Source organism: Dendrobium catenatum, unplaced genomic scaffold (assembly GCF_001605985.2).
Source record: "Dendrobium catenatum unplaced genomic scaffold, ASM160598v2 fragScaff_scaffold_1394, whole genome shotgun sequence".
Classification (NCBI taxonomy): domain Eukaryota; kingdom Viridiplantae; phylum Streptophyta; class Magnoliopsida; order Asparagales; family Orchidaceae; genus Dendrobium; species Dendrobium catenatum.
In genome coordinates this window covers 183,786-247,821 of record NW_021319856.1, presented here as the reverse complement: position 1 = coordinate 247,821, position 64,036 = coordinate 183,786, and the positions used below count along the sequence as shown (strand labels likewise).

Genomic DNA, 64,036 nt, shown 5'->3' with positions numbered 1-64,036 from the left:
GGAAATTATCATGGGTTTCTGGCAAATACCTTGCGAGAATTCCAATTGCAGTCACATTCATCAAATAAATCACATTCTTCAAGCATATTTCTTTCTATAGATTAATAGAAATATAAATAAAAAATTAATTAGCTAATCAATGTCATGGAGTACTTAGAAAAGTCTATATTATTATGGGATTATCTATAATAAGTTATATGACAGTAAGTAATTGAAAATTATATTTAAAAAATCTAAAATCCTCCATGTACTATTAGGCCTAGAAAATTATACATAAAGTTTGTTGTTGAAGTTTATTATTTAGAATAAGCTCGATTCTAGTTGGATCTAGAATTCATCGAGTACTTGTATTTATAAGTCTTATTATATGTCATTCTCTAAAATTAAAATTCAAGAGCCAATGGATCCAAATTAGCTCGAGTGCATTCTCTCTCCATCAGTTACACAAAATTTCCCTCACTTTCTTCCGTTATCCTCTGCACAAAATTTCAATTAAAGTGATATAAAAGAAAGATTTATGGGAAGATGGTGAGCATCATGAACCTCTTAATGACTGTCTCATTAAGGACAATGATGAAAATTGAAGTATTCAAATGGTGTTGTTTTGCTCATAAGATAATTGAGAGGCAGTAGAAAATTGATATATCGAGTTGTAAGATGGAGTAACATTATCAGCAAATCAAAAGAACTCGATGGAGAAAAGTGGAAAGATTTACCACAAGGCAATCTTTTCACATAAAGTCGTAGATAAAGCTAATTTAAAAAAGTAACGTTGATAAAAAAAGACAATCATATAATGGTATTCTTCTCCTACTAAAATAGAAAAAAAGAACAACTTAGCTCTAAAAATTATAACCCAATACTAAATGTATACATAAAATTATTGCATCCTAGAATATTCGCAACGGTAGAGAGATATAAAGCTTAGTGTCCTAGCTTTATACGAAGATCCAACACACATACAGATAAAGAGAGAGGGGTGTGAGAGTCATAAGAGATACTAGAGTTTTAACGTGGAAAACCCTAAAAAAGGGGGAAAATCATGGGGTCTGGCCCAGTTTGAATGGATCCACTAGCGTTTATTATTGATTACAAATGAGGCCCTTCCATGAGAGGAATGTCTTGGCTTGATGTAGTAAATATACATCATATAGATCACATTACAAGGACTTAGTTGGGAGAATCTAGTGATATGAGAGTTATTCTCACGAGAGCATGGGCATGTTCATTTGGCCAACAGGATCATAGTCGGGCAACGATAGTCGGAAGGACGATAGTTACGTTCTACGGTAAGAATGGTATAAGAGAGAAGAGAGGCTTGTATTATTTTCTCGAGTGCATGTGCAATTTTCCATTTTTTATTTTTGTTGTTGTGTGGGTTACTCTTACTTCCCCAATATATTTTCTTGTTGTTAAAGTTATGAATTTGTTAGATACGCTATGCAGCATGGATAATCTATTGCACATAAGAAACTAATTATCTTGAAATACTTATATGTAAAATACATGTCGAACAAAGACACGGCTCCGACACGTCCCAACAAATGTTTGACACTTTTGAAATTATGTCGAAGCCATTTATGTGTAAAATATAATTTTGACATGGGTTGAAAATGATTTGTGCATGAGCACAATTGCAAGACACAGGCACATAAAAAAATAAAATTATGCAAAATTTAAAATTGTAGGGCAACAAAGGATAATTTAAAAAGATACTTATGTGCCCTATCCAATCTCGTGCCCTAGGCATTCCTGTATCCTTATCTTCTTTTGCAACGATGAGGATGAAACTCACAGTGGCCATCTCAACAGAAGCGATCATGTGCATCACCGCCTCTTCTTCTATGCATGATTGTGTGTACATCCCTGCTAAGTCTTTCATGACATGATAGTTTTTATACATATCCTCATCCAATATAAACACTAGCATTTTTTGGCTTATGGATAATTTATTCATAGTAATGTTATAAATTTTATGACAAATTTGAAGAACAAATCATGTTGTTTCTTTTAATTTTTAAAGCCTGCCTTCAAAATCTTATTTAAAAGTTTCACAAATTTTCTTAAAATTCCACCACCACTCGATTATAGGAAAGTTATTATTTTGATCAATATATATGTATATACCGCCTAACTCTTAAGAATCATGATATATATATATATATATATATATATATATATAAACAAAGATCTTGCACACATATATATAAATAGAGAGGGGTGCGATAATTATAAGAGACACCAAGATTTTTATGTGGAAAATCCTGAAACGAAGAAAAACCACAGGGTCTGGCCTGGTTCAAATAATTTTACTAGTGTTTGTAGTTGATTAAAAATGGTGACCTTCCCCAAAGGGAAGGCATTGGCGCCTTCCGCCGCCGTCCGCCAGCCGCCAACTGGGTCGGGTCGGGTCAACCCGGCAACCCGCCGGGTCGGGTCCGGGTTCGGATTTCTGACCCGTTTGTCTTCCCGGGTCGGGTTAGGGTCGACCCGTTTGAACCCGGGTCAATTCCGGGTTCGACCCGAACCCGACCCGTGACCTGAAATTGACACCCCTAATCATATATAGCACATTACATAGTTGGGGTTGGAAGAATCCAATAAAAAGAGAGTCATTCCGAAGAGAATGTTGGTCTGTTCATTTGATTGGCAGGGCTGTATTTGAGCAATGGAGATCAGAAGGACTGCAGTCGGTGGGCGATGAGAGTTAGAGAAGTTGTAGCCAGTGGGTGACGGTGGTCGGAGGGACCTTAGTTGATAGGCGACGGAGGTTGGATGGATCATAATTGGCGGGCGAAGGAGGTTGAAGGGACTGTAGTTTGTGGGTGATGGTGGTAGTGGTCGGAGGGACTGTAGAAGGAAAGCAGTAGTGGTCGGAGGGACTGTAGTAGATGAGCTGGGGAGATTTGAGAGACTATAGTCGGTGAGTAACAAAGGTTAAAGGAATTATAGTCGACATGTGATGGTGGTCAAAGTAATTGTATTCGATAGGCAACTGTGGTCGGAGGAACCTTAGTCGGCGGGAAACGAAGGTTAGAAGTATCATAGTCATTAGGCGACAATGGTCGGATTAAAAGTACTCGGTGGGCGACATTAGTCAAAAGGATCATTGTTGGTAAGCGACGAAGGTCACAGGGTCGATGGGTGACGTTGGTTGGAGGGACCGTAGTCGGCGTATGATGGAGGTCGGAGGGATTATAGTTGGTAGGCGATGATGGTCAGAGGGACCATAGCCTACAGGCGACGGTGGTCATAAGGATCGTAGTCTATTGGCAACGGTGGTCGGATGGACCGTGGTCGACGGGTGATGGTGGTCCGAAGGATCATAGTCTATGGGCATCGGTGGTCTAAGGGATCGTAATTGGTAGGTGGAAAAAGTCGGCGTCTAGACGGCGATCTAAAAAATGATCGAGCTAAAGTTCAACGGTGGTCAGCAGTAAGGTGGAAGTCGAGCAGAGGTCAGCAGACAGAAGGTAGTTCGGCGGCCGAACAGTGGTCTGACAATGATCGACGGTGGCTCGCCGGTAGTGGTGTTGGAGCTCTTGAAGCCTCAGAGCTCTCTCCAATCTCCAACCATAAGATTCCTCTAATGTAGAGAGTGAGAGTCTATTTTTAGATTTTTGAGAGTGGCGTACCCAATAAATATGATGAAGATCATGGTAGGTTCTGTGTACTCTATCGGATGGCCCGTATTGCATGGTTCCCCAGATTACATAATGTTTTTCAAGTGTTTTTTTTTTATTAAACCCACAGTAGGGGCCTACGCGTTGATATAATTAAAACGGTAACAGAAGTCCTTAGAAGGGTCCTCCAGCTTTCTACTGCTCCAAGGAGCTACAAAAAAAATCGAAATAAACCCTAAAAGCCAGAGGCCCCTTTTCCTACAAATACAATAAAAATATAGATAAAATATAAAACTGTATACCCAAAAAACGAAACTCATATAGTAATCGTTCAGCTCACACTTCCTACAAAAAAGGAAAACCACAATCCAAAAAATTAGAATGAAAACAGTAATGAACTTACAAATGATTTGCAAAAACAGCTCCATATTATCTGCAAAAACCAATCCAGATGATCTGCAAAAACAGCTCCGGATATTTAAGTTAGAAGCATCAAAATAGAGAACAAAATTATACCAAATACTATTACCACAATTAATTCTCCACTCAAAGGTATACCCCGAATGCCCCCTCCAAAACAGAAATTCAGTTCGAAACTCAACCCAAAAAACTTGCAAGTTATCCTTCAAATTCCCCACCATCCAAAAAACCCAGGAATTCAACTTTTTACCCCAGCCGAAAAGAGTCCCAGGAAAGTAACAGTTATCATTCCAGCACCACCTACCTCCACGATAACTAGCATGGAGGAAAACAATAAACCCAACCAGGCACATAAAACCCAGCACCAACCCAGCAAAATACTAAGCATCAGATTAATAAAACAACCACCAGCCAACAGGTAATCAACAAGAGCCCCCATCCAGCCAAACAACAGCCAAAAGAAAGCCAGAACAACCCCAAAAAATTAAGTGTGGTGGATATAAGAGATACCACACTTATCCATACATATCATGCCAATAAGAGGAGCAGGCAAATTGTTCAAATTATGCTCCTGAAACACCCCACTATGGGTACCAAACTTTGTCAGCCAATCGACACAGGTGTTACCCTCACGATTTACATGAGACATAGTAAAGTTTAAATTAGCAAGACAAATATTACTTTTCCTAATAGTGTAAAAATCCTGCAAACAGCCCACAAAATTTGCAGACATAATATGAATGAGAAGTTTAGAATCCACCTCAATGTTGATAACCTGGTAACCATGCTTCATACAAATCTGTAGCCCCTGGTGTAAAGCCATGAGCTGAGCCGACAAAACAGAACAAGGCAGCAGAGGACCAGAAAAAATACCCAAAGGTTTGCCATTATGATCTCTAACAATGCCACCCAAACCCACATTATTAGCACTAATAGACCCAACAATATTCAATTTAACAGCCGGATGCTTCGGTTTAACCCACCTTACCATACCAACAGTATTGCTCCCAGAAGAATAATCATTCATAATGCCAAAATGAGAACCCAGCCGAGTACAATTGAGAAAATGTTTACTAGAAATAAGATTAACCGACCTTAACTGCAAAATTTTATCACGAACATTAGAAATGATTTAATTAGCATACATTTTTATCTCATTGTGCTTAGAATCATTTCTCCCTTTCCACGGGAACCAAATAATAACAATAGGCAATAAGTTCTGAATATGCCCTTTCCTAGCAATCAACCACGTTTTAATCATCCCAGCTAAATCACAATTAAAACTGAAAGTAATATTACCAACCAAGTTAAAATAATGATGCCACACTCTCCTAGCTATAGCCGACAAAATATGTTTTTCAAGTGTTTAAGTGCCTTAATGATGTTAGAATTTTGCGATCTTGAGCTTGTTGGATTTGTCTCGTTGAGCCGCTCGATTCAACTATAAGCATGCCATATATGGATATCATTTTATCATCCAATCTAGGGCTGCAAACGAACCAAGTGTTTGATGAGCTACTCGTTGCTCGGTTCGATTAAAGCTTGTTTGTGATCGTTTAACTAACTAAACAAATAAATACTGATGTGTTCAATAAACAAGCTTGAACACTGATGTGTTCAATTCATTTATGTTCATGAACAACATCATTTAAAACTTGTGAGCATGCTAGACATTAAGCTCGATTCGTGTTTGATTCAGAACTCGTGAATAAGCTCAATAAAAACTCGATTAATATTTAATTATAAAATTGATAAATATACATAATATTAATATTTTAATTTAAAATAACATAATGATATAGTTATTTTTATTTAATAAATTTTAAAAGTAATTAAATATTATAATATACATTATAGTTTTAATTTCCTTACAATTGCTAATTTATTATATTACATCGTTCGATCTTGCTCATTTTATAGCTCAAGAATACTGGTTAGATTTGTTCATGAACATGCTTGTTTGATAGTTTAAACAAATTAATTAAATATGTACATGAACAAAGCTTGTTAATGCTTGTTTGTTTAAAGCTTGATAAACATTAAAAGAACTGAACATGAACCAAACATAAACACCATTAATTTAAACATACCAAAGTACATAAACACAAACAATAAAGCTCAAATCAAACACAACCGAACTTGACCAAGCTAATAAAAAATGAACTCAAACATGAACACTCACATACTCGGCTCGGTTTAATTCATTTGCAGCCCTAATCCAATCAATACTTTGAGCCCTCCAAATATGCTTTGGACTCTTAATTTAGACCCATTTGGCCTCGGATTGGATCGATTTTGGTGTCATTGGGTTCGTCTCTTCGATACGTTCAATTTGGACAAGTTTACTGAAATTAGAGTTTGGATTGTCCCAAATTTAATTTTTAAAAATTTACAACTTAAATATGACTCGAGATTGATGCCCGATGAAAGTATATATAGTCTATATATGTGAGCTCTTTAACAAGTTAAACAGGTTTGAAGCATCCCTATATGTTTTACTTATATCAAGATATCAAGCACATGATTCAAGAACTTAGAAAATATCTTTTCTCTCCATAGGAACACATCAGCTAAAGAATAAAAGTTCTAAAAATAAATTTCAGGCCTTATTTAAAAAACTTTCATTTAAAACAAAGGCTACAAACTTGCAAAATTAGTCACTATAGAACCCATAAAATCGATTATGTTTAAACAATTTTACTTTATACTCCTGCTGGTATAAGAGCATCAAAATTTAAATAATTTGGGCTGAAACTGTAATCACAGGGTTGAAATTCAAATTTCTCATTTAAAACAGAAGATAATATGAATTTATTGATTAATAGAAAGAGAAAAAGAAATATTGGTCCGACAAGGTTCCATTATTTGAAACAATTATACACTTGCTCTTAGAATGAGTTCAATTTTATTCTCCAAACTGTAGATTGCGAATGACTTGCTAGAGCTGCTCTGTCCATACAGATATTGCACATAATCAAAAATGAAAATCAATTCACTACTGGAAAATCGTCCATTACCAATAGAATTTTCGGCGGATTTTCTGTGAATGATTTTCCTGTGGAGTTTTCTGCAGAATTTTATTGCTGGAAAATTTTTGCAAAGCCCGTTTTATGGGAGAAAACCGGAAATCCACCAAAAAAATCCGCCGATAAAACGTGATTTTCCAATAGCGACTTAACATATTTCAAAAGAATATTATTTAAAATTCATTATTAACAGAATAGTAGGCATGCAATATAAAATACATAAAAAAATATTGATGTATTTAAAAACTTTTAAATTTGCTTTAAGAAACACTGATTGATCCTTAGAACACTTGCCTTGATCATCTCCTCAAAAACAGTTTTTGCACAGGATACCTCTCTCTCTCAATCGATCTCTTTGATAAGCATTTAACGTACCATCTTGTATGCAAGGTGGAACCTTCCTACCTCTGCTAAGTACGTAATTCCCTGTTGCATTTCTATATGCAAAATTATTAATTTTTCTTTGATACTAATTGCAAAAGCAAAAAAAAAAAAAAAATCCAACCTAGAATGCCATTGTATGTAGAGATGCTTTCACAATGTAAAATGACATCGTGTAGCATTTGATAGATTTGATGCACGATCTCCTCAATGTGAAAAATAATTATTTTTTTTCTAGTATGCTAGCTTATCATTCCCTGTAAAGAAACTCCTATATAGTTCTAAGATCATTCAAGCTTTCTTCGCATTCCATATACATAATATTGTTTTCTTTGCCCTCTATGGAAGTCTCCTTCTCTACCGCAAGCTTTAATATTCCACTCTTATTCTTCTTTAGCATTGCTTCTTTTCTCCTAGTTCACGGACAGCTTCCGTTGCCCATTACTGACACCATTGACATTCAGCATCATAAGGTCCATATCGTTCATGTTCAAAAGCCAAGTGTAAAAAAGTTCCAGCTCTTCAAACATAGAAAAAGTTGGTACCAGTCTTTCTTGCCTAATGACACCCTCTTCTCCGGCGAGCCACGCCTGGTCTATGCTTATCGCCAAGTGATCACAGGATTCGCCGCTTGGCTTACCCAAGAAGAGCTGAAGTCCATTGAATCAATGGATGGGTTTCTCCTGGCTCACCAAGATGCCACCCTCCAGCACCGCACGACATACACCCCAAAATTCCTCGGCCTCGATAGGGCGCAGGGCATGTGGTATGATTCCGGGTATGGCCAAGGTCAAATCATTGCTGTCATTGATAGCGGGGTGAAGCCCACCCACCCTTCCTTCGGCGGCCATGCCATGCCGCCGCCTCCACCAAAGTGGAGTGGCACTTGCTATTGGGGCCCTCCAATCTGTAACAACAAACTCATCGGGGCACAGGGCTTCGGAGGTGGGAGCTCAATCGATCCAATAGACAATCATGGTCACGGCTCCCACTGTGCAAGTATTGCAGCCGGTAACTTTGTCGATAATGCAAATGTTCTTGGTCAAGCTCATGGCACGGCCGCTGGTATTGCACCAAAGGCCCACCTCGCCATCTACAAGGCAACCACAAGTAGCGCCTTGCTTAAATCCATAGATGAGGCCATTCGCAACCATGTTGACGTGATGTCCATTTCCCAAGGCGACAAATCACCAAACTTTGATGCGAACAGGATTGTAATAGGCTCGTTTGCAGCAATCACAAAGGATATTGTCACCTGCGCGGCGGGGCCAAATGACCCACGGGTTAGTAGAATTGATAATGATGCCCCCTGGATCATAACCGTTGGTGCAGCCTCCACTGATAGAAGAATAACAGCCACTGTAAAGCTTGGCGATGGGCGAGAGTTCGATGGCGAATCAGCCTATCAGCCCAGCAATTATAACTCACCACAACTACCACTAGTGAAAGGCTTACCCAACGTGAAAGGAAAGATATTATTCAATAACTCAGTAATAGACAACACTGCGGCAGGTGCCCTTGTCCTAAAACATGGAGGGGAGGGTTTGGTTGTCTTGGGTTTCCTTGGAAATTTAACAATTGCACAACCTCATGTGCTCCCAGCCACGTTTATTACCCAATATGCAGGACAACAACTTGTAAAGTATGCAACCTCTACACCTAATCCGACCGCATCAATTATCTTTAAAGGTACACAATTTGGTGTCCGGCCCTCACCAACTGTTGGCTCATTTTCGGGTCGAGGCCCTAGTCTTCGCAACGGGGGCATCATAAAGCCTAATGTAATTGCGCCAGGCGTCAACATCCTTGCAGCATGGCCATTTGATATTGTCATAAACCACACAAGCACACATGAAAAGTTCAGTTTTCAATTCGGCGCCTCTATGGCCACTCCACATGTAGCTGGTCTTGTTGCTCTTCTCAAGAGCAACCATCCTACGTGGTCAGCTGCAGCAATAAAGTCGGCCATCATGACAACGGCTCGCACTACTGATAATGAAGGAAAACCTATTACAGATCAGGCTGATGGGAAGAAAGCCAAAGTGTTTGCTACAGGATCAGGTCTTATCGACCCGGAGGCAGCTAATAATCCGGGTCTCATTTATGATATCCAACCCCATGACTACATCCGTTACCTTTGTGGCTTGGGCTTGTTTGATGATAAGAAAATTAATGCCATAGTTCGGGGAAAGATAACTTGCTCTACCATTCGTAGCATCAAAGCAGAGGAACTAAACTATCCTTCCATAGGAGTGTCTCTTGGTGCTAGCTCTGCACCAAAAACTGTGAGTAGAACAGTGACAAATGTTGGAGATGCTGGCACTACCTACACTGTGGATTTTGATGACCCGAAAGGTGTCAATATTGTGGTTTCTCCAAAAGTCCTTCGCTTCAACAAAGTTGGGGAGACGAAGAGTTTTAACATCACGCTAAGCTTTAAAAGCGTTCCCTTGCCAGCTGGTGAAGTTTCAGAAGGGAAATTATCATGGGTTTCTGGCAAATACCTTGTGAGGATTCCAATTGCAGTCACATTCATCTGATAAATCATTCTTCCTGAATATTTATTTCTATAAACTGTTAGAAATATAAATAAAAGATTAATTAGCTAATTAATGTCTTGGAGTACTTAAAAAAGTCTACATTGTTATGAAAATCTCTAGAATAAGTTATATGGCATGAAGTAATTGAAAATTCTATTTTAAAAAATAAAAAATCCTCCATGTACTATCTATTAGGCATAGAAAATTATACATAAAGATTATTGCTGAAGTTTATTATCTAGAATAAGCTCGATTCTAGTTGGATCTAGAATTCGTCGAGTACTTGTATCGATAATGATGCGGTGCATCATAGTGATCTTAACTATAGTTTATTTTATTATTTTAATATGTCGTTATGTAGTATTTTCTTCCACTACTTTAGTTGCTCTTTTAGGTAGTGATAGTACAGGTTATCCTTTTTGGTTGCTATAACCATTTTCAGCATGGGGTTTTGGCACCCATGACAGTAGCCTTTATCCTCTCCAACTGGGAGGAGGACGATAGTTTTTGAATCTTCTAAGACTTTACAAGTGATTATTCCAGTTCTCTGTTTTATCTTTTTGCTATAACCTGCTTCCTCCTTAGCATACCTCATCAAGTTGGTATCAGAGCCAGTGGCTTGGAGTGATGGCAGAGTGCAGCAAGCGTGTAACGGACAACGAGGATCACAGCCTCGAGGCGCTCTGGGTAGCACACGCTGAAGTTGTGAAGCGGTTGGATGAAATGACGGCGAACTTCAATCGCCTGGCGGCGGAGTTACGACGGGAACGCGTGATGGGAGCACCGGTTACCGAAAACATTCCCAGGCCAATGAGGTTCGTTACTCCACCGATTAGGCAGAGGGGTCGTGGGTTCCGCGAGCATAGGCGAATGCCGATCCTTCAGGAGTTGTCCGACTCTAAAGAGGATGGAAGAAATTATATCCCAGATGACTTCCCTGAGTCGGAAGGGGATAATGAGGCACTACAGTTTCGGAGACCATTGGGTTATGAGCGCCCTCGCAGCGAATTTCGGGCAAAGCTTGACATACCGTTCTTTGAAGGTCGTTTGCACATCGAGGACTATCTCGATTGGGAGAGAGCCGTGGAGAATTTTTTTGAATATATGGAAATAGAACCAGAAAAACAAGTCAAGTATGTGGCCTGTAGGCTCCGAGGCGGTGCAAGTGCATGGTGGTCTCAGTTGGTGCAGTCTCGTAGAAGAGAGGGTCGAGGCGCCGTACGTAGCTGGAGAAGGATGAAGCAACTATTGAGGAAGCACTTCCTCCCTACTGATTATGAGCAATTGCTCTACTTGAAGTACCAACATTGCACTCAAGGTGCTCGCTCTGTGAGCGATTATACCGAAGAGTTCTATAGATTGTGTGCCCGGAATGATCTCCATGAGTCGACCAATCAGTTGGTGGCTCGCTATGTGGGCGGTCTTAAGGACGCCATTCGTGACAAGCTGGAACTTAATTCGGTTTGGTCATTGTCGGAAGCCGTTAATTTCGCACTTAAGGCCGAACTACAGTTAGAAAGGCAATCACGTAGTCACCAGTCCCGGCGGCAGTACATGGAGCCGAGCTTTGGGTCCAATCGTCAAGAGGTACCAACCACCATAAAGGCCCCAGCTCAGCCCGAAAATAATCCATCCAGTATTCATGTTCGGTTGAATGCAGAACCTAAATTTCAGCCCAAGACTACAGCACCTGCTAGGGAAAATCCTTACGCGCGACCTCAAACCATCAAGTGCTTTCGTTGTTTTCAAGTTGGGCACAAATCTAATGTCTGCCCAAACCGCCAACAACTACAGCTACTCGAGGCTGAAGAGGAGCAGCAGGGAACCTTAGAAGACTTTGTACAGACTGACGTGGAAGATGTTGAGGGGGATATAGGAGAACCATTGATCTGTGTTCTCGAGAAACTTTTGCTGGCACCAAGAAAGCCTAGCAGCTCGCAACGTCATGCTATCTTTCGCACGAGGTGCACCGTTAATGGCAAGGTATGTAATTTACTGATAGATAGTGGGAGCAGTGAGAATATTGTCTCTCGTGCGGATGTGCAGGCCCTGAATCTCAAAACGACAAAGCATCCACAACCATACAAGATAAGTTGGGTAAAGAAGGGAATGGACATTGTGGTGTCCGAAATGTGCAAAATTGTGTTTTCTATAGGCAAAAATTACACATGTGAAGTACTCTGTGATGTCTTAGACATGGATGTGTGTCATCTAATTTTGGGCCGGCCATGGCAATTTGATGTTGGCGCAAATTATGACGGGAGGGCCAACACATATTCATTTGATTGGAAAGGGAAGAAGCTAAGGTTGATCTCTCAGCCGTCCAATTGTCAAACCATAGAGTCGGAGGCCAAAACAACTTTGAACTTAGTTACATGTAATGATCTTTTATCCACTTGGAGTCAACATTCACTAATGTTTGGCTTGTTGGTTCAAGAACAATCTTCAGAGAGGATGCCACAGGAGCAGAACTTAGAAGTTGAGGAGTTATTGTTGAAGTTCCAGGATGTGTTAACTGAAGCCTTGCCACCGACACTTCCACCTCTGCGTGCCTTACAATATCAAATTGATTTCCATGCCGGGGCAGTACTTCCGAACTTACCGCATTACAGGCTATGTCCAAAGGAGCAGCAAGTTTTGCAATAGTTAGTGGAGGAATTGCTTCAGAAGAAATTCATTCAACCGAGCATAAGCCCTTGTGCTGTGCCGGCATTACTGGTACCAAAAAAAGATGGAAGTTGGCGCATGTGCGTAGATAGCCGTGCTATCAATAAGATTACCATGAAATTTAGATTTCCGGTTCCTAGAGTTGATGAATTATTGGAAAAGCTGACTAGTGCCACCATATTTTCAAAATTGGATCTTCGGAGCGGCTATCACCAAATCAGGATACGTCCCGGCGACGAGTGGAAGACTGCTTTCAAGACTCTTCACGGTCTATATGAGTGGAAAGTAATGCCTTTTGGCTTGTGCAATGCCCCTTCAACATTCATGAGGTTAATGACAGAAATTCTCAAACCATTCCTCAACAAGTTTTGTGTTGCTTATTTCGACGATATCCTTATTTATAGTGAATCGATGAAGGATCACCTTACTCATCTCTCTCTCATTTTGGAGGCCTTGAGACAGAATCAGCTTTATTTAAATCCTTCAAAATGTGAGTTTGCTGTTTCAAAAGTATATTTCCTTGGATTTATACTATCGTCGCAAGGTGTCCATGTTGACCCAAAGAAGATAGCTGCCATTGTGAACTGGAGAACACCAAGGTCTTTTTTTGATGTACGAAGCTTCCACGGACTTGCCAACTTCTATCGCCGCTTCATCCGAGAATTTAGCAACATTATGGCGCCCATCACAAGCTGCTTAAAGCTCAAACAGTTTAAATGGGAAGATGAACAGCAACGCAGTTTTGAAGCTATCAAAACTGCTTTGACTACGGCTCCTGTCTTAGCTCTTCCGAACTTTGAGAAGCCCTTTCATGTAGACACAGATGCCTCGTCCATAGGCATCGGCGCCGTTTTGAGCCAAGAAGGGCGACCAATTGAATTCTTCAGCGAGAAATTAAGTGAAGCACGTCAAAATTGGACAGTTTATGAACAAGAGCTTTATGCTGTTGTAAGGGCGTTAAAACAATGGGAGCACTACTTATTAAATCAGGATTTTATTTTATGTAGTGATCATAAAGCATTACAGTACATCAACAGTCAGAAAAATATCAACCGGATGCATACTCGTTGGCTGTTGTACCTACAGAGATTCTCCTTTGTTTTGAAGCATAAATCAGGGTCTCATAACACTGTTGCAGATGCTCTTAGCCGGAATTGTCCTCAGACTAAACTCTCACTCCTCACGCAACTCCAAACCGAAGTCACCGGACTTGAATGTCTAAAGGATTTATATGCTGGTGATGATGACTTCGGTACTATCTGGAAGGAATGCTTAACAAACAATTCTGCTTCAGATTTCACTATAAGGCATGGATATTTGTTCAAGAACAATCAGCTCTGCATTCCAGATTCGTCTTGGAGACCACAATTGATCAAAGAAGTGCATTGCTGCGGATTGGCGGCACATGTGGGCAGGAGCAACACGTTAGCACAGCTACAAGCAAGATTCTTTTGGCCTCGCCTCCGTCGAGATGTGATGAGGTTTGTAGAACGATGCTCAGTGTGCCAGAGTTTTAAGAATGGCGGAACAAATCAGGGACTTTACCTTCCATTACCTGTACCGGAGACCATTTGGGAGGACTTGAGCTTGGATTTTGTACTGGGATTGCCTCGCACTCGTCGGGGAAATGATTCAATTATGGTCGTTGTGGACAGGTTTTCAAAAATGGCCCATTTCATTGCATGCAAGAAGACCTTCGACGCTCTCAATATTGCCCGCCTATTTTTTGGCAAAATTGTGCGTCTTCATGGCATTCCACGCAGCCTCACGTCGGACCGAGATGTGAAGTTTATCAGCAATTTCTGGGGAGAATTATGGAAGCGACTACACACTGAAATCAAACTCAGTTTGGCATACCATCCGCAAACCGACGGTCAAACCGAGGTAGTAAATCGCACACTTGGAAATATGCTTAGATGTTTAGTCCAAGACCATCCTAAAGTGTGGGATGAAATGTTGGGGCAAGCGGAGTTTGCATACAACAGCATGCCGAATCGTTCTACCGGACAATGCCCCTTCAAAGTGGTGTACACTAAACCACCCAATCACACTGTTGATATCGCTGTGCTACCTCAGTGCAAAAGTCGAGCAGCTAGCACACTTGCTGATCAATTCTCCACCATGCTCCAAGATGTTCGCCAAAGAATTATGGAATCAAATGCTCGCTACAAATTGACTGCAGACAAACACCGGCGTGCTAAGAGCTTTCAACCTGGAGATCTAGTGATGGTCCGACTTAGGCGGGAACGGTTTGCACCCGGGACCTATTCCAAATTAAGTCGCCGAAAGATTGGGCCAATACCGATCCTTAAACAAATCAATGCAAACGCGTATGTAGTGGATTTACCGGCAGAGTTCAATACTTCATCCACATTCAACATAGCGGATCTCTCCACTTATCATCCTCCCGATCAAGCTCCCACTAACATTTCCTCGACGGACTCGGGCTCCATTGACAGCGGGGGAGAATGATGCGGTGCATCATAGTGATCTTAACTATAGTTTATTTTATTATTTTAATATGCCGTTATGTAGTATTTTCTTCCACTACTTTAGTTGCTCTTTTAGGTAGTGATAGTACAGGTTATCCTTTTTGGTTGCTATAACCATTTTCAGCATGGGGTTTTGGCACCCATGACAGTAGCCTTTATCCTCTCCGACTAGGAGGAGGACGATAGTTTTTGAATCTTCTAAGACTTTACAAGTGATTATACCAGTTCTCTGTTTTATCTTTTTGCTATAACCTGCTTCCTCCTTAGCATACCTCATCAGATAAGTCTTATGATATGTCATTTTATGAAATTTAAATTCAAGAGCAAATGGTTCCAAACATCAACTCGAGTACATTCTCTCTCCATTAGATACACAACATTTCTCTCTCTCTATCTTCCTCTATCCTCTACACAAAATTTCTATTACAATGATATCAAAGCAAGTTTTATGGGAAGTTGGTGAACATCATGAACCTCTTAGTGAATCTGTCTCATTAAGGAAAATGATGAAAATTGAAGCATTTGAATGAAGGTCTTGTTTGGCTCATAAGGGGAGGTAGTAGAAACTTAATTGATAAACCGAGTTGCAAGATGGAGTAAGATTATCGGCAACTCAAATGAACTCCATGCATGGAGAAATGTAGTAAGAATGATCACACGGCAATCTTTTTCATTGAGCTTAAAAAAAAATCTAACTAACAATTAGTTTAAAAAAAAATCTAACTAACAATTAGTTTAAAAAAAAATCTAACTAACAATTAGTTTAAAAAAAAATCTAACTAACAATTAGTTTAAAAAAAAATCTAACTAACAATTAGTTTAAAAAAAAATCTAACTAACAATTAGTTTAAAAAAAAATCTAACTAACAATTAGATTATACATGCATGGAGAAATAGTTTTAGTCGATAATCTTTGAATGTACAATATCATTTAAAAAAAAAAAATCTAACTAACAATTATATATTAAAAATCAAACTATAAAAAATAGCTAAATTAAGTAATTAATTCATATCACAACATAATAAGTATATGTGGCATTTTATTAATTAAGCTCATATGTCTGATACCCATAAGAAAAATGTATTCTATAATAGTTAAGAAAATTATAGTTTGATTTTTAATATATGCATCCTAACTTGTCACAACAATCCATAAGTCATACATTATAAGGCTTTTGCATCAAAGCGACCTAGCATAGATCAACAATGGTGAATGTGAAATTATTATGTGCGGTCACCGGATGCCGTACGGAGGTGAATTTGAACGTGCCACGTCACTATTTTGATGTGCACTGGTATCAGGTACAACTGTGTACCAGGTGACGTGACACATCCTGATTCGTCTCCGCACCATCCGATGATCGCACGTAATAATATATGATGATGAAGGAGTTGTTGTATCTAAATGGATAATTATGACCTATCACAACATCCAAATGAGTTTAAAATCTTGATGTGATTGAGGCCAACTCATATATTGTGATGGCCTATCATGTGAACTAATCTCAAGTATTCATTTACGCTATGGTCTACAACCTTAGCATTGGATTTTTAAAATTAATTTCAAAGATATATTTTGACATTGTAGATAGAGGTTTTAAAATAAATATATATTTATTCATAGTTTTTTTAAAAATAGAAATTAAAAGGTTTAGCCTCCCATATGGATGAAAATAGTTGATTCAATTTAAAAAATTGATTAAGGTGGGATATTGATCTTAGCTTATTTATGTGCCTTGGTAATCATAAGAGATTTGGTTATGATGGCATGATTTTCATTATCAAGTAAATCTTAACCCAATAATGATAGTCAATGTACAATAGCAAGAGGCAAGTTCTAAAGCTAAGGGTGGAACCTGCATAACTGATCTATGCTAACTTAACTCATCCATATGTAAATGCAACAACATTTTGGAAAGTTAGTTGAAACCTTCAACTATTAAGGTTAACGAATTCAAGCATTCTAATGCAGTATAAAAATACAACAAAAAAAGGATTTGAACATTAAGAAAGTTCTCTTAGTGTTTGGAGTGCAAAGGTAATTAGTTTAAGTATAGATAATCTATCCAATAAAAAAGGAATAATTTGAGTATATGTGTAAATCCAAATTAAAAAAGAACCCAACAAGAGGGTATGATTGAATGACAGAATTATTTAGTAAAAAATGCATGACTAAGTTCTGACATAACTTAACCAAAAGGGTATGGCCAAGTCTATAAGAAATTTACTAGAATAACATAAAATTGAAGATATTATAGCCAAAAAGCATGACTAAAGTCAAAAGAGCATTACTATTTCAATGATAGATCTAACCAAAATAATATGATTAGAGTAAAAAATAACGTAATCAAAAGTATATATTCAAATAAAGGAGATACCAAGTTAAAAGAGCAACATTAGATATGTAACGTCCCAGAGTCAATTTTTTTTTTTTCTTAAGTCAAATTTAAAAGAATTGGTTATCTTCTTAATTAGTCAACCAAAGCTTTTATAAAGCATCACGTTAATAAATTTATATCAATGAAATTAACTAACAACTGTATATCTCAAAATATTGCACAATATTCCCAAAATTAATATATAATAGCTAGGAAATAAATATAATTATTACTCTATCATAAACTCCTGACTACAAAATAATAAAAGAATACATATAGATAATTAAAAAAAAAATTGAAGATCTATGGCAATCTCACTCTAACTGCTCTTGACCCCTTCTCTGACTTGAAATACTTATAATAAGCATAAAAGTCTAGCAAATAATCAAAATTCTATCACTACTTTCAATGCAGGGTAAAAGAATCAATATGTATATTTAATACATTAGTACAACCATCTTCAATCTCACCATCATGGCATTTGTTACTCGAGAAGTACTCATAAACCCAATAAAAATGATCAACAACGTCAGTCATGACCGTGAGTTGCAAACCACCTTTCATACTTTTCAAAACATTATAAGATATATGCTAAATGGGTAAGCTAATAACAGTGACACAACTCAAAAAAATCCACACCTATGAACATTAGAGTATGGTCAACTACATTCAAGATATTACTATCAACATACAAATGCATAGAAATCAATCATATCCAAGTTAGCAGCCATAGAAGGATTAATGTCCTCAACACCCATAGCATCAGAATCATTGGCAACAAAGATGTTAATGTCAAGGGGAAAGGGGATAATCTGCGGGTTATTGGTTAAAATCACATTATCAATTGGAACATCCTACTCATTCAAAACCATGTTATCAGAGCCCACTATCAAAATAGAATCATTAGCCACATGATCAGAATCAAATTGAATAGGTTCAGTCTCAACAACCTTCCTCAAATGGGAGTATAAGATGAGACATTTTGATTTTTTGTGACCAAGAGCTTTACAATGAACACAAAAGCTTTGGAAAACTTAAAAAACAATCTTCTAAATATTACCATATTTCTTCAGAGCAAGCCAAACTAAGTCAAGATAATTTTTTTTATGTATAATTCAACAAGAATACGAGCTACCGACGATATGGAACTCAAGATAGTTGAATTATTTGTTTGTTAAAGGAGAATTAGAACATTATAATTTGAAAGCATTATGTGGCTAGCATCAAATTCTTCAACACTTGCCTATCACTGATTTTGTGGTCAAGCTAGGATTCAATTATGTTAGAATGATGATCTTTGTTGACTAGCTCCTCTAAGCTAGAGCTAAAGGATTTGAATTTGATGCTCCACAAGTGATCCTCCAATGTCATGCATAGATGTTCTTTATCAATTGGATTATGTTGTTCATGATTGAGAGATTATTTATCAGATATTTATAAAGTATTTGTAGAATGTTTGGAATATTTATCATAAATATGTCAATTATTATGTGTAGAACATTCAAGATGATATAGTGAATGTTTAATATTGCAGCTTTATAATAAGATCCATGATATTCACAAATTATAAAAAAAAAAGTTCATAGAAGACTTTTTTTTCTTTTGGTTAAAACCACTTATGGGGCCTACGCGTTAATCAAAAATCGATTACAAAGGTTCTAGAAAGACCCTCCAGCTACTACGCTCAGAAGAGTACAATTAAAAAGAAAAAATAAAGCCTATTAGCGGTGGATCCTTTTTCTAATAATACAATAAAGCATAAAATTAAAACCGAGTCTGCAGAGCAGCAGCACCCAAAAATCGAAAGTGAGTGGATTTAACTCATTCGGCATAAACTTCCTGCAAAAACAGAAGGCACAAAAAGAAATGCAAAGGAATAACTAGTAGAGAGAAGTTTGCATACTTTGAGCTCCAAAACTCAGAGATCCAAATAATCCTGCAAAAAACTCTCCAAAAATGGGTATTAGATAAGTAATAATTAAGATGAAATATAGGAGAATGGATCTTAATTCTAAGAATCAGTAACAGAAAGAAACTTGATGGTCTCACGGATATCCAACAAAGCCAAGTAATAGATCTCCTTAGTAACCACTTACTGAAGAACATAAAATGATAGGTTTCATAGAAGACACATAATTTTTCGTGAAAGAAAATATACATGGGAAAAATCATGGATATGGCCTAGCTGAAATTATCCACTTTATAGGCAAAGATTATAGAAGCCAGATCTTCCGGTCGATTTAGATAAAATGTGATAAGAAAGCATTCCGAAACATAGTCTAAGACTTCATTTTGAATGGATTTCTTACTGTTTTGCTTTTTAGAATATGACTATAATTTTAATTTGCTTGTTACTTTTAATCTCTAATAAATTTTATGCTAGTAAGTTATTTTTTATAACAATTTTCAAAAAAAATTGATTTCTTCTCACAACAATATTATAATTAGCTATAAAAGTTTATGCTGTCCTAAACAATTTCTAAATTCACAATTAAAATAATAGTTTCTAAAGAACAGAACTATGATTTACCACGCCGACAGCCAAGTTTAAGGTAACAAAAAATAGAGAGATAATTCAGAATTCGTTAATAAAATAAGAACCTGTAACATTCAGAAATAGTTACTCCAATAACATGCTGCACTGCATGATCCGTTGATGATAGCTACATGGCAACCTCCAGTAGTTTAAAAAGCCTCAATCACCCCACTTTTAAAATGTTTAAAAGCACTTGAATTCAGGGGTAATCGGGAAACATCAATGATCAGAAGTATGTTAATTTTTTGCATTTAATATTCGAATATTTCTAGAATTCAATTTTTAAATATGTTTAGATTCAAAAATCAATTTTTTTTTATTATGAAATCTATAAATATGTTTAGGATTTGGAATTTTTGCGTGCTAAAAAATTTATTGCGATAGAAATATAATTATCAGGTATTAGTTTTTCATGAACATCCAACACAGATAAAAAGATGAAATAGACATCAAAATTTTTATTATAAAAAATTTCAAAGGTGTAACACGATAAAATGATCCACTATTTGAATAGGTTACAAAAGTCTATATATTAGATTACAAAGCACATAAAATAAGTTTGTAATTCTATATATATATATAGATGTGAGAGAATGCAGAAAATATAGCAGCTGGATGGTATTATCAGTTACATTATTAAATAACAGTGGCAAAGTTATGATATGAGAAATTACTAGATTCAGACACCTGACATTCATCCGGATTTCTCTCTGAGTATAATAAATACGTAAAAGTGCAGGCACTCTAGCAGCTGCATTTTTACTGTAGACAAAGAGAAATCCGAATGATTCTTTCTCCAGTGTATGCACCTAATAATTGCCTTATGATAATAGGACGATGACAGGACTCCGACTTGGCATCCGCAAACGTCGTGGGGATCAACTTCGCCGTTGGCTTGACATGGGTAGAATGCCATTTGAAAATAAGCCTTGCCCCTGGCCTCCATAGCACGCAGGAAAACCTATACCCCCTTGATTCAAGCCACCTATGCCCATGCATGCATTCATATTTGGATATCCTGTTAGCTCTGTTGAGGGCATCAGTTGCAAAAAGTGCTCCTTGTCATTGTAAATAGATTTTACCAAGTTTTGTTGGGGATGAGGAGGTGGCAATGCTTTGAAACCTCCAAAAGAAGGTCCATGGAGTTTGGATCCATGGCTGCTATTTGTTCCTGTTGCATAGGTTCATCCATGTTTAAAGTTGGAGTTATCTCTATAAGCAGCCTATGGAATCTCCCGCTTCGTTGTGTTAGGAAGGCTGAGGTTTGAATTGCTATGAAGTGCTGCAATGGAGATCGAAATCTAGTGAATTAAGGAGAGGGGGATTGTAGACGAGCAGGTTATATTGAAGGCTTAGTGTAGGTGATGGAAGTGGAGGAGTATCCAGCGGGTATTTATAAGAAGGTTATCTATCAATAGAGATAGAGTAGCGACGTGGAGAGTTATCCAAAATAGGGGCGTGTTGACGGGGTGTATCTCACATATCCTTATACCGTCTTTTTTTTTCCCTCTCTCTTTTAATTCTAAGATATTAATTAAAAAATGTTCATTTCATTTTTTAAACAAAATTTATAAAATTAGAAGTTTATTGGACAAAGCAATTAACTGACACTAAATTTATTTCTTTCATTTGATTCTACATTTTTAATAGGACAATTTTAAAATGATGCTCGTTATTAATTATTTTGGCAGAAACAAAACCTAGAAATAATGACAGTCGTTTGGTAACCCAACGACTAACATTAACACGGCAAATCTAGTCGGTGGAGGGGTCATATCCCAACCAGGTTGAGAGCCGGGTCGGCAGTTGGCGGAATGGGTCATGGCCATGAGTAACCCTCCCGACGACTAGCGGGGCATGGGAGAACTCGCGCACAATTAGGTTGGCCATGTGTTCAGGTTGATTAGATTTAAGATAGGTCGGATTAGCTTAGAAGATGAAAAATGAATTTTTTTTAAATAAAATTTTTCACTATTTTTAAATTAAATTAATCTCTAGATTTTGATGAATTGGTTATTAAATTTATTTGAAGATGAATATTTTTAAAAAATTTTGGAATGATTTAATAAAATATAATTTACTTATAATTTAATTTATTAATAGGGAAGTCATTTACTATTGAAATGACTTTCATCTTTTCATGTAATTTATCAATTTTACTATAATAAAATTTAGTAATTTAATTTATTAATTTTAATGAAATATAATTTATTAATTTAATTTATTAACAGGCAAGTGATTTCCTTTTTAAAGTAATTGCCCCTTCTTCTAATTTATTAATTGAACTATAAATTATCATCTTCGTCCTCAAATTGTGATTCCTCACCTTCAGTCTCACATATACACCGACGACAAATCTGGCCTCCAACACATGCACATAGAACAACATGATCAACCACAACAATCAAAGAATGCAAGTGAGAAATTCGATGAAATGTCACAGTTTCACCATATGAGTGATGCTTTAATGTGAATTGGAATAATTTAGTCAAAATTAAATGGATCCAGTCTTTAAGAAAGGAAACGACAAGCCTTGGCCAGTCATTTGAAGCGCAAACGACTTGGGCGGACGACCCGACCCATCACCCAACTCCTGACCCGCGACCGATCCATCGCTCCCGCACTGCGATCAAACCCATCCATTTGAGCCCAGGACTCAACTCACCCCACCTACGCCTAAACGCAAATTCCCGACTAGCTAGACCCTCTGCCATATGAATTTGCCCCGTCAGAATCAGTCATTGGGTTACCAAACAACATGCATCATTTTTATTTTTATTTTTTTATTTTGTTTTCGCTGAAATAATTAGCAACAAACATCATTTTAAAAGTTCATCATTTTTAAAATATATCTACATTTTTTTTGGGGATAAATATATCTACATTTAAAATTTTATTTCTTAGTTGTTCCACATTACGAAAAATGTTTTGATTGTATTTAAATTATAAGGTTTGATAAACATTTAATTCTATAATTTAGAATCACATTTGGGATCTAGAATGTAATTTAAATCCACCATCTTAGGCTTTGTTTGAGACCCCTTTGTTATTGATTTAATTTTTATATGACAACCATAATTTTTATTTGGCCTTTGCTTTTTTACCTACTTCCCAAAAATTTTGTGCTAGGTAACTTCTTTCTACAATAGCTTTAAAAAATTTACTTTTTGAACAACAATTTCATTACCACATTTACAAAAAATAGCAGCTACCCCAAATGAACCCTTAGGGTCTATTTGGATTAGGTTTCTTGTTGCTTTACTTTTCAAATAACAAACATAATTTTATTTAATGTGGTGGAAAACTACTTTGTATAAGTTATTTTCCCAACAATAACTTTATAATCAACTTTATAATATGGGCTCCGAAAATTCCATTGATGCTTCCCGCCCTCTCTGTGCCATCAATCTCTTTTTCTTTTAAGTCTGATTAAGATGGCATAGAGTTTTATCGATATTAGGTTCCGGGTAAATTTTCAGAAGGCATATTAGGTTTTAGATAAGACACTACCCAAAGATTTCACCCTCATTTTGTGAGGACTTTATGATCTGAGTTCTGGTTTCCTATAGGCGCAAGCCCCTATAGTTAATAACCACTCCTGATAATGAGAAAGAACTTTCGATTAAGGCTAGTTGGTAAAGAGGTTACATAGGTTGTAAATACAGTGTATACTATCAATAATTTTAGGGTTTATATTTGATATATGAAATTTGTGATTTGGAATTTATCATCATAAACTTAAAATTGGTAGTGGGGGGAATGAAGACGAGCCCGATTAAGATCCCATGATTCTGTCGTATCGAGCTGTCATGTTCCCTGGTCTATTTAATCAGAGAAGGTAGTCGACCCAACTTGACAGAAGGTATCTTATCGGCAGTCATTGGTTGCTTCGTCCAACAATACCTTGTAGACCGGGGTTGGTGTTTGTCTAAGGAATATATCTAAATCTATCTTAGCTCACAGAGGGCTTTGTGCCTATCAGATATACCCTATGATTCATAACTCAAGGGTTTGAAGCCTTTATGGAACATACGGGTTTTAGCCATGATCGTAATATAATGATGTCATTTTACGGCAAAACCATCCGATCAGAGGGCATGTGTCACGTCTCTGCTGGCAAGAGACTATTTGGTGATGAATCATCTTGATGTGATTGTCAACACCATTCCAAATTCATAGGAGTTCGCAGCCAGCTGTGGTGTCACTTATGCCAAGTATTTGACATGAATAATTTTATAAACTAGTGTTATATAATCATCCTTTATATATACTTTTACTATTTGTTCGTTCAAACACTCTCTTCGCTTAAGAATTTGTTTAACAGCTTTACTCAGTTATGTTATTTCTATAGGATCTTATTATTGTACTCTGTAAGAAATATAACAGAATAAGAATAGCAGAATTGGAAGTATATGAAAAAATTACCATTGCTTCTCGTTTTGTAAGCCTATCCTGATGATCATATCGAAGAAGCTTGTCAGGAAAATATATTGCCTGCATTAATTTCTAGAATTTGGGAATAATTTTCAATGAAAGTATTCCATGGGAAAATTTCACCTTGGCACAGAAAAAAATTCAAAGGTAGGGCTTACAACCTCTGGAGATACCAAATGCTGGTTCTCAGTATTAATAAATTTAGACCATGCTTTCCCGTTGTGCCTACAAGCAAGGAGATCATAAAAAATTTGAAATGAAAAGAGGAAGAATGGTATTGGAGATAACTTTAGAGGGAGAAACCAACCGAGGCCAATTTGCGGGATTGTTCAAATAATTTTGAGGGAGGAAACGTGGAGTCGCTCGATTGTGGTTGGTGGTCGTCGCTAAAGAGCAAAAACTAGGGCAAATGGGAGTAGGGAAATTGAGAGCAACCGTGTGCTTGAGACGGTGAGATCATGAGAGTCGGAAGTGTAGGTAATGTATAGTTTTATTTAAATAAGAAATTTTTAAAATTTAAATAATGAAGTATAGGTAAAACCCTGCAAGGGGGTGTTGTCCCCATGGACCCTCGACATATTTGCAAAGCGTACGACGGTCAAGAATATGAATAAACAGGGGTCGAGCCAAATTCAAGGGAACTCTAACATACATCCGGTAAAAATTGAATGATTAATCAATTACATCATTTTGATTTTATTTTGCAAACAAATCATCCATACTTCAACCTAAATTTTATTTATAAAAAAATTGCCATTATATATAATGTTAATGATATTTTTAAAATGTATAATGTACTCAAGTAAAAAAGAATTATTAGTCACTAAAATGACATATATATATATATATATATATATATATATTCACTCAATTATTTAAAAAAAATCAGATATTATACCCATTCATGATAGATTACACATAATCAGAAATGAAAATCAAATTAAAATATTTCAAATGAATATTAGTTATAATTCATGATTAACAGAATAGCATGCAGGCATGTAATTTGAAATGCACGAAAAATATTACTGTATTGAAGCTTTTGAATTTGCTTTAAGAAATAGTGATTGATCCTTGAAGCACTTAATTGCATCTTTACACCTCGTTTGGCACGTTTTTTTTTTATTTCTTAAAATAAAATTTTAGTATAAAAATTTTAATTTTTTATCAAAATTATATTTTAAAAAACAATAAAAAAGTCGCCCCAAACTAAATCTCAACCTCCTCAAAAACAATTTTTGCAGAAGATAAGCATTTAACGCACCATCTTTTATACAACCTGGAACCTTCCTACATTTACTACGTACTTAATTCCCTATTGCATGTTTACAAAATGTAGCACAATGTAAAGTGACATCGTGTGGCACTTGATAGATTTAATGTTCTCCTCAATGTGAAAAATAGTTATTTCCCCAAAAAAAAAAAAGTGAAAAATAGTTAGTAATTTTTTCCTAGTATGGTAGTTTATCATTTCCTGTACAGACATTAATTGAAAGTACTGAACAGAAAACGACATACCTCGTACAATCAAACAATTAGATCAGTATTGCTTCCTGCTTATTTCTCTTATATAGTTCCAAGATCATTCATGCTTTCTTCGCATTGCATATACAGAATACTGTTTTCTTTGCCCTCTATGGATGTCTCCTTCTCTACCGCAAGCTTTATTCCACTCTTATTCTTCTTTAGCATTGCTTCTTTTCTCCTAGTTCATGGACAGCTTCTGTTGCCCATTACAGACACCATTGACATTCAGCATCATAAGGTCCATATCGTTCATGTTCAAAAGCCAACAGTAAAAAAGTTCCAGCTCTTCAAACATAGAAAAAGTTGGTACCAGTCTTTCTTGCCTAATGACACGCTCTTTTCCGGCGAGCCACGCTTGGTCTATGCTTATCGCCAAGTGATCACGGGATTTGCTGCTTGGCTTACCCAAGAAGAGTTGAAGTCCATTGAATCGATGGATGGGTTTCTCCTGGCTCACCAAGATGCCACCCTCCAGCAACGTACGACATACACCCCAAAATTCCTCGGACTTGATAGGGCGCAGGGCATGTGGTATGATTCCGGGTATGGCCAAGGTCAAATCATTGCTGTCATTGATGACGGGGTGAAGCCCACCCACCCTTCCTTTGGCGACCATGCCATGCCGCCGCCTCCAGCCAAATGGAATGGCACTTGCTACTGGGGCCCACCGATCTGTAACAACAAACTAATAGGGGCAAAGGGGTTCAGAGGTGGGAGCTCAATCACACCACTAGACGATAATGGTCATGGCTCCCACTGTGCAAGTATTGCAGCCGGTAACTTTGTCGATGATGCCAATGTCCTTGGCCAAGCTCGTGGCACAGCTGCTGGTATTGCATCGAAGGCCCACCTCGCCATCTATAAGATAACCAGTGCAAGCGACTTGCTTAAATCCATGGATGAGGCCATTCGCAACCATGTTGACGTTATATCCATTTCCCAAGGCGACCGCTTACCAGACTTTCATGTGAACAGTATTGTAATTGGCTCATTTGCAGCAATCACAAAGGATATCGTCACTTGCGCGGCTGCACCAAATGACCCACGCGTAAGTAGCATTGATAATGATGCCCCCTGGATCATAACCATTGGCGCAGCCTCCACTGATAGAAGAATAACAGCCACTGTTAAGCTTGGCGATGGACGAGAATTCAACGGTGAATCAGCCTATCAGCCTAGCAATTATAGCTCACCGCAACTACCGTTAGTGATAGGCTTTCCCAATGTGAAAGGAAAGATGGTACTTGAAGACTCAGGAGAAAACAATACTAAAACGGGCATTCATGTCCTACAACATGGAGGGAAGGCATTGGTTGTCATGGGTTTCCTTGGAAACACAACAATCGCACAACCTCATGTGCTCCCAGCTACGTATGTTAATGATTATGCAGCAGAACAACTTACAAACTACGCAACCTCTACATCTAATCCGACGGCCGCACTTATCTTTAAAGGTACACAATTTGGTGTCCAGGCCTCACCAGCTGTTGCCGCATTTTCAGGTCGAGGCCCTAGCCTTCGTAATGGGGGCATCATAAAGCCAAATGTAATAGCGCCAGGTGTTAACATCCTTGCAGCATGGCCATTTGAGATTGGCTTAAACCACACAGGCACACATTTCACATTCAATTTTGAAAGCGGCACCTCTATGGCCACACCACATGTAGCTGGTCTTGTTGCTCTTCTCAAGAGCAACCATCCTACATGGTCAGCTGCAGCAATCAATTCGGCAATCATGACAACCGCTAGCACTACTGATAAAGATGGGAAACCTATGTCAGATCAAGCTGATGGGAAGAAAGCCAAAGTCTTTGCTACAGGATCAGGTTTTATAGACCCAGAGGCAGCTAACAATCCGGGTCTCATATATGATATCCAACCCCATGATTACATTCGTTACCTCTGTGGCTTGGGCCTGTTTGATGATAAGAAAGTTAGTGCCATAGTTCGGGGAAAGATAACTTGCTCTACCATTCGTAGCATCAAAGCAGATGAACTAAACTATCCTTCCATAGGAGTGTCTCTTAGTGCTAACTCTGCACCAAAAATTGTGAGTAGAACAGTGACAAATGTTGGAGATGCTGGTACTACCTACACTGTGGATTTTGAAGACCCGAAAGGTGTCAATATTATGGTTTCTCCAGCAGTCCTTCGTTTCAACAAAGTTGGGGAGACGAAGAGTTTTAACGTCACGCTAAGCTTTAAAAGCGTTCCCTTGCCAGCTGGTGAAGTTTCAGAAGGGAAATTATCATGGGTTTCTGGCAAATACCTTGCGAGGATTCCAATCGCAGTCACATTCATCAAATAAATCACATTCTTCCAGCATATTTCTTTCTATAGATTAATAGAAATATAAATAAAAAATTAATTAGCTAATCAAGGTCATGGAGTACTTAGAAAAATCTATATTATTATGGGATTATCTATAATAAGTTATATGACAGTAAGTAATTGAAAATTATATTTAAAAAATCTAAAATCCTTCATGTACTATTAGGCATAGAAAATTATACATAAAGCTTGTTGTTGAAGTTTATTATTTAGAATAAGCTCGATTCTAGTTGGATCTAGAATTCGTCGAGTACTTGTATTTATAAGTCTTATTATATGTCATTCTCTACAATTAAAATTCAAGAGCCAATGGATCCAAATTAGCTCGACTGCATTCTCTCTCCATCAGTTACACAAAACTTCTCTCACTTTCTTCCGTTATCCTCTACACAAAATTTCAATTAAAGTAATATAAAAGAAAGATTTATGGGAAGATGGTGAGCATCATGAACCTCTTAATGACTGTCTCATTAAGGACAATGATGAAAATTGAAGTATTCAAATGGTGTTGTTTTGCTCATAAGATAATTGAGAGGTAGTAGAAAATTGATATATCGAGTTGTAAGATGGAGTAACATTATCAGCAAATCAAATTAAAGAAATCGATGGAGAAAAGTAGAAAGATTTACCACAAGGCAATCTTTTTCACATAAAGTCATAGATAAAGCTAATTTAAAAAAGTACTATTGATAAAAAAAGGCAATCATATAAGGGTATTCTTCTCCTACTAAAATAGAAAAAAAAAAAAACAACTTAGCTCTAAAAATTATAACCCAATACTAAATCTATACATAAAATTATTGCATTATAGAATATTTGCAACGGTACAGAGATATAAAGCTTAGTGTCCTAGCTTTATACGAAGATCCAACACACATACAAATAAAGAGAGAGGGGTGTGAGATTCATAAGAGATACTAGAGTTTTAACGTGGAAACCACTGAAAAAGTGGGAAAACCATGGGGTCTGGCCCAGTTTGAATGAATCAAATAGTGTTTATTGTTGATTACAAATGAGGCCCTTCCATGAGAGGAATGTCTTTGCTTGATGTTGTAAATATACATCATATAGATCACATTACAAGGACTTAGTTGGAAGAATCTAGTAATATGAGAATTATTCTCACGAGAGCATGGGCCTGTTCATTTGGCCGACATGATCATAGTCGGGCAACGGTAGTCGGAAGGACAATAATTACGTTCTACGGTAAGAATGGTACAAGAGAGAATAGAGGCTTGTATTATTTTCTTGAGTGTGCAATTTTCTATTTTTTATTTTTATTGTTGTGTGGGTTACCCAATATTATTTTCTTGTTGCTAAACTTATGAATTTGTTAGATAAGCTATGAAGCATGGATAATCTAATGCACATAAAAAACTAATTAATTATCTTGGAATACTTATATTTTCTTGTACTAGTGTTCATGTAAAACACATGTCGAACAAAGACACAGCTCCGACACGCCCAACAAATGTTTGACACTTTTGAAATTATGCCGAAGCCATTTATGTGTAAAATTAAATTTTGACATGAGTCGAAAATGATTTGTGCATTAGCACAATTGCAAGACACAGGCACATAAAAGAAATAAAATTGTGCAAATTTTAAAATTGTAGGGCAACAAAGGATAATTTAAAAAGATACTTATGTGCCCTATCCAATCTCGTGCCCTAGGCATTCCTATATCCTTATCTTCTTTTGCAACGATGAGGATGAAACTCACAGTGACCATCTCAACAGAAACGATCATGCGCATCACCGCCTCTTCTTCTATGATTGTGTGTACATCCCTGCCAATCTTTCATGACATGATAGTTTTTATACATATCCTCATCCAATATAAACGCTGGCCTTTTTTTGCTTATGGATAATTTATTCATAGTAATGTTAGAAATTTGATGACAAATTTGAAGAACATATCATGTTGTTTCTTTTAATTTTTAAAGCCTGCCTTCAAAATCTTATTTAAAAGTTTCACAAATTTTCTTAAAATTCCACCAACACTCGATTATAGGAAAGTTATTATTTTGATCAATAAATAGAGAAGGGTGCGATAATTATAAGAGACACCAAGATTTTTATGTGGAAAACCCTGAAATGAAGAAAAACCACAGGGTCTGGCCTAGTTCAAATAATTTTACTAGTGTTTGTAGTTGATTAAAAATGGTGACCTTCCCCAGAGGGAAGGCATTGGCTCAATGTATCATATATAGCACATTACAAAGTTGGGGTTGGAAGAATCCAATAAAAAGGGAGTCATTCCCAAGTGAATGTTGGTCTGTTCATTTCATTGGCAGGGCTGTATTTGAGCAATGGAGATCAGAAGGACTGCAGTCGGTGGGCAATGAGGGTTGGAGAGAATGAAGCCAGTGGGTGACGGTGGTCGGAGGGACCTTAGTTGATATGTGACGGAGGTTGGAGGGATCATAATTGGCAGGCGATGGAGGTTGAAGGGACTATAGTTTGTGGGTGACGGTGGTCAGAGGGACTATAGATGATGGGCAACGGAGGTTGAGGGACTGTAGAAGGAAAGCGGTAGTGGTCGAAGGGACCGCAGTAGATGAGCTGGGGAGATTTAAGGGACTATAGTATGTGAGTGACGAAGGTACTTAAAGGAACTATAGTCGACACGTGATGGTGGTCAAAGTAATTGTATTCGATAGGCAACGGTGGTCGAGGAACCATAGTCGACGGGCAACGAATGTTAGAAGTATCATAGTCGTCAGGCGATAATAGTCGAATTAAAAGTACTTGGTGGGCGACATTAGTCAAAAGGATCATTGTTGGCAAGCGACGGAGGTCACAGGGTCGACGGGTGACGTTGGTTGGAGGGACCGTAGTCGGCGTACGATGGAGGTCGAAGGGATTATAGTTGGTTGGTGATGATGGACAGAGATACCATAGCCTACATGTGATGGTGGTCAGAGGGATCGTAGCCTATTGGCGACAGTGGTCAGAGGGACCGTGGTTTGCGGGTGATGGTGGTCAGAAGGATCATAGTCTATGGGCATCGGTGGTCTGAGGGATCGTAATTGGCAGGTGGCAAAAGTCGACGTCTAGACGGCGATCTGAAGATGGTTGAGCTAAAGTTCAACGGTGGTCAGCAGCAAGGTGGAAGTTGAGCAGAGGTCAGCAGACAGGAGGTAGTTCGAAAGCCGAACAGTGGTCCGACAATGATCGACGGTGGCTCGCCGGTAGTGGTGTTGGAGCTCTTGAAGCCTCAGAGCTCTCTCTAATCTCAAGCCATAAGATTCCTCTCATGTAGAGAGTGAAAGTCTATTTTTAGATTTTTGAGAGTGGCATACCCCATAAATATGATGAAGATCATGGCAGGTTCTGAGTACTCCATCATATGGCCCGTATTGCATGGTTCCCCGGATTACATTATATTTTTTAAGTGTTTAAGTGCCTTAATGATGTTAGAATTTTGCGATCTTGAGCTTGTTGGATTCGTCTCGTTGAGCCGTTTGATTCAACTATAAGCATGCCATATATGGATATCAGTTTATCATCCAATCTAGAGCTGCAAGCAAACCAAGTGTTTGATGAGCTACTCGTTGCTCGATTCAATTAAAGCTTGTTTGTGATCGTTTAACTAACTAAACAAACAAACTTGAACAACATTTTTAATACTCGATCCTTAAATAAACAAGCTTGAACACTGATGTGTTCGATTCATTTATGTTCATGAACAACATTATTTAAAACTTGTGAACATGCTAGACATTAAGCTCGATTGGTGTTTGATTCAAACTCGTAAATAAGCTCAATAAAAGCTCGATTAATATTTAATTATAAAATTGATGAATATACATAATATTAATATTTTAATTTAAAATAACATAATGATATAGTTATTTTTAATTAATAAATTTTAAAAGTAATTAAATATTATAATATACATTATAGTTTTAATTTTCTTACAACTGCTAATTTATTATATTACATCGTTCGATCTTGCTCATTTGATAGCTCAAGAATACTGATTAGATTTGTTCATGAACATACTTGTTTGATAGTTTAAACAAATTAACTAAATATGTACATGATTAATGATTGTTTGTTTAAAGCTTGATAAACATTAAACGAATTGAATATGAACCAAACATGAACACCATTAATTTAAACTTACCAAACATAAACACAAAGAATAAAGCTCGAATCAAACACAAACCGAACTTGAACAAGCTAATAAAAAACGAACTCAAACATGAACACTCACATACTCGGCTCAGTTTGATTCGTTTGCAGCACTAATCCAATCAATACTTTGAGCCCTCCAAATATGCTTCAGACTCTTAATTCAGACCCATTTGGCCTCGGATTGGATCGATTTTGGTGTCATTGGGTTCATCTCTTCGATACGTTCAATTTGGATAAGTTTACTGAAATTAGAGTTTGGATTGTCCCAAATTTAATTTTTAAAAATTTACAATAAATATGCCTCGAGATTGATGCCCGATGAAAGATATATATAGTCTATATAAGTGAGCTCTTTAACAAGTTAAACAGGTTTGAAGCATCCCTTTATGTATTACTTATATCAAGATATCAAGCCATGATTCAAGAACTTAGAAAATATCTTTTGTCTCCATAGGCACACATCAGCTAAAGAATAAAAGTTCTAAAAATAAATTTCAGGCCTTATTTAAAAAACTTTCATTTAAAACAAAGGCTACAAATTTGCAAAATTAGTCACTATAGAACCCATAAAATCGATTATGTTTAAACAATTTTACTTTATACTCCTGCTGGTATAAGAGCATCAAAATTTAAATAATTTGGGCTGAAACTGTAATCACAGGGTTGAAATTCAAATTTCTCATTTAAAACAGAAGATAATATGAATTTATTGATTAATAGAAAGAGAAAAAGAAATATTGGTCCGACAAGGTTCCATTATTTGAAACAATTATACACTTGCTCTTAGAATGAGTTCAATTTTATTCTCCAAACTGTAGATTGCGAATGACTTGCTAGAGCTGCTCTGTCCATACAGATATTGCACATAATCAAAAATGAAAATCAATTCACTACTGGAAAATCGTCCATTACCAATAGAATTTTCGGCGGATTTTCTGTGAATGATTTTCCTGTGGAGTTTTCTGCAGAATTTTATTGCTGGAAAATTTTTGCAAAGCCCGTTTTATGGGAGAAAACCGGAAATCCACCAAAAAAATCCGCCGATAAAACGTGATTTTCCAATAGCGACTTAACATATTTCAAAAGAATATTATTTAAAATTCATTATTAACAGAATAGTAGGCATGCAATATAAAATACATAAAAAAATATTGATGTATTTAAAAACTTTTAAATTTGCTTTAAGAAACACTGATTGATCCTTAGAACACTTGCCTTGATCATCTCCTCAAAAACAGTTTTTGCACAGGATACCTCTCTCTCTCAATCGATCTCTTTGATAAGCATTTAACGTACCATCTTGTATGCAAGGTGGAACCTTCCTACCTCTGCTAAGTACGTAATTCCCTGTTGCATTTCTATATGCAAAATTATTAATTTTTCTTTGATACTAATTGCAAAAGCAAAAAAAAAAAAAAAATCCAACCTAGAATGCCATTGTATGTAGAGATGCTTTCACAATGTAAAATGACATCGTGTAGCATTTGATAGATTTGATGCACGATCTCCTCAATGTGAAAAATAATTATTTTTTTTCTAGTATGCTAGCTTATCATTCCCTGTAAAGAAACTCCTATATAGTTCTAAGATCATTCAAGCTTTCTTCGCATTCCATATACATAATATTGTTTTCTTTGCCCTCTATGGAAGTCTCCTTCTCTACCGCAAGCTTTAATATTCCACTCTTATTCTTCTTTAGCATTGCTTCTTTTCTCCTAGTTCACGGACAGCTTCCGTTGCCCATTACTGACACCATTGACATTCAGCATCATAAGGTCCATATCGTTCATGTTCAAAAGCCAAGTGTAAAAAAGTTCCAGCTCTTCAAACATAGAAAAAGTTGGTACCAGTCTTTCTTGCCTAATGACACCCTCTTCTCCGGCGAGCCACGCCTGGTCTATGCTTATCGCCAAGTGATCACAGGATTCGCCGCTTGGCTTACCCAAGAAGAGCTGAAGTCCATTGAATCAATGGATGGGTTTCTCCTGGCTCACCAAGATGCCACCCTCCAGCACCGCACGACATACACCCCAAAATTCCTCGGCCTCGATAGGGCGCAGGGCATGTGGTATGATTCCGGGTATGGCCAAGGTCAAATCATTGCTGTCATTGATAGCGGGGTGAAGCCCACCCACCCTTCCTTCGGCGGCCATGCCATGCCGCCGCCTCCACCAAAGTGGAGTGGCACTTGCTATTGGGGCCCTCCAATCTGTAACAACAAACTCATCGGGGCACAGGGCTTCGGAGGTGGGAGCTCAATCGATCCAATAGACAATCATGGTCACGGCTCCCACTGTGCAAGTATTGCAGCCGGTAACTTTGTCGATAATGCAAATGTTCTTGGTCAAGCTCATGGCACGGCCGCTGGTATTGCACCAAAGGCCCACCTCGCCATCTACAAGGCAACCACAAGTAGCGCCTTGCTTAAATCCATAGATGAGGCCATTCGCAACCATGTTGACGTGATGTCCATTTCCCAAGGCGACAAATCACCAAACTTTGATGCGAACAGGATTGTAATAGGCTCGTTTGCAGCAATCACAAAGGATATTGTCACCTGCGCGGCGGGGCCAAATGACCCACGGGTTAGTAGAATTGATAATGATGCCCCCTGGATCATAACCGTTGGTGCAGCCTCCACTGATAGAAGAATAACAGCCACTGTAAAGCTTGGCGATGGGCGAGAGTTCGATGGCGAATCAGCCTATCAGCCCAGCAATTATAACTCACCACAACTACCACTAGTGAAAGGCTTACCCAACGTGAAAGGAAAGATATTATTCAATAACTCAGTAATAGACAACACTGCGGCAGGTGCCCTTGTCCTAAAACATGGAGGGGAGGGTTTGGTTGTCTTGGGTTTCCTTGGAAATTTAACAATTGCACAACCTCATGTGCTCCCAGCCACGTTTATTACCCAATATGCAGGACAACAACTTGTAAAGTATGCAACCTCTACACCTAATCCGACCGCATCAATTATCTTTAAAGGTACACAATTTGGTGTCCGGCCCTCACCAACTGTTGGCTCATTTTCGGGTCGAGGCCCTAGTCTTCGCAACGGGGGCATCATAAAGCCTAATGTAATTGCGCCAGGCGTCAACATCCTTGCAGCATGGCCATTTGATATTGTCATAAACCACACAAGCACACATGAAAAGTTCAGTTTTCAATTCGGCGCCTCTATGGCCACTCCACATGTAGCTGGTCTTGTTGCTCTTCTCAAGAGCAACCATCCTACGTGGTCAGCTGCAGCAATAAAGTCGGCCATCATGACAACGGCTCGCACTACTGATAATGAAGGAAAACCTATTACAGATCAGGCTGATGGGAAGAAAGCCAAAGTGTTTGCTACAGGATCAGGTCTTATCGACCCGGAGGCAGCTAATAATCCGGGTCTCATTTATGATATCCAACCCCATGACTACATCCGTTACCTTTGTGGCTTGGGCTTGTTTGATGATAAGAAAATTAATGCCATAGTTCGGGGAAAGATAACTTGCTCTACCATTCGTAGCATCAAAGCAGAGGAACTAAACTATCCTTCCATAGGAGTGTCTCTTGGTGCTAGCTCTGCACCAAAAACTGTGAGTAGAACAGTGACAAATGTTGGAGATGCTGGCACTACCTACACTGTGGATTTTGATGACCCGAAAGGTGTCAATATTGTGGTTTCTCCAAAAGTCCTTCGCTTCAACAAAGTTGGGGAGACGAAGAGTTTTAACATCACGCTAAGCTTTAAAAGCGTTCCCTTGCCAGCTGGTGAAGTTTCAGAAGGGAAATTATCATGGGTTTCTGGCAAATACCTTGTGAGGATTCCAATTGCAGTCACATTCGTCTGATAAATCATTCTTCCTGAATATTTATTTCTATAAACTGTTAGAAATATAAATAAAAGATTAATTAGCTAATTAATGTCTTGGAGTACTTAAAAAAGTCTACATTGTTATGAAAATCTCTAGAATAAGTTATATGGCATGAAGTAATTGAAAATTCTATTTTAAAAAATAAAAAATCCTCCATGTACTACTAGGCATAGAAAATTATACATGAAGATTATTGCTGAAGTTTATTATCTAGAATAAGCTCGATTCTAGTTGGATCTAGAATTCGTTGAGTACTTGTATCGATAAGTCTTATGATATGTCATTTTATGAAATTTAAATTCAAGAGCAAATGGTTCCACACATCAACTCGAGTACATTCTCTCTCCATTAGATACACAACATTTCTCTCTCTCTCTCTCTCTCTCTCTCTCTCTCTCTCTCTCTCTCTCTCTTCCTCTATCCTCTACACAAAATTTCTATTACAATGATATCAAAGCAAGTTTTATGGGAAGTTGGTGAGCATCATGAACCTCTTAGTGAATCTGTCTCATTAAGGACAACGATGAAAATTGAAGCATTTGAATGAAGATCTTGTTTGGCTCATAAGGGGAGGTAGTAGAAACTTAATTGATAAACCGAGTTGCAAGATGGAGTAAAATTATCGGCAACTCAAATGAACTCCATGCATGGAGAAATGTAGTAAGAATGATCACACAGCAATCTTTTTCATTGAGCTTAAAAAAAAATCTAACTAACAATTAGTTTAAAAAAAAATCTAACTAACAATTAGATTATACATGCATGGAGAAATAGTTTTAGTCGATAATCTTTGAATGTACAATATCATTTAAAAAAAAAAATCTAACTAACAATTATATATTAAAAATCAAACTATAAAAAATAGCTAAATTAAGTAATTAATTCATATCACAACATAATAAGTATATGTGGCATTTTATTAATTAAGCTCATATGTCTGATACCCATAAGAAAAATGTATTCTATAATAGTTAAGAAAATTATAGTTTGATTTTTAATATATGCATCCTAACTTGTCACAACAATCCATAAGTCATACATTATAAGGCTTTTGCATCAAACTATCAAAGCGACCTAGCATAGATCAACAATGGTGAATGTGAAATTATTATGTGCGGTCACCGGATGTCGTACGGAGGTGAATTTGAACGTGCCACGTCACTATTTTGATGTGCACTGGTATCAGGTACAACTGTGTACCAGGTGACGTGACACATCCTGATTTGTCTCCGCACCATCCGATGATCGCACGTAATAATATATGATGATGAAGGAGTTGTTGTATCTAAATGGATAATTATGACCTATCACAACATCCAAATGAGTTTAAAATCTTGATGTGATTGAGGCCAACTCATATATTGTGATGGCCTATCATGTGAACTAATCTCAAGTATTCATTTAAGCTATGGTCTACAACCTTAGCATTGGATTTTTAAAATTAATTTCAAAGATATATTTTGACATTGTAGATAGAGGTTTTAAAATAAATATATATTTATTCATAGTTTTTTAAAAAATAGAAATTAAAAGGTTTTTTAAAAGAGTTAGCCTCCCATATGGATGAAAATAGTTAATTCAATTTAAAAAATTTATTAAGGTGGGATATCGATCTTAGCCTATTTATGTGCCTTGGTAATCATAAGAGATTTGGTTATGATGGCATGATTTTCATTATCAAGTAAATCTTAACCCAATAATGATACTCAATGTACAATAGCAAGAGGCAAGTTCTAAAGCTAAGGGTGGAACCTGCATAACTGATCTATGCAAAACTTAACTCGTCCATATGTAAATGCAACAACATTTTGGAAAGTTAGTTGAAACCTTCAACTAAGGTTAACGAATTCAAGCATTCTAATGCAGTATAAAAATACTATTAAAAAAAAAAAGGATTTGAACATTAAGAAAGTTCTCTTAGTGTTTGGAGTGCAAAGGTTAGTTTAAGTATAGATAATCTATCCAATAAAAAACGAATAATTTGAGTATATGTGTAAATCCAAATTAAAAAAGAACCCAACAAGAGGGTATAATTGAATGACAGAATTATTTAGTAAAAAATGCATGACTAAGTTATGACATAACTTAACGAAAAGGGTATGGCCAAGTCTATAAGAAATATACTAGAATAACATAAAATTGAAGATATTATAGCCAAAAAGCATGACTATAGTCAAAAGAGCATTACTATTTCAATGATAGATCTAACCAAAATAATATGATTAGAGTAAAAAATGTATATGATCAAATAAAGGAGATATCAAGTTAAAAGAGCAACATTAGATATGTAACGTCCCAGAATTAAATTTAAAAGAATTGGTTATCTTCTTAATTAGTCAACTAGAACTTTTATAAAGCATCACGTTAATAAATTTATATCAATGAAAATAACTAACAACTATATACTTCAAAATATTGCACAATATTCCTAAAATTAATATATAATAGCTAGGAAATCAATATAATTATTACTCTATCATAAACTTCTAACTACAAAATAATAAAAGAATACATATAGATAATTACAAAAAATTTGAAGATCTATGACAATCTCACTCAAACTGCTCCTAACCCCTTCTCTAACTTGAAATACATATAATAAGCATAAAAGTCTAGCAAATAATCAAAATTCTATCACTACTTTCAATGCAGGGTAAAAGAATCAATATGTATATTTAATACTAGTCAAAATTAATCATCACTTAATAAAAGCAATAAAACTCTCAAAAATTAATAATAATAATAATATTTTTAATTATATAATTTAATCCATTATCAATATAAAATTCATATAAATCCTATTTTGGGGCTTTAAAAATTATTTAAAAACTATGTATAAATTAGTTTATTTTATTTAGAAAATACTAATGAAATCAATTTGTAACATAGACACGTGATGGTCCCAAAATCTTCACTTGTACCGACAAATATCAATTTAATAAGGATGTGCACCGGTGGCATAATATTATAAAAAAATTAATATAATTAAAACACAATAATATCTAATTTATAGAGAATACAATTTATTATTTGAACTTAAAAAGATTCCTTAAAAAATTATTTATTTGTATCAAAATACATGTTATTATAATTTCCCCACCTTAAAAAAAATACCACCCTCGATATTTCCACGAAAAAAACAGATCAATAAGAATAAATTTAATTCATAATTCTGTTAAAATAACTCAATATGATTCAAACATATATCAAAACTAATAAATCAATTAAAATTCATTCAAATTCTCTCCAAAATAATGTATTCAATCAATATTCATGAATTCATTTAAAATAATCATACACCCATATATCATTCAAGCATAATATACTATGCAAATTATTAATCAATCAATTTAAGGATTAAAAATTCTACCAGTGGATCCTCCAGCCACATTCTCATCATCTTGTCGGATCAAACTATAAACTTTGGATCATATAGGTGGCAGTATTTGTGTAGAAAATTTTGTAGGTGGTGTAGCAGACTATGTATATCCTCTTTAACTTTCAACCATTCTTCTTCTATATATCCCATTATTTATTCTATTCTCTAAATCCCATTATACCTTATCGATCTATAACCTTACCTAGCTTGCTCCCCTCTTAATTTAGATCTTATCCCCTATTATTATTGTGAAAAATCAACCATTTGGTGCCATCGTTGCCCACATATAAAACACTAACCAATCATCAGAAAACACAATCCCCTATGTCTCGACTAATTCATGTGATGCTAATTGAGAGTTATAAGGAGTTATTACTTTCCAACAAGCAAAGTGTGATAACTTTATTTACTGAGCCAACAAGTTACTGATACTAACACTGATATTTAAAAAACAGCATTATAGTAAGGACTTTTACTTATTTTATATAACTATTAGAATGCATGCTATTAAATCACTACCACTGTATCGCTTTACTATTACTTCAACCCATGATGTTAATGTTATTGTTGTTCTATTATTATTAATATGCTGATCGCGTGATGTATATTGAACATGTGTACTAGATGCTGACACTGAGTGGACATTGACATGGTATTTATGAGCATGTGATACACGTATACAACTATTTTTATATACTTTATTGCATTGACATAATTTTGATAGTATTTACTAATATTTTGATTTGATGTTTTATAGAATTTATATAATGATTGTAGTTTTGATATAATGATTGTTTTAGTGACTTGAGAGTTATACTAGTTTACTAATTTCTCTACTGTATTACTGTATGATCATGTGAATACTACTATTATAATTTCACTGTTGACATATATATTATACTTTTATATTAATTGTGTTGAGTTCACTTATAGGCTTTGGTGACCAATTGGGCTTTTTAGTTTATTCTATTTTGTTAAATATTTTTTAGATCAGGGCAGATGATCAGATGTTTAAGATTGATCAGATAATGATTTCTCATGTTTACTTTCTTTTTATTTTAGTTATTCTTTTGTACTCAGGATAAAATAATAGTTGACGCCTTCTACAGGATCTGTGTACCTGGAACAGAAAAATACAAGTAATGGCAAGCGAAAAACCAGGATTCGGATAAGAATACCTCTGTATTCTGGTTTGTATTACTGTTGTAATAAGGAAGAAGACAACTGAGCTCCTTTCTCTCTTTTTCCTCTATGTATAAGCACCTTTTTCTAAATACTATATTTGTAAAAAGTAATGAAAAAGGCTGTAACTAACAGCTAAATAGAAAATAGTAAATAGAGCAGTGGGAGACTAGGTGGTTCGTTATGGGGGTAACGTGTGTCGCCAGAACACATAACTATCCTGCATTGCATCAGTCCTCCCCGGCTTCGGAAGAGCTCGACTCCGACGAGCTGATTGCAATGAGTGCACCGTCTGCGGGTATGTATGGTGAAATGTCGGAGACGTTGAAGGTGGAAGTTGTGTGACAGTCAGCTGGTAATTCGACGCTGTATGCATTGTCGTTGATTTTGGCGGTGATAGGTACCGGGCCAAGCTTACGACGGCTCAATTTTGAGAAAGTGCCAGGTGGAAAACGTTCACGCCGGAGGCGAACCATGACTAAATCGCCAACTTGAAATAACTTTTCTCGGCGGTGTAAGTCGGCAGCTTCCTTGTAGCGAAGATTGGCGTTGACAATCTGCTGTCTTACATCTGCTAACATCTTGGAGTAATCTTCGGCGAAGGATGTAGCGGCAGGAGACCTGCATTTTGGCAAGATGGAAAGGTCGACAGCAGTATTAGGTGACTTTGTATATACGATATCAAATGGTGCCTTCCCTGTAGAACGATTCGTCATCGCATTGTATGCGAATTCAGCTCGAGGTAAGACGTCTTCCCACTGCTTAGGCTGGTCCAGGACTAAGCAGCGAAGCATGTTGCCCAATGTCCTATTCACGACTTCCGTCTGGCCGTCCGATTGGGGATGGTAGGCTGAGCTGAAATTCAATTCGGTGCCGAGCCGCTTCCATAGTTCGCGCCAAAAATGGCTTATGAATTTGACATCACGATCAGATGTGATGCTCCTTGGCAACCCATGTAGACGGACCACTTCATTAAAAAAAAGGTTAGCAACAATCAAGGCATTGGAGGTTTTCTTACAGGCGATGAAGTGGCTCATTTTAGAGAAGCGATCGACGACCACCATTATAGAATCATGTCCACGCCTGGTCCGAGGTAAACCGAGTATGAAATCCATACTCAAATCTTCCCAAATGGATGGAACCAGCTCAAGATTGGATAGACTAGGTCTGAGTCAGTTTGTACCCTTTTTCCTTTCTTGAGTCTATTGTATTTGGTGTGGCTCCTGATGCTTTATAACTTAGAAGATTTCTTATTGTTCCCTAGAGTTTACTATTTTTGGTAACATCATCCGGGATGATTTTATATCATCCTGGATGATTAGTTCAAAAGCATAAACCCTAATTAGGGCATCCTTATTAAAGAAGCCGTCATTATGCAAAACACATTGTCCTGGATGATTTTTTATCGGCCAGGATGATAGGCTCAAAACAAAAAGAATCTGCCGCCAGATTTATTTAGAAATAACCTATTTTTGGACATCATCCAAGTGGATCATCCAAGACTATAAAATATCGTCCAGGACGATCCAGGTCAATTTTTCCAAAATTTCTCTTGAATTTATGGAAAGCAATTATGACTTGATTTCATGATCAAACCGGCCTGGACGATTGCCAAATCATCCTGGCCGATATGCTGGACGATTGGACATCGGATAGATCTTTTTCAAGACAATGTCGAGAACGATATTCCATAATATGTACTGATCATCCAGGATGATATATTATCATCCTGGATGATATGAACAAATTTCTTCTGATCATCTCAAATCATCCCGACTGATTGGGCTTAAATTTCACTGATCGTACAGGACGATATTAGTATCATCCTGGAAGATAATATCGACAACTTGCATTAATGAGCTCATTTTGAGATCTTCTATTTAAGCTATGACATGACACTTTATAAGTGTCTTTGGCAGCCATTGGAGCTTCATTCTTTTTGGGGAAACTTGAAGAGATAGCTTGAAAGGGAGTGAGGAACGGGTGAAGTCTTAGAGAGGGAGAAGATTCTGTGAGGGGGGACTCAAGGGAGTGTGGAGGGGGATTCCACACGGTTGCTCTGGTAGGCTTGCACCTTAATACCATTGGATTTAAGGCTTATCTCGAGGGAAGTTCACGAAAGAAGAACATCTCTTTGGTGTCAAAGGACCCGGTGACTCTACCGCACTGGGGAAGGTGGAAGTGATTTTGTAAGGGCTTCTCTGCCTAGGTGTGAGGGATAAAGGAGAGACACTCTATTTAGTGTAATACTTGGAGGGTACCTCCAAGGAGTGGACGTAGGTCAAGGTTTGACCGAACCACTATAAATCCAGTGTGTTCTTTTCTTATTATTGCTTCCGCATTATTTTCTTGCGCACTTTAATTTTTGTGGTGAATTTGGTTTTAGTTTTATCTTTGATTTTAAAGTTATCCAATTGACCTCTCTATTTGTTAGCCTTGGGCCAGTTCATAAGGGCTTAACATCCCCAACGAACTTTCATATAGGATGATCCTTAGATCGACCTGGACGATTATATCAGTTTGTTGTAATTAAGAGCAATTTTATAGCTCTTATATATAAGACCTCTTATTTACTCAAGATTGTATCTTCTGCTGATGTCTTGACCTGAGAGAGCCAAGAGCAGAGGGAGAGTAAGGGAGAGAGAGAGAGAGAGGATCTTATGAGGGGGAGTTTATGAGGAGTTTCACAATGATTGATCCAAGCAAGGATCCAATTCATCTTCTTTATTCGTCATCCCTAGCTCCTTATAGGTTCAAGAGAGGTCTACTTCAGTAATTCACTGTGGTTTTCTGTTGCTTTAGGAGGAAGCAAAATGAGTTGGGTTCTCTGCCTGCTTCAAGAGGAAGCAAAAGGAATTAGGTTCTCTGCCTCATTGGTGTCGGTGGAAAGGAGGTTTGTAGAGGCTTCTTCGCCTTTCTATGGGAGCAAAAGGAGAGTCACTGAGTTTAATGCAATACCTGGAGGAGAGGCTTCGGGGAGTGGATGTTGGTCAAGTTGACCTAACCACTATAAGTTTATGTGTGTACGTTCTTACTTTCTTTTTACATTTAATGTCCGCACTTCAATTTTCTTGTGGTGAATTTTGGTTTTGTTTAAGATTGTGTTTTGATTGAGAAATTTTTAAAACATCAGTTCACCCCCCCCCCCCCACTCTTGGTTAGCCTCGAGTTGGACTTCTTGGAAGAATAGTTGTGGTTTTCTATATGAAGGGGGGATTAAGTATAAAAGTATTGTGGATAAGGCATAAACTATGGTTTTCTTTTAGATCCATTCAAAGTTTGTGGGCTAAATTTGTGATTAAAAAGGATTTCTATGGTAAGCAATCACTTTTATGTAACTATAAGGTCAGATTCTCTGGTGTAAAAAAGGCTTCGCACCACCAAGTGAGACAACGAGAAATTTATTCAATGGGGTATTGGTAATGATAAAATTTTCTTTTGAAAGATAATTGGATGGGGCCTTATTCTATTGATAATTTTTTATACTCTCATTTTATTGCTTATATTAAAGTGAATAATTTCATTATTGATAATAATTGGAATGTTAATAAATTAATATATTTTATTCCTAATAATCTAGTGGATAAAATAAATGGATTCCCTTGCTGGTGTATAATGAAGATGGTATTTTGTTTAAGTTATCAATTTCTGGTAACTTTGCTTTTAAAAATGTTTTGGATTCTATTAGACCTATTCATTGCAATGCTTCTCTATATTCTACAATTTGGCATAATAACATTCCTATACCTTATTCTATTTTAGTTTGAAGAATTTTACATAATAGTCTTCCTATTGATGTTCTCTTGATGAAAAAAAGTTTTTATATTCCTTCTAATTATCAATGCCGCTACCAGATTGAATCTTTGAATCTTGTTGTTATAGCCATTAAAGTGTGTAGGTATTTTGATGATATGTTTAACATTTATAATTTCAACAATGATAGTGATATTTCCTCTATCTTGCAAGTTTGGTTTTCTCCAATCAAAGGTTACATCATGAATTTGATTCCTATTCTTATTTTGAGTTCCTTTAGATGGAAGGAATGATTCTAAACATCAAAACATTAAGATAAACTTCATGTGCATTATTTCTAAAGTGAAAGATAAAGTTTTTTAATTGTTTTCTAAACATCTAAATATCATTAAAGATATTTGGGTGAAGGTTGATGCAAATATTTTATTACATTTTATTAATAGTAGTGCTTCTAGTAATCCTAAAAATTTGTATCTTCTCAGCAGATGTTTTGTATGTTCAAGTATTGGTTTACTCATATTTCTTGTCAAGGTAACTATTGTGTTGACTAGTTTGCTAAATCTATGTGTTAATTAGATTGTTTCCATGATTTCTCCAGTTTGTCTTTACCTCAACCTTTGAGGGGGATGATAAAATTGGACAAATTTTTATTGCATTACTTAAGAATTTAATGGATTTGCCTTTAGTGTTGTTTGTTTTGTGTCTTATTTTCTTTCTATGGTTTTGGTCCATCCTCTTCATGTTCTTCCTTTCTTTATTTTAGTGAAGTGTCGTCTTATTTCTTAATTTTTATGATTTTGTTGGATTTTAGTGCCATGAGGTCTATTCCCATTTAGGTTTTTCCCCTTTTGAATATTCTTAACTATCCTTCATTCTATTCTAGTTTGATGAATGTTTTGAGTGGGTTGAATTTTACTACGATTGTAAGTGGATTCTATTATTAGTAGAGTTTTCTTGCAGCTTACAACCTATTTCAACATTTAACAAATGCTAGGCTATTCTATGGGTTGGATTTTTAGTTTACTTTGTATGGGAACTTTGGGGTGTGGATACTCCATAATGATCAGTATTATTGCTACAAGTCTTTTAGTAAATTTCTCTAGTGTGTGCTAGTTGTTTTTTTTTTATAGATAACAATTTTTGGGTAAATTGGTTAGTTTGGGAATTTTTTACATTTGTCAATCCATCTCATTGACTATATGGATGTTTGTTCTCTACAATTTTTTTAGGAATGGTTCTACAAACTACACTTATGAGCTTTATTTATTCATTGAATTTATTTAAGGTTTCCTTTTTATTTTCTTATCCCTATTATGTGCTTTAACAGGTTTTTCTTCCGAGATCTTGGTTATTTGGATTTGGCTTCCTCTATGGTCTAGATGTGTTTTTGTTAGTTTGGATTTATTATGGTTGTGTCTTTATCCTGGATTTATCTTTCTTGTGGGCCTTCTGATGCTGTGTTTTAGGCGTGGTTGTTCTTGTTCTATTTTTTTCATCAAGTGTCAGTTGCTATTTGTACCACTTCTATTTTCCATGTATGTTTATCATGTGCCTCTTTTGGTTTAGGTTCTATTGTGTTACTATGTTGTTCTAGTGGCATCCCTGATTTCCTTCTTGTACATATTAATATTTTGATATGGATATTATGCCTAAGTGAACTTGTCCCTAAGCACACTAATACAAAATCAATATTGTCACTTTGATGTGGAAGCTAATTAAATTATAAATAATTATAATAACAATAATATATTATAATCATCTCAACAAAATATTAATCACAAATTTTTACTAAGCATTTTTAACAAAAAATAGTGTAGAAAAAGTAAAATGAAAAAGTAGAAAATTAAAACAAACACACTAGAAATTTAAAGTAGTTTGGTCAAATAATGACATTGGCAGAGTTGCAGGTCTTTTGTCAATAAATAGATATTCTTGCTAAAACTTACCTCAAGAGAAACCTCACCCATGGAGTAACTCAAGTGCAAGTTTGTTAGAGCAACCATGTAAAACTCCCTCTCATAATCCCTTAAAACCCATAAGGATCATCTCCTTCTCTCACAAACTCAACCCTTTCTCTCCCAAGCACTAGGCTCTCTATTCAAGCTTTCTTGAGAAGAAATAACTCAATGAATGGCAAAAAGACACATATAAAGTCTTATGACAAAGCTTAAATAAAGGGCTTCAAGAAACCCTAAGAACTCAATATGTCGATTTTGGATCATTACAGTAAATGATCTAGATAGTACAATTTAATCAATTGAAAATATCTCTATTAGTATTGGAAAAGAGTATGAGCTTTATGATTAGTTCAATTGATTGAAGCTAGTCATATGTACAATATGATTCATCTAATATGATTAGTACGATTATATATGGATTATCATCTTAGATATAATGGGGCTATGATAATATCAATCCATGCAATATTGGTTCAATACAACATTTTATCCATTCGTACATTATAATCTTACTAGTCAAATTATCTAAATTTGATCCTAATAACAATATTAACTAGCAAGATATTAATTACACATTCATACCAATATAATACTGTCAGACCGTACAATTATTATAATTTGTTTCAAAAAATATCTTCCTGAATTAATGATTGGACGGCTAGATTATGATTTTAACTGATCGTTCTAGTACGATTTTTCAAATAGCATTAATTTACATAATTATTATTTTAATGATTTTTTGAAGTGGAACTGATCATTACAAAAGATACCTCTCATATATTATGGATTAGGTTCAAGGAAAATATCTCTAATTTTCTTCTATCAACATTCCCATGAGTGTTTGTAGCTCATGGTCAGCATGCTAGAATACAACTTTTTATATAACTTGTTCAAAGAATTGGAAAAATACATATAAATTTAACAACACTTTTAGTGTATCCTATTCCTACTAATCTTGAGCTTAATCTTTTATTTGATTGTGGCATGTATTCCTAAAATAGTTAGTAACACACAAAAGCAAATACACAGTACACATGTAGGAGACATACAAAGATGCAATCAGTAATGTTTATTATCACCAAAACCATACATCTCAAGAAGCTCGAGTTCGCAACACCTAGTTGTTGGCTGGGTGTATATAGACTCTCATTGCACCTTATCTTCTTGGTCAGCTTGTATGCACCTTATTAGCTACTTTGAGTGGCAGGATTTATTTCTATCTAGGTGGCGTTTTTTATTTTTAATTAAATTATTCAAGATAATTTAATTAAATTTCCTAATCTTACTTATTTTGTTTCTTATGTTATAATTCATTTTTTATATGTTGTTTGGGTTTGTACTCTCATTCTAATACAGATGTATTTAAGCTCTCGCTTAAATTTCTGGGATATGGTTACTTGCTTACCTTTTTTTCTCTTTAATATATTATAGTAGGGATCATGTGCTCTTAGGTTTTATTTTTACTGTTTGATTTTAGCTTTTTGAGCATTTAGTAAGCATTGGATCTCTTTATAAATATATAATATTTTGTTATTAATGTGTACTCTTTTTGGGTTTTAACAAAAAAATAAAAAATAAGGCAGTGCTATTTCTTTGTGTAACAAATTTGTTTGGGTTTAGTATAGTTTATTATCCCTTCTCTTTGATTATTATAACTAGAATTTCAATGACATTGTATGCTTATGAATAATTTTCTTTTTCTGAACTAAATTATGGGAACGTCAGGTGCTGCTTTATCAATTAATTTCAGCCATAATCATTTAATAAAATAAAAATTTGATAATTTTGAATTATTTTTTATGATGTTTTTAAGATTTTTGGATTTGAAGTTATAATGAATTTAGAAATAAATTAATATTTAAATATTAAAATTAATTAGAATATTTTAAAATTTTAATATATCCTAATCATTAATGCCAGTTCCATTTAAACGTAAGGGGGATGGATAATAGGGAGCTTGGTGAGCAATTAGGGTAGAAAAGAGGTAAAGAGAAGAGAAAATCAATCTATTTTTTTGGGGTGAGTTTCGGGGGTCATTTTGTCCATTGGGTCTAGTTGGTAAACTTTGTTCGTTCTCGGATGTAGGAGACATTAATGTCATCTCAAAATTATTAAAAAATTATCACAAGTTTTAGCAAACAATTCATTAAAATTTTGTATCAATTGTAAAAAATGGGAATACTTTGGCACATATAAATATTTTCATCGGGTATATACTTTTTATATGTTACAAAGATTGTGATTATAAATTTTTAAAATATTTTCTAGAAATTTTCACGGGGGGGTTTTAAAATATATGGGATTTTTTTATTGAATAGAAAATTATCTGATGTTGAAAAATAAGTGTTGTAAGTACATAAAGTCTTAAAATATTATCTTACACATCCCTGATAATGGTTTGGATGTTAGTTGGATTTTTTGTTGTCTACCATTATACAACACTGTGAAATTTTTAATAATGTCAATTACTCTTTAATAGTTATAAAGTAATTTATATATGTATATGTGAGTAAAATTATATTGTTAGGAAGCCATAAGGGGTATAAAATCGCTTTGAAATTCTATCTAATGTTAAGGAATTTTTAGGAGTTATAAAGGTGGTTCATGAATCCTTTTGAGGGTTGTGAAAAGTTTGGGATCCAAACAATAACTGGTTGAAAGGAGAGGTTTAGATTCAACTAGTTTAACGTTAAATGTTGGTCGAACGATGATGTAATCATAAAAAATTAATATGACCTAAGAATCATATGATATAATAAAATTTTTTTAAATATACATAATTAGTAAAATATTAGATGTAAATTTAAATTTAAATATATTTAATATTAATTTTAATTAAAAATTTAAAAAAATTTTAACTTATATATCAATATCTAAGTTTAATTAATATTAATATATTGATTAGTTTATTTTATAAATATTTTATAACATAAATGCATATATTAATTCAATGATTACATTTTGGAGATTTATAATTATTGATGTTAAATAAGATCAGTTTATTATAATTAATTAATTATTAATTTTACAACACATAAGATAAATTAAATGAAAGAATTTACTTTTATTTCAAGACATTATTAATTAAAAATAACTATTGATTAATCATAAAAAGCTTTATTTAAAAATATATTTAAAAAAAGATAGTGTGTGTTTGTAACTATAGAGAGGTAAAAAAGTAATAACTTTAACTTTCTTTGTCCCACTTCATTTGAAGAACTTTCTCTTGATAATGATTTTACTTTATATTTCCTTTTGAGTTAGAATAGAGAAATATCTCACATAAAGCAATGAAGCCTTCTAAAATGTTGATTTGGAATTTTTTAATTTAAAATTAAGTATTTCAAATTTAAAAGTAAGTTATAAATATTACTTAATATTTTATTCTTAATATTTTAAAATAATATACTTAATTATTCAAATAATTTTAAATTTAAGTTGGCTAGTTTAAGAAAAACATAACCTGTTTAGGGGTTTACTGGTTGAACAAGCGATTCTAGCTAGTTTGATGCAAAAGCATTTTTCTAGGATGATTAGGATTGGCCCTAAGGCCAATTCTGGCCGGTCCCATCCAGTTTTTAAAACATTGGTATTTGAATGTTATAAATGCCTATATTTACAATGTAAATATCACACTAATTTGTATGATGTTAAGATTTTTTTTATTTAAAAAAATAATAATTCTTGCACAACAAATGATGTCTCTTCGAAGAGGATGGGCCTGACAATCATTTATCCCAATTTTTAATATAAAATACAACTTTGATGATCTAATGTATTAAAGATAGAAAAAAAATAATAAAAAACATTTGTATAAAATTTAAAGTTTGAAAGGATGGCTTGCAAACCATATGATAAATATGTGGACATGCTTTTTGTAAAATTACATGTTTAGGGCATGATAAGATTCTTTGTTTTATATTTTTTTCTCTTATAAAGAGTTATCTCTGAACTTGTGGGTCTAGAAAAATATGCATAAGGGAAGAAAGTGAAAGTTCAATGAGAGGTTATTAAACCTACTTGAACTATAATAGCACACTAACAGTGGGGTGAATTGGTGTTTTAAATGATTTTTCTTTTTTAAGAGACTCTTCTTTGAAAAATTTTATCTCAACTCACAATGATAATTTTAAAACAAGTTATCTCAAGTAGAAGAAAACAATAAAGAAACCAAAAAAAATTTACATTTCATCGTGTTGAAAAAAGAATGCAAAAAATGTTTTCTTCATTTTGTTTTTTATTTTTTTGGCTCATAAAAATTCAATCCAAAAAAATCATAATGTTTCAACCATAATTTTCAAGAATGTAACATGCAAAAAATAAAAAATATGTAAAATAAAGTGTTTAAAAAAATGAACGAGCACATCAAAAATTTTATAGTGATTCGATCAAAACTTGACCTACGTTGACTCATAAGAGTCCTCTTCAAGTATTGCACTAAACCTTTAGTGACTCTCCTTTTTCCCCAACAAAAAATGTAGAGAAGCCTTTACACAATCACTTTCATTCTTCCAATGTGTAGTGGAGAAGCCCTTTCACCAACTCGATGCAGTATAGAAACCAAATCCCTTTCACTAACTTGGTGTGGGGGAGTAGTCAAATCTTTTGATGCCACGAGCCTCTTCCCCGAGATTCCCTCATGCAAACAAAAGACTCCTAGAAGAAGAAGGTGGATTTTCATGGAGTAATCGTGTGTAGAACCCCTCTAACAAATTCTTTTAATCTCATAAAGCTCATCTATCTCAAAACCTCACCTCTCTCTTAGAAGAATTAAGCACCCTTTAAATCCTATCCTTCAGATATTTTCCCAGATAAAAAATGTAAAAGAACCAAGTAAGAGATGTTTAAATACAATGCTAAAAAACCTAATTTTCATTTAAACCATGTTTATTCATACAGTATGATCCAAGGATCATACAATAAGATTATTTCAATTCTCCCTTCAGTACTGTATAATGGGAATTTCCATGTATGATCAATTCAAAGGTTTTTAAATGATCATCCAATACAATCTTAAGGTCATACAATATGAGCAGTTCAATCTAATAATCAATTCATCCTAGATAAAGCTTAGTGATTAATTATCATCCTAGTTGACACTTGATTCACTTAATATGAACCTCACTTCATACAATAATATTACTAATTACATTTTCATTTTTATTTGATTTTTCAATCTTAGGTAGTTAATTAGGCAAGGCTTTTAAATATCGTATGGTACAATTGGCATCATATTGTACAAATATAACAATTTTCAATTTTTAAATATTGCCTAATTATAATTTGAGGAATGGATTTTAATATAAACTAATCGTCTAAGACAATTACTATCATATAATCTATTAATTCAGCTTAATCCTCTTCTTGTTTTAATTTTTATAAATAATTTCTAAGTGAATACATTATATAACATATTATCTAGTATGGTCTTAAAAAAAAATCGAACCTTATGTTTTATTCACCCTGTGTATGTGTGCACAATTATTATACTAATATACATCAAATATAATTCATAGATTCAAGAAACATAAAAGTATAAACTTTTGCATACATTAACTTATTCTACCAGTCTTGAGCCAGGGAGGTGCTTGATGATGTTGTACCTAAAATATTAGTGCATATAGAAAAACACATGCAACGATAAATAAGAGAATCCAAATAATGACCAATAATGTTTGTTATCATCAAAATATAAGCTCAATCTCCTGGTTAAATTTCAAATGAATTTTATTTTTCTCAAAATTTCTCCCCTTTACTATGTGATATATATATATATATATATATATTGAACATAAAAATACTAATAAACACATAATGATAGAGAACAAAATAGAACTAGACTATTGAGGAAAATAAATACTAACCAAATAACTTTGTACTACCTCTTATGATATCATTAAAAATAGGAGAAGACAACTGAAAAGATAGAACAACTATACGTTATGAGGTAAGGCATATAGGAAAAAAATTTCAAACAAACTACAAGAAGATAGACAAACAACATAACACACTACTCACCAAAAGGCCCGTGATAAGGTAGTGGTGGAGTTCACTTATAATATGAACAATTAAAGTAAATTTGTCTCCAAACCAAGCTAAATTTGCCACATACTACTACTATTGCTGGCTATGTGTGTTTAATTACATTTCCAGGTAGTCAAATTGCTCTTTCATTATCTCATAGAACTGAGGCTTGTATGCATCTACAGGTGCTGGTGTTAATTCCTGAGCTGGTGCCTCCATAAGTGCTCCCGCTTCTTCCTCTTGCTCAAGTTCTAGTATATAACATCTTTCTAAACATTTGTAACTATAGGGTACAGGTAAGGAGCTGTCAAAGTAGTAAATCAAGAGGTGCTTGGGTGTTGTAGAGGATGTAAAGACATACTTGTGTTGAGAGAGTTGCAATTTATTTTTTCGATTGTTGATATTTTTGCAACATGTATATTTTTTGATGATTCCAAATATTATTATTTTTAATTATAATTTCTCCTAACATATTTTAGATGTATTGTTTGTTCTTTGTGTGTACAACATTTCAGGAAAATCATACTCCGGATTATTAAAGACTTCAAATCAGATCAATTTATGGTTTATTATAAATGAAGTCTGTATTTTTCATTTTATTGAGTCTGAGAGAGTGTGATTGTAAATATGTAACTGTGCACACACACAACAAGTGAGTGTTTAAAAGTTGTAAATTTTTAAACTGATCATGCTGTATGAAGTCAATTCATATGGTACGATTTAATTAGTTATTTTCCCCAATGAGTAGTCAAATGAACATAAAGTAGAAAATTTTTCTAAGTATGGATCGTACAGCATGATCTCATCATCTTACGTACTCCATCCAGAGTACGAGTTAGATGGGTCCCTTTTCATCCAGATGAACTAAAAAACTTTTTTTGAACTCATCATATTATACGATGTCGTCATCGTACGTATTGTGTCCACAGTACAAATTGAATGGGTCCCTTTTTATCCAGATGATTTCAAAGTTTTTTGAACTAATCGTACCATGTGATAATGTCATCGTACGTATGCTGTACAGAGTACAAGTTGGATGGGTCCCTTTTTATCACGATGAATTTAAAATTTTTCTGAACTGAACATATTGTACGATGTTGTCATCGTGCATACGTCATCTAGAGTACAAAATGGATGGTTCCCTTTTCGTCCCGACGAAGATGAAAAATTTTCAAACATTTTTATAGTACAAACTGGATTCGTACTGGATGAACATCTTGTATGAAGTCATTTTGTATAGATTCACAAGTGGTTCATAGCAATAGTTTTTGAACTATTCATATGTATGAACATACTAAAAGTTCGACAGGGTTGTTAAGGCCTAATGAACTAGTCTCAATGCTAACCAAGAGGGGGCTAAATTAGTATTTTTAAAAATCATTAAATAAATGCACAAACTTAAACCAAAGTTCACCACAAAGAAATCAAAGTTCATAAATTAAATGCAAAAGCAGTAATAAAGAACACAGATATTTATAGTGGTTCAATTAACTTGACTTACGTCCACTTCCCGAATGTGCCCTCTGAGTATTGCACTAAACTCAGTGACTCTCTTTTTGCTTCCACAGTAAGGTGGAGAAGCCTGTATAAATCTCCTTTTCACCAACCCCGATGAGGCAAAGAACCTAACTCCTTTTGCTTCCTCCTGAAGCTAGCAGAAACCTCAACTCTTTTTGCTTCCTCCATAAGCAGGAAGAGAACCTTGATCAATTACTGAAGTAGACCTCACTAGAACCCCCAAGGAATTGGGGATGACGACCAGAGAAGACAATGATATATCCTTGCTTGGAGCAACCTTTGTGAAAACCCTCACAAACTCCCCCTCATAAGATCCTCTCCCTCTCTCCCTTGCTCACCCTCTCCTCTTGGCTCTCTCAAGTTAGGATAGTAGCAAAAGATACTCTCTTGGGTAGAACAAGAGTTATTATATAGAAGAGCTTCGGAATAGCTCAAAATTGCAACAAACCAACTTTATCATCCAGGATGATGTAAATATAATCCTATACGATCATTAGAAATTTAGCGCAATCAGCCACGATAATTTGGGAGGATCATAAGGTTTTTATTCATATCGTCCAGGCTTATAGGATATTGTCATGTACTATTATTATAAGTCATTGAATGTCATCCAGAATATTGCCCTGAATGGATGTCTGGATGATAGAAAAATAACTGGATTGTCCAGGCTGATCTCACGATCGTCCCTAGTTCAATTCAGCGCATATTCTCCAGAGCATCTCCCTGAATATAAGCAGGCAGATGTTTGATCGTCCAGTAAAAACTAAGGTTTTTAAACTAATCATCCCAACTGTTCATGTGATCATCCAAGATGATATGATTGAGCAATCAAATCTTAATTGCTTTCCTTAATTACCATATTAATTTAGGCATAATTATATTACATCATCCAGGATGATGTCCAAAAATAAAGGCTACCTAAATAGATCTAATGGCTGATTCTTTCTGATTTGAGCCTATCATCCCGGTCGATATGAAAATCATCAAGGATGAGGCGCGTAACGACGACTGCCTTAACCAGGATGCCCTAATAAAGGTTTCTATTTTTAACTGATCATCCAGGCCAATTTTTGGATTATCCCAAATGATGTGAGCAAAAATAGAAAACTCTAAAACAGACAAAAAATATCCCCAAGTGTGTGTGTGTGCAAGGTTACTAAGCATCAGGACCCAAAAAATTATAATGGACTCAATAAAATGTAAAAGTACATTTTCATATATTATAAACTGACTCAGTCCTAATCTACCCAATCTTGAGCTGATTCAACTTGCAGTTTAATTTTGTGGACCCGAAATATTAGTAGGTAAGGTAGTCGTAGAGAAACAGAAGTATTTGCTATCTTCAAAATTCTATTCCCTAAAATCATATTCTCAATAATTTCTCCCTTTTTGATGATGGAAAATAATAAGACAAGCAAAACTAATGAAAAACAACTCAAACACTACTCCGCCTTTTGACATCACAAAAAGGGAGGAGGAAAAAACTAGAAAATAAAAAGTAGAAAAAAAGAAGAACGAAAGCAAAGTTTTTTTTTATTTTTTAATCAAAGAATGAATATACAATGTCTTCATGTGATTGATTTTAAAGACTTATAAGACCAATGAGTTAACATCATCGAAATTTGAAACCGGTAAAATATCCGAACCTATTAACCCTAGCTTGAACTTCTCTCAGGGAAAAATCGTCTTTTGAAAACAAAAGACCTAACTAAGAAAAACTAATTGGATAAGAAAAAGAGATCCATTAAAGACTTGATTTCAAAAAAAATATCTTATAGAGTAATGTAACAAAGTAATTTGATACAATCGTAAAGTTTGAAATCAAGCCTTTAAAAATATCAAGTGACACATAAATTCTTCTAAGTTTTAAAAGTTTGAAGAGAAGAGAACTTGCTTTTAATAGGCTCATTTTATACCTCTTATCAATTGAATGGCGCACATTGTACATCTTTTGATTTTTGATACACTTTGTGTATAATTCTCAATTTGGTATTATTGCGCATCTTTTTATTTGACGTCATTGACCACTTTTTTTTTATTTTTGCAAGCTAGATCCCTTTTCAAAACTCTTAAATTCTCTCAGTTGTGAGTATATCTTCTAGATATTAAAGAAGAAAAACTCAATCTCTAATATAAGGAAGAACAAATCACAAAATAGAATCAAAATCATATGATAAATGCAATGACAAATGACGAGAAAACTTGAAAGTTATATAAAGACTTTGAACATTATAAATATAAGATAGATTACTGCAGCAAGATATAAAAGATCTCAATCACAAAGTTTAGCTGTTAATTTGAGATAGACTTTTGTTTAGAAAAAAATTTACACCACTAAAAGAGGTTAGATGAAGAGAAATAATCAACTGTGTTTTCTCCCTTTAACAAATTAAGAGATGTAAAATATTGAATACAAATTTAAAAAAAATAAAAATATGACATAAAATATCATTTCAGTAGTGATCACAAAAAAAAAAGAAAAACTAAAATAATAGAAATAAAATAAAGAAGAGAAACAAAAACTAGTAAAAAGTAAAATAAGCAAAGTGAAAAAAAACAAAAAAAAAACAACAAAACAAAAAATTTAGAATTCAGTAAATAACATGTTCATGCATTTATATCAATCACAACCAATCTGGTCCTTAAGATGCTGAAAGTGTCAAAAGCCAGTGGTTTAGTAAAGATGTCAGCCAATTGATTTTTAGTTGTCACATGGTGTAACTCAATGTCTCCTTCGGTCATATGGTCTCTAATAAAGTGATGTCTTATGTCAATGTGTTTGGTCCTTGAATATTGGATAGGATTCATCAGAATATCAAATAATCTCAAAAGAAGTGCTATGCCTAAGATACCAGATTCCTAAGTTTTGAGTCCCCAAAAGATATCTAAGAATTCTCTTAGCTGCAGTTAGGTGGGATTCTTTAGGATCAGCTTGAAATCTAACACAGAGACAAACACTAAACATTATATCAGGCTGACTAGCAGTCAGGTAGAATAAAGATCCAATCATCCTTCTATACTTCTTTTGATCAATAGATTTTCCATTTGAGTCCTTGTCCATCTAAATATTAGAAATCATGGGAGTATTATTGGCTTGGCTTTATCCATTTCATATTTCTTCAAGATGTCCTTAATATACTTTGATTGACATACATAGGTTCCATCATCCAATTATATTATGATAAATCCCAAAAAGTAGGATAACTCTCCCGTCATACTCATCTCAAACTCCTTACTCATTATTTTAAAAAAATCATCACATAGCTTTTTATCAGAAGATCCAAAAAGTATATCATCAACATAAATAATCATGAATAACTCATCTCCTACTTTCCTCAGAAAAAGGGTAGTGTCTACACTTCCCTTAATAAAATCCCTATTTAGTAAAAATGTGCTAAGCCTCTCATACCAAGCTCTTGGTGCTTGTTTTAATCTATATAAGGCCTTTTTTAATTTGAAAACAAGATTCAAAAATTGGGAACTCTAAAAAATTGAGAGTTTCTCTACAAGCACATCCTCTTTTATTATCTCATTAAAAAATGCACTATTCACATCCATTTGGTAAAGCTAAAATCCCTTATAACAGGCAAAGGCTAGTAGCACTCTAATGGCTTCAAATCTAGCTACATGGGAAAAGGTCTCCTCAAAATCAATCTCCTCTATTTGGTTGTACCCCTTAGCTACCAATCTTGTCTTACTCCTAACCACCATACCAGAATCATTAATCTTATTCTTAAAGACCCATTTGGTTCCAACTACACTTTGTCCCTTTGGTATTTCAACAAGCTCCAAAACATCATTCCTAACAAATTGGTTTAATTTCTCTTGCATAGCTAAGATCCGAAACTCATCAGATAATGCTTGATTAATATTGGTGGGTTCAGTCATTGAGATAAAGGCAGAGTGATTCACTTCCTTCCGAAATCCATGCTTAGTTCTAACACCTTCAGAAGGGTCTCCTAAGATAAGTTCTTTAGGATGACTCAAAAAATATCTCAAATCCCTAGGCAAAGTGTGTGTAGGATCAACCCTTTTCTCTATATTTGAATTGCATGTCTACTCTTTGGGTAATCTCTCCTACTCCTTTAGTGATTTGGGACTCTACTCTCTCTTCCAAATTTTTAACTCCTTTAGAAATCTATCTAACACCATCTTCATCCTCAATTCTAGACTCCTTAGGATCAAATTCATCAAACACTACATGAGTAGTCTCCTCTACCACCAATGTCCTATTATTAATCACCCTAAAGTATTTCCCAACACTTGAATAACCTAAGAACATTCCTTCATCAGATTTTGGGTCAAATTTCCCTAAGTGTGATTTTATATTATTATGAATGAAAACCTTACAACCAAAGACATGGAGGTGGAAAACCTTGGGTGTCCTACCCTTAAAGATTTCATAGGGTGTCTTATCAAGTTTGGCTCTAACATTCACCCTATTCAACACATAACAATCTATGTTTACCACTTCAGTCCAAAAGTATTTTGGAAGTGAATACTCAGTAACCATGGCTCTAGTGGCCTCAATTAAGGTCTTATTCTTCTTTTCAGCTAGCCCATTCTACTGAGGGGTCATAGGAGCTATGAAGTTGTGACTAATCCCTTTATCCTCATAAAAGTCTCCAAATCTCATATTTTCAAACTCTCCACCATGGTCACTATGGATGGTCAAGATCTCACAACCTAGCTTTTTCTAAATCTTAGTGAAGAAGGATCTAAACTTATCAAAATACTCATTCTTATATGAAAAAAATCTAATCCCAGTGAACCTCGGGTAGTCATCAACACTCACAAATCTATAGACTTTCCCGTCTAAGCTGATAGTGCTAATGGGTCCAAAAAAATCCATGTGAATGACTTCTAAATGTCTCGAGGTGCTAATGTCCTTAATGGAGTGGAAAGAGGATTAGACTTGCTTCCCTAGTTGGCAGGCATCACAAAAGTGGTCGTTAGAGAATTTAAGCTTAGGGACACCTCTAACTAGGTCTTTTGGGTCACTCTCCTAAGGGTTTTCATACTAGCATAACATAATCTCATGTGTCACAGCCAAGAATCATCAACAACAAATTTCTTAGCAAAATGAAGAAATACATTCAATATTATTAAAGTCAAGCATGTAAACATTATTAATCTGTTTTCCCTGCAAAATAGTGTTGTTATTTTTAAGATGATAATGTAAATGATTGCCAAGAGTTTTATGATGAAGCCCTTATCACAAAGCTGATTGATGCTGAGCAAGTTGTATTTCAGTCCATCTACAAGCAAAACATTTTCAATCAAAAGGTTCTTGGAATTTTCGATTATACCTGAGCCTACCACTCTCCTGGTGGTGTTGTCTCTAAGAGTAACCTTGCATCCTGTCTTGGTCTCCAACAAAATGAATTGATTGGCATCTCCAGTCATATATCGTGAGCATTCACTGTCCAGGTACCACTTGCTGTCACGAGGCTTTTTATGAGAGTTTGCCTCTTCTTGATCACACTGACTAAGATGATCACCCATCATGCACAAGTTTGTTATCTCATCCTTTGTTTCAGTCTCATAGGAGTCAGATACAGAATCTGCCCAGAATGCCTTTTAGTACTACTTCTTATACTTCATGTATTTAGGTTTCTCCTCACTCTTTTTTTTTCTTGAGTGATCCTTAAGTGTTGGACAATCAGCTTTGACATGTTCAGGCCTCCTGCATTCAAAACAAATAACATCAGATGAACTTTTAAAGTTTTTTCTATACTTACTTTTTTTACTTCTGATGATACTTGTTATTCTTCCTTAGAAAGTTTTTGAGTTGACTAGTGATGAAGGAAACATCATTGCTTTCAGACCCGGAAGAATCAATATCCGTGTTGTTGGCCTTCAACACCACAATTTTCTCCTTCTTTTTCTGACCTGCATCAAGATTTCTTTGATTCACCCCTTACTCATAAGAAATGAGTGATCCAAGTAAGTTATCAACATAATAAGTATTCAAATCTTTAGATTTAGAATTTACAGTAATCTTAGCATCAAAGGAAGAAGGCAAACATCTAAAAATTTTATTCACTCTTTCGTAATTAGTTAGCTCTCTTCCTAAAGCATGCAATTAGTTGATAATTTGAGTAAACCTAGTATACATGTCAGAATTTGTTTCAGTAGGTTTCATATGAAAAGGTTCGTGGTCATGCAACAAAATATTCAACCTAGATTATTTAACTTCATTGGTTCCTTCATAAGTAATACATAATCTATCCCAAATTTCTTTACCAGTTGCACAAGTTGAAACACGTATATAATCTTTAGATTTAAAATAACAACAACAACAACATCAAGCCTTTATCCCACTATGTGGTGTCAGATTTCAAAGCACAGAAAAAATAGTTCAAATATTTCGTATTAAGTTGCGCTAAATCTCGTTCATCAAAAGTCCATTTGATAAAAGGAAGTTCAGTTTTAATTCCATTAATGTCACATGACGGAGGTGAATAATCATCTTTAACAAGCATCCACATACGATAATCAATCGAATATAAAAACTTAGACATGCAAGTTTCCCAAGAATCAAAAGGAATATTGTCAAACAAATGTGGTCGTCCAATAGACTATCCTTCCACAGTATTACGATTACAAAAGTTAGTCATTGATCGAAATTAAAAAAGTTTTCAAAAACTCAATTTTATGAATCCCACTCTAATACCATATGAAAGTTCAATAGGGATATTAAGCCCTAATGAACTAGTCCCAAGGCTAACCAAGAGGGGGTGAATTGGTATTTTTAAAAATCTTTAAACAAAAGTACAAACTTAAACCAAAATTCACCACAAAGAAATCTAAGTGCAGAAAATAAATGAGAAAGTAATAATAAAGAATATAGAGATTTATAGTAGTTCAGTCAACGTGACCTACGTTCACTCCCTAGAGGAACCCTTTGAGTATTGCACTAAACTCGGTGGCTCTCCTTTTGCTCCCACAGTTAGGCCAAGAAGCCTGTACAAACCTCCTTTTCACCAACTCCAGTGAGGCAGAGAACCTAACTCCTTTTTCTTCCTCCTGAAGAAGGAAGAGAACCTCAACTCCTTTTGCTTCCTCTAGAAGCAAGCAGAGAACCTTGATCAGTTACTGAAGTAGACCACATTAAAACCCATAAGGGACTAGGGATGATGACCAGATAAGATGATGATAGATCCTTGCTTGGAGCAACATTTATGAAACCCCTCACAAACTCCCTTTCATAAGATCCTCTCTCTCTCTCTTGCTCTCCTTCTCCTCTTGGCTCTCTCAGATCAGGATAGCTGCAAAAGATACTCTCTTGGGTAAAACAAGAGGTCTTATATAGAAAAGCTTTGGAATAACTCTTAAATGCAACAAACTGACTTAATCATCCAGGCTGATATAAATATCATCCTATATGATCACTACAAATTTAGCTCAATCAGCCAGGACGATCGGAAGGTTTTTGTCATATCATCCAGGCTAATAAGATATTGTCCTGTATAAATAGTGCAAGTCATTAAATATCATCCAAAACATCACCCTGAATGAATGTCTTGATGATAAAAAAATAAATTGATTGTCCTAGAATATTAGTTTAATTTGGTGCATATCATCCACAGCATTGCCCTTAATAGAAGAAGGCTGATATTTGATCGTCAAAGAATAACTAAGGTTTTTGAACTGATCGTCCCGACCGATCCTGCGATCGTCCATGATGATATGATTGAGCAATCAAACCTTAATTGTTTTCCTTAATTACCAGATTACATTAGGCATAATTATACTGCATCGTCAAGGATTATGTCCTGGACGATGTCTAAAAATAAAAGCTACGTAAATAGATATGTAAGTTCATTCTTTTTTAATTTTAGCCAATACAAAAACCATCTAGGAAGATGTGTTAATGATGGTTGCCTTAACTAGGATGCCCTAATTAGGGTTTCAATTTTTAACTAATCGTTTAAGCCGATTTTTGGATCGCCATGAACAATGTGAGCAAAAACAATCAGAAATTTTCCCCAAGTGTGTGTGTGCAAGGTTAAGCATTCGTATAGAAATAGAATTGTTTGCTATCATCAAAATTCTATTCCTTGAAATAAGATTTACAACACATATGATCGTACTATACCATCGTATACGCTCATAATGGAAAATTTTAATTTTTGGATGATTTTTCTTGTCTTTCGTATAAAAGGTTCAGTAAAACTGATGTGTGTAGAGTACTTCTTTGTGATTTCTCAAGAGAAAGTGAAAGAGTGCATTTGGGAGAGTGTTTAACAGAGATTTCTTATAAGAGAAGTGTAGGGTACACAAGGTTACTCAAAGGTAAGAATATCTTTATATTTTTTGTTGCAACTCTTCTTTTCTTTTCTTTTCAGTTACTCAAGGGAAGATCTTTGAATTAAGATGATGGTACTCTGCAGACATTTGGAGGGTGTGAATAGACGATGGTACCCTATCAACACTTGGAGGGTGTGAATAAACGATGGTTCTCTGTCAACACTTAGAGGGTGTGAAAGGATGATGGTTTTTTTTGACACTTGGAGAGTGTGAAAGGATGACGGTTCTCTTCCGCACTAGAGATTGGTGAAAGAAATGAATTATAAAGGCTTCTCTTCCTTTCTGTGGATCCAAAAGGAGAGTAACTTCTGGTTATAGTGCAATACCTAAAGAGGGAGTCTTCAGGGAGTGGATGTAGGTCATGTTTGACCGAACCACTATAAATCTTTATGTCAGATTTAATTTTTTTATTTTTTTTTATTTTTTGCACTTTGATATTTATGGTTGTAAAGCTTTTTTTTTTTTTTGAAAGAAAAAAAAGATAATCAAAGTTGTAAAATTATTAAAATTGGTTTCCTATTAAAAAACTAAGTAAATCTTTTTAAAATTAACAATTCACCCCCCCCCCCCCCTCTTGGTTAGCCTTGGGATAATTACTTAGGTCTAACAACCTATATAAAATTAACAAGTGGTATCAGAACTTTGTTTCAAAACTATAAATTTAGAGTATTTTTCAAAAATGATAATGACTACTTTTGGAAACCGAAACACGCTTGAAGGGTATTCCATCTCTAAACCTCTATTATTTGACAATATCCCTTTCAATTTTTGGAAAACATGCATGTAAACCTTTCTTCAATTGTTTGATTATCGCATAAGGATTTTAGTTTAGGAAGGTTATACTAAGCCAACTAGACTAGTATATGGTATTAGAGTTGAAACATCTTTTGTTGCTGGACTGTAGAAGAACGAGACTTAATATAATTAAATGCAAAATGTTTAAATAGTTTCTTTTGTGCACTTAAATCAGAAGATTTCATACGAGTTTCCACTTGTAAAAGTGGAAAGGACATATAGGATAAACTTTATATCACTTATGAAGGAACTAATGAGGTAAAGCAATCTAGATAAAATATCTTGTTACATGACTATGAATAGTTTTGCATGAAACCAAATTAATCCATTTCTAAAATATACACAACATTCACTCAAATAGTCACTTTTTGTATGCATTAGGTAGGGAACTAATGAATGTTAAAATGGTTAATAAAATTATTTATTGTTTGCATAATGCTTATGATGCTAAAATAATTATGATTATAGAGTTTAAAGATTTAAATGTTTACTCTATTGATAATCTTCTTGAATCACTAATTTCTTACATGCAATGAGTGAGTCAAAGGAAGATTGATGTAGGATAATAGCAAAAGGAGAAGAACTTATCTCTAAAAGTGGACGATTCGAAGAGTGATCAGTTAGAGGAGATGCCAGCAGTGGAAAAAAGGTAAGTTCCATAAAACTTTTAAGGTTTCTAATGATTTTATTTGCTACGAATGTAGGAAACCTTGACATATAAAATTGGACTTCCCTAATCTTAAAGCCATT

The 64,036-nt window shown here is 35.1% G+C and overlaps 3 protein-coding genes across 3 annotated transcripts; all 3 read left to right on the top strand.

Moving 5' to 3' along the window:
* Positions 1–7,791: 7,791 nt before the first annotated feature.
* On the top strand, positions 7,792–9,990 carry LOC110091841 (subtilisin-like protease SBT1.7). The gene has a single exon (XM_020816092.2). It carries the CDS (start codon positions 7,792–7,794, stop codon positions 9,988–9,990), a length of 2,199 nt encoding a protein of 732 aa, XP_020671751.2.
* Positions 9,991–26,133: 16,143 nt separating this feature from the next.
* On the top strand, positions 26,134–28,332 carry LOC110091843 (subtilisin-like protease SBT1.7). Its single transcript, XM_020816094.2, has one exon. The coding sequence runs from the start codon at positions 26,134–26,136 to the stop codon at positions 28,330–28,332; it is 2,199 nt and encodes a 732-aa protein (XP_020671753.2).
* A 5,809-nt stretch (positions 28,333–34,141) lies between these two features.
* Positions 34,142–36,340, top strand: LOC110091844 (subtilisin-like protease SBT1.7). The gene has a single exon (XM_020816095.2). It carries the CDS (start codon positions 34,142–34,144, stop codon positions 36,338–36,340), a length of 2,199 nt encoding a protein of 732 aa, XP_020671754.2.
* The last annotated feature ends 27,696 nt before the right edge of the window (positions 36,341–64,036 follow it).

What these genes read in the sequence shown, in the direction of transcription:
- LOC110091841 (XM_020816092.2), top strand. Translation starts at nt 7,792, where the DNA reads ATGGAAGTCTCCTTCTCTACCGCAAGCTTTAATATTCCACTCTTATTC.
- LOC110091843 (XM_020816094.2), top strand. Translation starts at nt 26,134, where the DNA reads ATGGATGTCTCCTTCTCTACCGCAAGCTTTATTCCACTCTTATTCTTC.
- LOC110091844 (XM_020816095.2), top strand. Translation starts at nt 34,142, where the DNA reads ATGGAAGTCTCCTTCTCTACCGCAAGCTTTAATATTCCACTCTTATTC.